Here is a 69113-nt window from a genome sequence, read left to right on the forward strand (position 1 = left end):
ATCCAGCACCTTCCGCAGCGCTGAGAGGGCATTGTTAAAGCTTCTCCCATGGACCAGGAGATCGTCCAGATAGACAAGGAACTCTGTCGATAGCACCCAGACAGCACCTTTTCCATCAGGCGCTCAAACGTGGCAGGGGCATTGCAGAGGCCAAACAACATAGCACTTAACTGCCAAAGCCCCCGCCAGGTGGAGAAAGCAGTCTTGGCCCATGCTTCTGGGGTCAGGGCCACCTGCCAATAGCTGCTCCGCAAGTCGAGGGAGGAGAACCAGGTGGAGCCGGCAATCAGGTCCAGCGACTCATCAATCCGGGGACAGTCCTTGACTGTCACCTCATTCAGCTGTTGGTAGTCGATGCAGAACCTCCAGGTTCTGTCCTTCTTCAGGAAGCCTCGACGGGACCCCAAGACACCACCACACAGACTGGTAAATTTTGACTTACTGTTTATTTTAAAATTGCCAAGACAGGGCACAAAGACTGTGCTTTAGCAGGGAACACAATACAAGGGGACTTGGGAAAATTTATATAAAACCCATGCTAAAACTGCCTTATATAAAAGGGGCAATAAAACAGTAAAAACCCTACCCAAAACAAAGAAATGAAAGCCAACGAAGAATCTATAAAACCCAATATCCCCATTTCTAATAGCAGGCAGCAACAACAACAATCTCTTATTTTACAGAGAGATGCAGCAGCGCCGACCACTGCAGGTAAGTGTGAATACGTGAGAAGGACCCCCCACTCTGAGGATCTTCTTCCTTTCAGGCAACCTGGACCAGCGCCCCCATCGGTCGAACGGGACCCCAACAAGACTGCAGGTAAGAATGATATAGCCGTTATATTATAAAGTCACCGATAAATAGGATTTTGATCAGCAAATTCGTCTCTCTTGTTTTCCACTGCAAGTTGCCAGAGGGGAAAGCAGTACACATGGCTTCAATCCTCAAAAACACAAGGAGGCTATCAATCCTTTAGATCTTCAGGTAGACACAGGGTATTAAAGTACCAATGCTAAATCTCCTCAAACGTTTCAATAAAGCATCTTTTGTGTCCACAGTGTGCATTTTCCTATGTTTAAATAATCCAGTAAGAAACCAATTTCAATACTTAACACCCCATAGTCTTTGCCTTGACTCTAGCAGTTAAGTCTTTCTTTGCTCCTTATTCGCTGTTCCAAGTTCCAGGTTTCTCTTCTTTAGCTAATTGTAATCCTTTTGTGGGACCTTTTGCCTTTCTTCCCTGTATCACCGTCCCCAAAGCTCTTCCGTCTTCTGCTCAGTTACAGGAGTGCACTGCGCTCCGTCCGTGCTCTGCTGTGTCAGTGTCTCCTGAATGAACGTCTCTGTTTGCGGGGCCACCCAGTGCGGTGCCCTGAGACTCCCCCCTCCTCAGTAGGCTGGCCATGTACATCTGGGCCTGGGGTCCGCGGCTCCATGTCTTCAGCCGCGAGTCGAAGCGCTGGTGGGCGAGCAGCTCTCCCGGCTCCAGGTGGCTCCGGAGCCGCACCCCGGCCGCCCGCTGCTGCCACTGAAACTGGCACAGTTGGCGCACGCTGCCCTTCTGCCCCAGCATGGTGGCGAGGCAGAGGGGTGTTAACCCATCGGTGTCTGTCTGCTGTGCCGGCGCCCCCCCCTGCAGCAGCTCTTCCACACACTGGGTTCGTCCTTGCGCCGCTGCTACATGGAGAGGTCCCCTCCCCAGCCTCGTCTGCATCTTCACATTTGCCCCTGAGCGCAGTGGGAACAGATGGACAGAGGGAGAGAGAGAAACGGTGAGGGCAGGCTTGGGTGTAACAGGTTACTGCAAAAGGGCTTCCACTCATCTACAGGAGAGAAGGAAGGAGGGGAGGAGTGTCAGACTCCTTGGGACAGGAGTCTCATGTCCACTTGACAAGTCCCTACAGGGAACAAGAGAGGTGAGAGCATGGGGAGCATGGGAAAGTGGAGAGAGAGAGACAGAGAGGGAGAAGAGAGCATGGGGAGGAAGGAGAAGAGACTGAAAGAAAGGGAAAGGGAGGTACGGAGGGAGGAGTGCGGGCAGGGTGTGCAAGAACATACCACCGTGCAGCAGGAGGCGGAGGGCCATCAGGTGTCCGCGGTGGGCAGTGATGAACAGGGCAGAGAAGGCTCTTTGTCCCCCCGCCTTTCCAGTGTCAGATTCCCACACCAGAGACTGTAGCTGCGAGAGAGAGAAGAAAGCGGAGGAGGGAAGGAGGGAAAGTGAGGGAATGTTGAATTTTGCAGCATTTATTTATTTTCTTCTAGGAAAATTAGATGGACAATGACGGTGATTCTTCCATGAGTCCAAGTCTCCGTGCAGGAAGTGACACCCCACTGCACAGCAGAGTGAGATGGGGCAGGATTCCCCAGCGGCCTGACAAAGAAACCACTGTACAGTTAGGGTGACCTTCAGTAGTTCCTTTGATATTCGACCTCCGACATGATCTCCCAAACCACAATAGCTAGCGTTATGTTTTAATTTCCTGTTTTACCTGTGTATCCTAAGAATAATATGTGAAAAACAAAAACATACAACATACGCACACACAGACTTCCCAGTGTGTCCTACTCGCTAGGCTCACAGTGGCCTAGTCGTACATCTTCTCTGTAGTTAGGGATAAAGCCATTTCACGCGTGTCAGAATAACTGCGATTTTGTGTGATGATAAGTGATCACATGACTTTTAAAATTAAATTAATATAAACAATACCTATGTAAATAAACAATTACATCATATATTTAAATAGTAAAAACAATACAAATACGTATTAAGTTTTATGATTAATCACTTTAAACAACACTGGGAACCCAAACCGATGTGACAGTAGACTAAATAATGTGAACAAAGAGATGCTATTCTTGATGGAAATAGGCTTTTTCACTTATTCCATGCAAATGAATAATTACATTAAAACTTTAATGATAGTGAGTGGCAATGACTTTAGGAACCCAGGGAAACTAATGGGACATGGAAACATCAACACTTCCACATGTTAGTATTATCACCGGAGGCCAGTGTTGTTGCTTAATGCTACTGTTTCTATATCTATGGCTGCTGGCTTCACACTCCTGACACATCCATCTGAGCACCAGCCTGCAGGCTCGCAGACCCGGGGCAGGGTGCCAGTGGGGGCGGGCTGTGCTGTCTCACCCTCCGCTCGTCCCCACCGGCGGCCGCCTTCACCAGCTCCGCCCATCCACCGTAGTGCCACACCGTCAGGGTGAGGGTGCCCCCGGGGACCACGTCATTGTACCTCAGAGTAGACTCCTCCGGCATGTCACCTGCGGCGGGGCAAGTCAATTCAGGCGATTAGCACGTCTCTGTAATCTCACAGCACAGACACTGCTACTCTGATGCACTACAGGAAATGCACTGACACTCGCGTTTAACACACCCCGTGTTGCTAGTAAAGAAACGGATGATAATCCAATATAAATTCTCTGGTTTTAGATCCGGGGGTGTAAGCGAAGCCTCTCCGCAGTGAGCTGCTCCGTCTGTCTGTCCGGTACCTTGGTCCAGGTAGGACAGCCTCTGCAGCTCCGCCGGGACCCCTGCCTGCAGCTCCAGCGCCGCCTTCAGATCGCGGACCCGGGTGCCGCCGCGGCAGTGGGGCACCGAGAACAGCTCCCCCGTGTCGCGCAGGCGCACCCACACGCTGAACAGCCCCGGGTTCGAGTCCCTGTCCTGCGGCCCCCCAGCGCGCACCGCCCGACGGGAATCGCCTCTCCTGGATGCCCTGCCGGAATCTGCCATTATAATGGGACAGACGCCACTGCAAAGTCGACCGGTCTGGTTGCGTGTATTGTATGTGCGTGTGTATTCAGCTGCAGAGTCCTGTCGCTGTAGTTGCAATGTTGAGTTGGGGGTCTCTATGGACACGAGGGGTGTGTCAGCAGCTGTGTCCATCTCCAGAGGGGGGCGCTGTGCTCTCCTCTCTGCGGTGACATGGGCAGGCAATGCAGGCGATGGCAAGTGAATCCAGAATTAGGTCCTATACAGCACGCATGCACTCATAATAATACATATAATAAATCTCCTTGTCTGTTACAAAGAAGAAATGAAGACTCCCCTTTCAACAAAAAGATTTTATTTAAAATGTGTCCTATTGGGTGTTTGTAAATAGCTGCATTTCAAACAATAGTAATAATCTGTGCAACAGTAAATCACCAGGTCCTGTACAGTTTGAAGGGACAGAATCGTAAAGTGTTCTTTTTTCATTATTGTTGTTTCTTTCACAGAGAGAATCAAACCTATTTTTGGCTTGTTTGTTTCAATTCATATATATTTATTTTGTTTTCATTTAAGAATCCTAAAAAAAGCAACCCCAGATGAATAGAAGAACTGCAAAGGCTTGGAAAAGGTGACAGTTTACAAAAAATCTTCAAAACCCCCTTTTTTTTTTATACGAGGTCCATTCATTATCGAGAGAGGGAAAATGGAAATTAAACTCTTCATAAAATATTTATAAACATTTCTATTACAGAAAAAAAAATACATAAAAATAATAATACAGGACACAAGGAGAGAGACGCAGGGCGAGGAGACGTGGCCGTGGTGGGAGGCGATGAGCCAAGCCTGAGAGAGCCCCGGGACATGGGTCCCACTGAGCTCTCACACGTCCAGTCGCCATTGACTGAGCTGGGGTGACATCGGTGCTTCCCCAGTTTCAAAAGGTGCTGGTAGTGCATTCCCAGAGGACTGGACTGGATCCAGACCGGACCAGAACGGACTGCAGCTCTCGGGAAGGGGAGCTGTGCACTGCCACTCCACACAGTGTCTCTCTGGTGTCCCTCCCCCACCCCCAAGCTGTGCCTCTAGGTCTCCGATTCAGCTGGGCCTCTCATTCACTCGAACCATCACCCAGTATCTTAACAGATGACAATAACAATAATCCTTATAACGGGTCCAGTAGTTGTAGTTGAGCTCAGTGTTAGATTAAAAGTAATTGATTCAGAGCAGAGAGGGACCGAGAGAGTGGGAGACAAAGGAAGGACCCCAGGTACAGGCCCCAGAGCCACTACTCGTCTCTCTCTCCTCTCTCACTCATTGGCTCCCAAGATGGAAAATAATGTTTGCTGATGGAATGACCCACTGCATTTACAAAAGAACAAACAAACAAAAAAACACTTTTGGTGACTTGGCAACAGCTCCAATTGTCCAACAAAAAAAAAACAAAAAAAATGTTGCTCCAGTTTTTCCGCCGTGTTAACGGCTGCAGCTGCAAGTTCTCACAAACACCAATACCATCAAATCAGTGATCTGTCCACTTCCGATTCTGGTCCCACAGTCAGTCACTCACTCAGACAGACGAGCTGCAGAGAGAAGCCTGTCCTCTCTCTGTGCTAAACCCTGACGGCAGCATGATGTCCGCATATCCAGCTCACCCACAATAGAACAGCACACTGTCAATATGTCAGTCAGTCAATAAGTGTCTATCGATCATTCGTTTTGCCGTTCTAATTTATTATCATCATTATTTATACTCAATCCTTAATGTTTGGGCCTGAGGGAAAAAGGAATAATAAAAAAAAAAAAAGCCAGGGTTGCATCTCCCAGGAATCCCCTGGAGGCGTCGTTGTGCCCGCAGACAGGTCAGCCCCCCGCACCGTGTCCTCTCCCACGATGACTTACTCCACTCGAACCGCTTCATGTCTGTCTCTAAGAAGGAGCCTCTGTCTGCGTCTCCCATCATCTGTCTCCTGCTGCTTATGCCATCGTGCCGCAGACCGGGTCATGTGCCGCTCTGTGGAGGAAGGCCCACAGTCGGAGTCCTGCAGCTTGGCTGGACAAAACCGTTAAAATCTGCAGTGCTCTTTTGGACGGGGAGAAATAAAAAAATAAGAAATAAATAAGAAGAATTGCCTTTATAAAGACTTATAAGGACGATAGTGCTGGGGGGGGCGGCTGTGGTTTAAGAATGGTTTTGAGTCCCAAGTGCAGGAGCAGCCGCAGGAGCGGTAGTGGTTATGGAGCTGTGTAGAGAGAGGGAGAGCAAGCAGGTGACTCCCAGTGCAGGCGGGGGGGGAGGTTTGGGTGAGTCTCAGTGGAAGCTGGAGTGTCTTCAGAGTGACCCGTGGACTGGAGCTGGACTGTGCTGTGACGGGCTGGGCGGTGCCTGCAGCAACACAGCCTTCACCAACTGCAACCGGAGAGACTGACACAGGCAAGCAGTCCCTCGCTCACTCCTGGTCCAGGGCAGACGGGGACCTGCCGCCAGGCTACGATCAACAGCCCTGAGTGTTATTGTATACCTCTGGATTCTGTATGCTTTTTTTTTGTTGTAGTTTGTTTTTAATAAAAAACAAACAAACAAAAAAAAAAAGGTTATTAATCATAATAATAATAGATAGAAAAATAACATGGTTAGTTCAGAGTGCCTGCTTTGCAGCTCCGACAGGGTCATGAGTGTCTGTTATAAAATGCTACAGTTGAAGGGAAGAGAGGGAAACACTGTAGGTATGTGTGTGAGAATGTGTGTGTGTGTTTGGGGGAGGTTAGGGGCATTTCTTTCATGCTTCTCAGACACTGCAAAAAGTCTCTCTCTCTCTCTCTCGTGGGTGTGTGTGAGTGGATCACTCGAATCTCTGCTTCCAGTCCGGCACAGGATGTCCCCAGTGTCCCCCCACCCTCCTCTCCCTGTAGCCCAGGCAGAGAGCCGTGCTCCCCCGGGCTTGAGAGCAGGGAGACAGATGGGGACAGGGAGGGAGCTGCGGTCAGTCATCCTGCTGGCGTGTGTGTCCATGTGTGTGTCTGCCTCTGCCTCTCTCTCTCTGTCTCTCTCTGTCTCTCTCTCTCTCTCTCTCTCACTCGAAGGGTGCTGGTGACGGGCGGGGGCGGGGGCGAGGAGGAGGACGAGGGGGGTCAGATAAGGGCAGCCGTGTCCATGCTGGCCCTGCTGGGGTCCAGGCTGGCAAAGAATCGTACGTCCCGGTCCCGATCCGCCTGCAGCGACATCACCGTCTCCTCCAGTGCCTCTGCATACACACTGCCCGGGTCCTTGAAGTACGCTGCCATAGGGGGTTTGGTTGGGGAGGGGGGGAGGGAGAGAGATAGAGAGGTGTTAGACAAAGCAGGGTAGAATAAAAGAGGAAGAGAGATGGCAAGCAAGAGAGGCATGAGGAGAGAGAGAGGAAGAAAGAATAACAAAGTAGAGGGATGTTGAGATGGAGAGATGTTGGAGAAAGCAGAGAGAAAAGGGGAGAGGAGAAACAGAGCCAGAGAGAAGGGACAGAGGAGGATTGAACACCCCAGAGACACCAGTGAGGGAGCTGTGTGGAGGGCTGCGGGTACAGAGAGAGTGTGACCTCTGACCTTTCTCCAGCACGGTCTGTCTCAAGGCCTTGGCCACCAGGACGCGCACATTGGCCACAGGGTCAGAGGACAGTCCCAACAGGCTTGGCAGCAGGTGCTGGGCGAACTGCTCCATAGGCACGCAGTCCTCTTCCACCACCGCCTGCAGCACCAAGGGAGGGAGAGGGAGACGGGGGGGATTGGATAAGAAAAGGAGAGAGAGAGAATTAATTTGTATTCAAGTGCATGAGTGAGCGAGTGTGTGCACAGGAACATGTGAAAACATTTTTCGTTCTTTATGGTTTTCCACCAGACACGCAGCAGCACTGGGGTAGATCCACTGCCCTGAGGTGTGGTTCTGGTGTGGCCTGGCGAGGTGGGTGGATGGACGGGGGCAGGGCTGACCACAGTGTAGGCCCCTCACCTGGCAGATGAATGCGAAGGCCTGGCGCCCCACCCACTTGGGGCAGTGGCAGAACCTCGCCACCAGCTCGTTGGTGAAGTTCAGGCCCAGGTCGTCTGCGCCGCTGGAGTACAGCTTCCTCAGGATCTCCACCACCTGCAGCACACACAGCACGACACCCTACCATTAACATATTGGTACACATATATATTTATATAAATTCACCCCCCCCACCTTAACTGCCACACTTAGCACCTCTCCTTCTCTCCTCCTCTCCGCAGCCCCTTACCAGCTTGTACGAGATCCACCGCACTTCGGACACCTTGTCAGAGCAGAGTGTCAGTGCGATCTGGCGCAGGTAGTCGTAGACGTCAGCGTGGCTGTACAGCTCCACGATCAGGATCAGCTGCCTGTGAGGAGACGGGGGGGGGGGGGGATACAGTAGCAGTCCAGCATTCAAAACCTCCCAGGTGGACTTCTGGGCCAGTGTTCATTTCAGTGATTTAACTTAAGAAATGGCGCCGTGGAAAAGGGTTTGAATTATTTGCTTAATTTCTAAACGTTTTTAAAAATCGTTTACCACACACGGGCAAAGCATCCCTGAGTCCCGGGGCTTTCTGGCACCTGTGGATGATGTCACTCAACAGGCGTGTTCAGGTTGCGCTTTGTTTGAGGACCCCCTTTTCAAATATGCCAGATACATTTGTATTATTAATAGAAAGCTGGAAGAGGGATAGCTGCCATGCGATTGGACCGTCGGCGTGGTCACGCCTGCTAGCTGGTATCTGATTGGACCGTGGGCGGGGGTCACTTATGCCAGCCCATATCCAATTGGCCTGGTTGGCGGTGGACTCACTCTGCCAGCTCGTATCTGAACCTCCAGTTGCGGCTGTTGTCCGTCACCATGAACTCCTGCAGTTGGTACAGGTACTCCCTCCGCTTCTCCGCTCGCAGCAGCTGCCAACACACAGCGGCACAGCGGTCAGCACAAGGGGCGGGCAAGACACCGCGGGCAACACAGAACTGTCAATACAGGGGAGTCTGGGCACAGCAGTCGGGTCAAAACACCTCTCACCTTGAGGAAGTCGTACAGGTGCTTGAGCACGCCAATGCGCACCTCGTCCAGATCCTTCAGGAAGCCGTTGAAGATGGGCACTAGGTCGGCCGCCGTCAGCTGGTCCCCCAGGATGACCGCCAGCTCATGGATGGAGAACGCCAGGGTCCGGCGCACCTTCCACTGCGAGATTGAGAGGGGAGAGAACAAGAGGGAGGGACAATGAGGAGACAATAAAATTACAGTCAGGATCCATGCAGATCCATACACAACTGACAGACAGACCAATTTTATCCCACCAAATTTAACACCTTCAGCAGTGCAATCAAAGCAAGTACATTTCTAGTAAAATATGTCAGATATCTCAGATATATGTGTGTGTGTGTGTGTGTGTGTGTGTGTGTGTGTGCAGCCTGCAGAAACCGTGGGGACCTAGACTGCACAGGACTGGACTCTCTGCTCTCTGTGTGCCCCGGGTGCGAGGGCTCTGGGAGGCCCACCTGCACATCTGTGGCCAGGGTCTCATAGGTGTCCTTGAGGCAGTGCCAGTTCTGCCGGCCCAGGGTGAGCGCCACGCCGGGCAGGCTGAAGGCACAGTGCTTGGCGATCTCGGTGTCCACGGTCTGTGCGCGTGCCGGGTCTGTCATCGACAGGTACTGGTCCAGCAGCTGCTGAGGGATCACGTTCTGGGGGGAAGAGCAGTCAGTCACACACGCACAAATATCAAAACACGCAGACGCATGCAGACGCCTGTCTGTGAGCACTGACCTGGACCTTCGACCTCTCCTCCTCAGACGAAGTGGTGGGCTCTGCCTCTCTCTGCAGCTCCTCCATACTCTCGATCAGCTGGGGTGCCGACTCCTGAGAGATGAAAGCAGACTGGTGAGCTACACAACACACTTACTCCACAACACATCACTCCATCACAGAACACAGGGTACATAAAATCACACGTTTAGCGATCTCAGGTTACAATGTGACGGACAAGTGGCAGTGCAGTAGTCCAGCAGCTCAGTGGAAGCTCACCTTGTCTTTCTCAGGGCTCTCTGGGGGGGCCTGTTGTGTAGGGAGGGGCTGCTCTGGGATGTCTGGCTCACTCTGTTCCAGGGCCAGGGGGGCCAGGGGGGCCAGGGGGGCCAGGGGGGCCGTGGGGGGCGGGGGGTCCGTGGGGTCTGGATCAATGGTGGGGTCAGGGGGCGGGGGCGAGGGCTCGGGGTCCGGAGCACCCTCCACCCGGTCTTCCTCCTCTGCCTGGCTCTCCAGCTGGGCCGCCTTCAGAGCCGCAGACAACACCTGCACCTGGGCTGTAGAGACAGACGGGTACACACACACACACACACAGGTGAGTTGGCAGACAGACAGAAACGCATATGTACTCACAGACAGACAGACAGACTACATACAAAAAGGTATCACAGCCCTGCCAGTCAGTGAGAGCCCAGCCCAGCTCAGCTCGGCACTTCTCACGCACCTTGCACATCTGGGTCGTCCAGGCGAGACTGCAGGCTGTCCAGGACCTGCTGGATCTGTGTGCTGGTGGCGGGGCCCTGCGAGTCCCAGCCGGCCTCTCCCTGGGATGGCCCCTGTATTTGCAGCTGCTGCAGGTCCTGGCTGATGTCAGGCAGGGGGTGCCTCCAGTAGTGGAATGAGTTGTAGCTGTCCTCGCTGGACTCGGGCTCCCTTGCTCCCCTTGTCTCCCCGCCCCTGCGCTGAGTCTCCAAGTGAGGGTTAGGGCCAGGGCTACAGGCAGCATGATCTTGGCCTCCCAGAGCATAGGCGAAGTCTGAGTGTGAGGCCGGGAATATGGCTGACCCCGGAGCTGAGGATGAGTCCGCAAGTGTCTGTGCAGCTATGTCTCCCGGGCGGTCCCCACCCCCTGCACAGCCTCCCTGGGTCTCTGTACACACTGCTGCCTCCAGGGGGCGCTCACACCTGCGCAGACGGTAGAGGCGTGAGATCCACAGCACAGCCTGACACAACCTTAAGGTGATTTAAGTCATTTCGTACTAGTTAATTATTACTAATATTATTATTATTAACAGTATTTATGCTAGTCATTACCTCCAGTACAGATTGATCTTTAGTACCAAAACAAACACACAAAAGCAAAACAGATTCAGTTTTAGGCCCCACAAACAAACTCACACAAACAGAGCACACACACAGACAGACATCCACTCAAACAGAAATGGTCTTGCAACTCTGCGTTCACTCTCTCTTGGTTCTGCCTCCTGCAACCAGCGGGGACGCCCCCCAACTCCCCTTTTCGCCCTGTCCGGCAGTGGCGTACCTGTCCACCAGGGTGCTGCAAGGTGGGGCAGCAGTGGGTGGGGGGCACTTGCTGACCTCGCGGAGAGTCCCGTCCTCCCGGAAGAGCAGCCCAGCGCTGGAGGGGTTGGCAAAGGTGGAGATGAAGCGACCAAGGGACTGGAACGCAGCCTGGCGCACCTGGGGACAGAAGGGGACACCTTAGCCCCTGCCTCTCTGATCACATCCCTCCACCCTTACCCAGCAGGATGACCCCTTACCCAGCGGGACTGGTCACTGATGAGGCTAATGAAGAGGGGGGACAACTTGGTCCGGCGCACCTCAGGGGACGTGCAGTTGGAGACGGTCATGAAACACTCGGCGCAAGCCTTGCGGATCCCCCACAGGCTGTCGGAGCACAGCTCAAAGAACCGCACCATCTGCCAGGACAGGCGAGAGGGAGGCACAGGTGAGAGGCACAGGTACACTCCCTGGGTCCTGTAACAACTCCCGCAGGGCACGCCACACTCACCAGCAGTTTCTCTGTGGCCTCTTGTCCCACGATGGAGCAGAACTCCCCAAAATTCGCTGCACACACCTACAAAATCAGAGAGAGGCAGCTGTTAGAACAGCCATCTTCTCTGCTGGTCTTGGAGAGCCTTGTTCTCTCCACACAAACCCTGCCCTGTGACCTCTGACCTGAGCCAGCAAGGGCTTACCTTGCGGACCTGGAAGAGGCGGGAGTCGCTGCACAGCTCGCAGAAGCGCGGCAGCAGCAGGTGCTCCACGGTGTCCTTACTCAGCATGGTGACCAGCTTGCACATGATCTGCAGAGAGAGAGGGGCGCATTTACAAACCAACTCTATAAAGATGCATCTTTCTTACCTTCAGTCCCAAGTCCCCCTAGCCAGTCCAGTCTTTAGGAGAACATTTGCAACTCCAAAGTGTCATCCTGGCACTGGGGAGGGGGTTATGTGCCCCAGGGTTTGGTCTGAGTATAGACAAGTAATAGTACAGCTGGTAACGCTCATTGGCTTTATTATTTTTTATTTTCATAACCAACCAGGTAATTAATTGTTACCTGGCTAATTGATAACTGCGACCTGGATAACCGTTATTGGCTTATTTGTTTATACCTATTAACTCAACAATCGTCATCATTTCCCTGCTGTGAGTCAGTCGTGCTCGTCTGTGAGGTGCCCTGCATGTCCAGGGGGCATTTCTGCACTCACCGCCACCGCCTCGATCTTGTAATCATCGTCGCTGCTGGGTGTGGTCAGGTCCAGCAGTACGGGACACACCTTGCTCTCCATGTCCCCCTTACCCATCAGCCCTTGCTCCAGCAGCACCAGCAGCGCCGCCTGGCTCGTCTTCCGCACCTGCCGATCACAGGGCAAGCAGGGGTCAGGGGGTCAGTCCCACACCCAAAAAAACACCCATTCACCGACGCACATCACAGGTGAGGCTCAGGAAAGGGGTCTCAGGTGTGTGGGGTGTGTTTACATTGCAAGGCAGACATCTCGGGAAGCTTCCCAGCTGTGTTTTCAGGGAGTCCGAGGTGTGCCAGTCAGGTGTGTTTCAGCTTGGTAGGAGGTTAGTATTGGGTGTAAATACTGTTTTTAATGAGCGAGTATTTTACATTTCAAAATTAAAAACGTACAAACTTTTAATACTTATGATTAAATTTTTAAAAAACTTTTTAAAATCTTAAATTCAACCAAAAATTACAAGAGCTCAAAATACTCTGTCATAAAATAAATTGGGCGAGTATTGTGCGTAGGTCAGACTAGTCTCAGGGGTCTTTATGTGTGTGTGCGAGGAGCATCACAGTGGAGTCCCAGATGTCCAGGTCTCAGGTGTAGGCCAGTCACTTCTGGAGTGTGCTGGGGACGGTGTGTCAATTATGCAAGGGAACAAAGCGTTTTTGTCTTCAGGTGTCGTTGGCTAATCTCAGGTGAGGAGCAGCAGTTACCTGGTTGTTGGGGTCGGTGAGGAAGCGCACCACAATGGGGACCAGGTACCGGGAGAAGGCTGCTGGGAAGGTGGGCCGGCTCTCATGCAGGAACATGGCGATGTTGGGGACCTGCTCCATCAGCTCAGCGCGTACTGTGGGCTCTGTAAGGTTAGCGCGCATACACACACACTGTTACAAACACTGTCACTAACACACAAGCACACATATTGTTACTAACACACACACACCAATAAATAAAACACACACAAACTGTTACTAACTGAAGAACTAAATTTAATATTTCTAGATACATTTCACATTCCTAGAATGTCTTAAAGCTGACACTTTCTCTGTTACCTTTGGACATGGCAGAGGCTGCCACAGCCTCTCTCAACAGTATAGATTCTTTCTATCATTTCAAATATAGATATCTTATCTCTAAGGCTCTGCATTCTGTTGTTTAACAGAACTTGCTGTGTTAGCATCCTTGACCAAGTGGTTATTCATTCATAAAGTCTATGTAGTAAGTAATTTAAATGTCTCGTTAATTAGTTACAATTTGCTTAGTAAGCTTGTTTCCACCAATCAAGAAGGAAATAACTGTCTTCTCTGTCTTGTACACAACCCACAAAATACCAAATGTAACTTGTTGTTACATTGTTGAGACTGTCTGAGGAAACGTCTCAGGTCAGGCTCCCCTGCAGCTGCCAGAATAAAGAATCAACCTTCTACCACACACCACGAGGCTCATGCTATTTTCTGCAACTCTTCACTGACACACACACTGTGCAACAACACGGTCTATCAGCATGTGCAAAGTAATAAACTAAAATGCCTTTGTCTCAATAATAGCTTTTATCTATTTTGTTTTAATTTCAAGTCAGTTCAGGGTGATTAATCTGGCAGCCACAGCATAGCAGTTATCAGATTGCTGCTGCCCCTGCCTTCACAACGAGCCACATTGCTGTGCTCTGTCCAAAAATCATAAAACCCATTCTGTGGTATTTTAATTTATTTTGTAAGAATAAGAAACTTGGTTTAGTGTAGAGGTTTCCGTGTTTTCATTCATAGCAGTACCTGCGTCTTCAGACATCCTGGCCACGGTCTCCATGACGATGACAAAGTCGTTCTCGTTGTCGCTGAACTCCCGCAGCACGTCCAGCAGGCCGCGAGCCACGATCTGCCTGCAGGGGGCAGAGCAGAGCCACCATCAGAGCCCCGCCCAGCCCAGCCATATCCTCCCCACGCCCTGCCACACCTGCACATCCCTCTGCCTTCCTCTCCTTTCCTTCTACTCTTCTTCTGTTCTCCCCTTCCATCTCTCCCTCTTTCCACTCTCTCCTCCCCCTTGCTTCCTTCCTTCCCTCCCTCCCTCCCTCCCTACTCTACTCCATTTCTAGTCACCCACGCTCTCCTCACCTGTTGAACACATTCTCGCTGAAGGCGTATTTCTCCAGGCGGCCCAGAGGTGTGAGGTTGTCCTGCCCCGCGTCCAGGAAGGCCGTGATCCGGATCCCGTCGCACTCGGAACCGTAGTCGTCAAACCCGACTGGAAATCCAAAACACGAGACGTCAACCGCCTGGGCCTGCACGCTCCCCGCCCCCTCCCCCCTGACTGGACAGTGTTTCAGGAGCGATGTGACACACAAAGCTACAGAACACAACAGGGCAACTCTGCTGGTGGTGGCCGAGCTGCCCAGGCAGTGCTGCTAATAATAGGCACCCCAATGCCCTGGAGTGGGCAGCTGCAACACACGGCACAGTTAGAGCAGAAGCAGGACAGGGGGAGGGGGAGGCTGCATTGCATGTGGTGAGAGGAGCCACTTTGTCACACTGGACTGCTGTAGGGACGGTACATTTTAGGACAGAGGAAGGAGAATTACTTCTTAAAAGCTGTGAATGCATGAGGAGGAAAAGAGTTCCAGTTCTCCAGAAGGGTTATCTGGCCCCACCTGTGTGTGCCATAGCCGATCCCTGTGCTACTGTGATTGTAAACTGCGTGCAAAGTGCTGCCCAGGGTATATATACGTCTGTGTTTAATGAGTCATTTGATAGTCATTTGACGGCCAGGCAGCTATAAAGGACAAGGAATCTCCAGTCTCACTGCTCTCAGGGTGACTGTGCCCTCTCTACGTTACTATCCCCCCCCACATCTCTGGGTGGAAGAGCGCGTCAGACTGACACCTGTACCTCCCTGCTAGAGGTCTATATTTAACCACAGGAAAACTCAGGACATTCACAGCAGTAAAACCCGATAGCTGCCAATAAACAGATCTTAAGCCCTGTGTGCAAGAACCCCTTCCCTACCAGCTCCCTGATTTCAACATCCACATAAATCCCAGTCCAGCAGCAGATTTACTGCTGTGAGCCTGGGTGCCTGCCGCTTGGATGGACACGCTCAGACTAATAAACCAAGCACAGTGCAGCTGCTGACACAGCTCACCCAGTGCCCTTCTCGCAGGGCTTGTTTCCATATATTGTTGGACCATGTGCCTTAGCATGCATGTAGCTCTGCATTCCTACGAGTCCAGTCCGCATGTCCTGTGCACATTCCCCCTGTCATGCGGGACTCGTTCAGTAAACACTGCAAACACAGGAGCACTGCGGAGATTTATTTTTAATACCGTAAAATCCCTTGAAGACCCATTAAAGTTTATAGCCAGCTGAACCAGAGTAGCAGGTCTCGGAGCGCACAGGGCCACAGCGCCGGACAAGTGACAGTGAACTAGCACTTGGGCAGAGCGAGCAAAAGAGAGAGCAAGACAAATCAAGATACTTACAGTCATCCAAATCATCGTGACCGTCTTCAAAGTATAAAGACAGACCTGTAGAACAACAATACATTAATGTAATATTGCATGAATATAATAATCTAATTTACTTCACTCCTGTTGAATCAAGGCAATGCACACTGACTGCAATCAGATTCACCAGAAGACACGTTAGTTCAGGAACACTGGCAGGTGAGCCTGCATGGGCTGTATATCAAGCATTTCGCAGAAACTGAGAAAATTAACTATGTTGAAGGGTAGGCTCAAGCCCGGAGCCCAGGGGAGCCCAGGGCTTCAAATGAGATATAAAACTCCAACCCATATAGACACCTGACTCCAGCAGTAACAGCAATTGATCCCACACTTCATGCGCCTAGTTGATGTTAGTAATATGTGCAAGAAACACCAAATAATGAATGACAATGATAATACAACAACATTAACTGTAGAATCAGCTATTCTTCCTCTTATTATTATTAATATTATTAATTTAAATAGCCGTACATTCAGATAAATACAAAAGTGCCAGGCTGCGTTTATGCTTGCAGACCTGCTCAATGAACCGTTAAGAAACAAACAAGAAACAATACACACTTGCCCTGCTTGTAGACAGGGACAAGATGGGTCACGACAAAACCAGTGAGTGACGCGTCGTTTAGGACACATGTGTACTGATAGACAAGCTCTGCGCCCCTTCCTAAGTGAATGTACAAATAAGATTCATTCGTTATTTAGGTTCAAACATGTACATCCAAGGTGGAAACAAATGTAACACTGGCGCCGGAGAGCGGATACATTATTCCCGCACAGTGTCCATAGGAGTTCCGGGTTGTTTTGCGGCGTTGGCTCCCGCACAGCGCTGTCACCGGCCAGCCGGGGGTTTAAAACAGATTCACGAAAAAACTAACCATCATCGGCGATAACAGGTTTATTATCATTTCCAAAAACCCAAACAGCACCGAGCGGTCACTGAACACATATCTGCAGGGTCGCTACACGGGACCTGTGCTGCATGCATGCGATTTGAGGTCCGTGTCAGACTGACATGCGGGGCGATTTCTGTTTGGGTTGCTACCGTGCATTTAATTAAGCAATTAATCTTTAGGGTCCGGGTATAACGCACACATCTGAATCTGTAACTGCCTCTAATGCCAATTTAAATGAAATGTATTACACACAAGACATCACCGACTGATCACGATCAAAACAGCAGGATTAACCAATACTGCATATATTGCCTTCGAAGCAGGTCGCTGTATATTATATATAATAATGTATACAGCAGCAGGGGCAGAGATCCGATTGTCCAAAGTAAACAACCAGCATGAACCCGGATGAAAACAAAAACATGCCCGTATTCTTATTATATTAATATCGTACGGTTTCCGATGATTGTCCTTTCAATAGTGTCACTGGAGTCAATGCCTGGGAGGAATGGGAATTAGAAGGAGCTGTTAAAGGCGCAAGGTTTCAATAACGCAGAAAGACGCAGCTCCACCGATTGATCGCTTATTCACGTGTAATCCTCCGTGAGAGCCGTCAACACCGACACATGAACAAACGCATCTTTGCAAAAGAAAGTTTAGAGTAGATTTTAAAAAAATTACCTGCCATCTTGAATTGAAAACTGAACTGGCACCAGTGTCAGAGATACTTCCTGAAACCACTTCCTGAATCATCGACGGGGTTTTATTTTTTTAAAAGAGTTTTGGATTTGGGGCCTACCCCCGGATTGATATTGTTTTAGTGTTTTACAATTCAAAAATACATAACGAAACGACGGAGAATAAAAACATGTTTTGGGAGGAAGAAAAAAAAATCCTCCCGTGTCATGTGACCATTCAGGGGTAGTCCAAGATGGCGTCTGTGTTATTAAAATTTGGTCCAACTGAAAGAAATAGTCTGCGTTCAAAATAAAAGAAAGAGGCGTTTTCCAGCTGAAGAGGGGCCGAGAAAAAACAAGTCGGCGACACTTTTTTTGTTTTTGTTTTAATTTTTTATTATATTTATGTATCCTGCCCCAAACCTGTTTTCACCCGTGTCTTTATTGAGCCAAGTTGGGATTGTATATTTTTATATTGTTGGCATGTTCATGAAGTTTTTATTACTCCGGAGATCGATATGGCGCTGAGAGAGCTGAAAGTTTGTCTTCTTGGGGTAAGAAATTGAGCTCTGGCTTGTGATAATGAGGCAGAGAAATAAGCATTGAGGCGCGTATACTGGTCAGTGTCGTAGCCTGTGTTGACCGTCTGTTGCCCGGGGATCCTCGTCAGTGGCGTGCCTGTGCGCGCCTGATGCTTACATATTCGTATGCGTTGACTGATTGCAATGGCTATGAATCCGATGTCCCACTATTATTCTGTGTGTTTGTATGAACTTGATTGTAAATTCACTGACATTTGATCTCCAGTGAAATTCGCTATGCTAGAAAGCGTTACGAAATAAAGATGTCATGCAAAAGCCTGAGACATTGTAAGCAGTGCGTCAGTGTCGGACGACTGGAGGCAGGGACGGGTCTGTTGTGTGCCGAGGGTTAGTGCAATGCATGCTGTGTGCTGTGTGTAGTGCACACTAGACATCTACACCGAGTAGTTAGCAGCCCCTGAGGAGGGGGGTGTGCAGTTGTTTTTTCAGTGAAGCACACAGGCGGCGTCCCGTTAACAGTTGGCCGCAAACGGGCACCTCTTAGGATGTGTTGGTTGACACACACCTTTGAAAATCATAATATAAAACTTGGAGATAATGGTAACTAGCGGCATGCAGAACGTCTCCGATTGCGGTGAGCAGACTGGAGATGTAGGCCTGGGGGTGTTTGGTTCATTATGCATCAAAAGACGCATGTCTGTCTGTGCATATTGATGGTGGCGGACTGAGCATCATTAGACCGCAGGGCCAGGCCTGGTAGTCCTGCTCTAGGTCCTCAGGGGTGTCCTGAACTGGTCTGTCCTAAATCCAGCCCTGTTGGCATGTACTTTCTCCTGACTTGGCTCATAATCATACAATTGAGCACATTAATCAGGCTTAATTATTGAAGATCAATCAATCAAATTCTAGATATGTATTCTTTATTTACTTGCTCTTCATGAACAGATACCCACATAACACTTTACCAAAAAATTGCATATATTAAAATATCCTTCTCATAAGGATTGAATAAATGCTTTGAACTGGCGCAGATCAGGGCCTCTCTGGGACCAGGGCTGGAGAACAGTGGGCTGTGAACACACATGGACCTGCCTGGGACTGACTGACACTTAACTCCCTGCTCTATGAATTGACTGCCATTACCATTCATACCGCTCCACAGAAGATTAAGTTCACTGAAATGTTATTTGGGATAACCATGTTTACTGGTCATTAACTGGTCAGAGCTCAGGACAAATCCAGAAACTTGAGCATTTATGAAGCTCAGTTTCAGTTGACGAGGCCTTGTTTGCCATTTCTTTTGGTCATTTGGTTTCAACTGCAGCCCTGGAGACAGTTTATCTGGAATGTATTAATCGTTTTTAGACCTTTTAAATGAAAAAACTGCTATATCATTATTTTTATGTGTGTTTGCTGGTGTTTTTTTTTTTTTTATCAGATTTTGAATCATTGCAGTGAAATACTTTGAATTCGTTTCTTTTAACGAAGGGGCCCAATAGCTGTTGCCGGCCGCCCCGGGACTTTCCGGACCTCTTGGCCGAGGCAATATTTATTCTGAACAGCTGTGAGCTGTAGCCTTGAAGTCCCCCTCGGAACAGGAAGTGCCGGAGACAGTCCTGTGCAACCATGTCGGTGTGGTCTCCAGCCCCCACTCCATGTGACCAGGGCTGAGGGACCGGAGGCTGTGCAGAGGACAGGGGGACAGGGGACAGTAGAGCTGCCTGGTGAGCCCACGCTGGCCCTCAGGGCTGACTGCTGTCCCGACCCGGCCTCACAGAGCACCTCCTACACTCGGCAGGCTTCCCCCTCTGCTGCGCTGTTATCTGCAGTGCCATACTTCAAGACACAGTCATGTTGTGGGTGAGGAGTGGAGATCTTTGAACAAGTCAAGTAGCCTAGCTGTGTGTTGTCTAGTGCTGCCTTACCTTGTAGAAACTGGTGTGTTCCACTGTAGTGCATTATATATGTCAGGTTTTGTTTTGTGTGTGCATGATTTGACTTTTGTCAGGGCCCTGTGAGATTATAATTCAGTCATCTGCACAGAGCAGCCTGCGATATTGGGAGATTCAAAAGAGATGGTTTTCTCAGAACTGAGGTGTGTGTGGGAGGGTGGGGTGTGTGGTGTGTAAATGTGGTTGATAGTGTGTGTGTGTGTGTTCAACACAGAGTAGCACAGCTAGTCACACAGTGTGGTCGGAAACAAGGCCCCAACCAGGGCAGAGAGGAATCCAGTAAAACCAGTTTGGAGAATGCTGTAGAAGATGATCTCATGAGCTCTGAATTTTTTACCATAAGGGTAAAAAGAAACTAAAGGACCATTTGTATTTTCCTGCTGGATGTTTTTGACCTGTTGTAGCGCTCAGACTTCAGACATTTCTGGTGCAGTTGTGTGGTTCAGTCAGCCCCTTAATCTTTTCACTGATGGAAGGGATGGGACTGGGCTGTGATGCTACTCTGCCAGGGGGGGATCTGTCGAAGCTGCTTCCCTCATTTTCTCTGCTTCTTATTTGTGGGGAGCAGTAGTGAAGAAGGAAGTGGCCCAAATCTGGCCAGAGGTCATGTAGGAAAGGTGCACATGAATACAATTTTACTTTGCATTTATTAATGAATTCATTACATTATTCCTTCATTCACATGACATTCATTTCTGATTAATGAACGTGTGAATACCAAAGGAATAATCTCCCATCTCATATCCTTCCTGTTCGCTCTGACACCGATCACATGCATTAGCCCCTCACCCTAATCCCTGCCCCTGGCCCCCTAGCCCTGTTATACACGTGATTAACGCGTGAACACAGAGGAATTGTTTGGGATATTAAGGAGGTTTTTCTTAATTTGGGGATTTGTGTCCATTGTTGTAAAGGGCGACCATATTTATTTATTTTAGGTTTATGTAGTGTGTTAGCAGCTGTTAACAACCTGAGCCTGGTCTGCACAAGAGCAAGGGATGTGGACAATGGTGCTGCAGACGAGTGTGTGTGATTGACACTCTCTCTCCTTCTGTCCTTGCTGCAGGACACTGGGGTGGGGAAGTCCAGCATTGTATGGAGGTTCGTGGAGGACAGCTTTGACCCCAACATCAACCCCACCATTGGGTAAGATCACTCTGTCCTGACAGGTGGGAGTGTGGTGCTGTCTCTTGGCTTTAGTTTTTGATTTCTTTATTATTAATTTATATAGTGCTATTCATGCCAATGGCAATTTGAAGTGCTTTAATGGAGAATTCACGTTTCACAATAATATTAATAATACGAATTTAAAAAGTGGTTAAAGCAAGATTGGTTTAGACAAATGTATATCAAACAGTCATGCATATAAAAGGGTTTGGGGAGGGAGGGACAAAGGGCAGAGGAGACGACCGTAGTGTGACGGTGTCCTGTGTTGGTTTGCAGAGCATCCTTCATGACAAAGACGGTCCAATACCAGAGCGAGCTGCACAAGTTCCTGATCTGGGACACCGCAGGCCAGGAGAGGGTGAGCCTTACACACACACATTCATACTCCATGGGAAGGCCCTCCTGCCAGGCTTCCTGTTGTACACCTGTGAGATCGTATGAGATCCTGGGGGGTATTCCCTGCTACATTTCTCTCTACCTGCAGCAAAGAGAGGCAGTTCACACAGACGGATCATCTGGAGAGCAGGAGGGGCTGTCCTGTTCTCCAGACGATCCGTCTGTGTGTTGGTCCACTCCTCCATCATGAGCTGGGACAGCCAAAAACCTCAGATGGGCAACTGTTTAGTGTGTGAGTGTGTTGCAGTCAATGTCAATACAAACTATGGTGGTTACTATGGAATCTTAAGCAGATTCACCACACTTTACTGTGCTTATACCACAGCACACCACACTATACTATAATAATAATAAAATGAATATAAATACAGATCCTTCAAGAGAGCAGTACTCTGTGTCTCACAGGAAGACTAATAATGAACAGCAGGTGGTGGAGCAGAGCACAGCACAATTGGAGGGCTGGGTTGGTTTATCAGTCTGGCACCGCCATCTAGCTGCTGTCGGTGGCATTGCACCCGTCTGCTCAGTTGGAGTTCGGCTGAGCACTGAGCGCTGAGCACTTTCTGTGGCGCAGGGCTGCCCGTGTGCAGTTCAGCTCTGCTGCTGGTGCTGCTGTCAGTGTGTTGTGCGGTTCTGAGAGCCCCCTCAGGCCCTTGTCACTGTGTACACAGACCATCATTCACCAGTCTCCTCTTGCCCAGAACATCGCTTGGTGAATCGGTGAAACGTGCTGCTGACGTCAATCATGTGCAAGTGCCACCACAAAGCAGAAGTGTGAGCATTAATGATGAGACTGAAAGAAGGGCTAGGGCCACTGAGTAACCCCTCGGGAATGTTAGGGATGTTTATGTGGGGGGGGGTGGTAACAGGGGGAAGCAACTTCTAGGAAACCACAGTCTGCTTCTCTTTGGACAATCCAGTATGTCTGTCAGATGAGTGGTGTGAGACGGGAGAGCGTATTGGAGTCCTTGACAATATCATGTGCATGTGTCGGAGCAGCACGGAGAGCGGGGGCTCTGAACTTCACTGCAGAATGATGAACCAAGTGACACGGAGCTGCTGGTGATGGATATCAGAGTGCAAAATCGGGGGGGGAAAAAGAGGATGTTTCAAAAATAAAACCAGTGAAGGGATCTGAAAAGTGCTTGCTGCAGTTCCACTTCCTCTGCTGCGAGAATTGGCAGCTTTTGTGGAAGTCGACATGTCCCGGGAAATTAAATTTTTATATACATTTGTTACTGTAAGCAGAATTCATTATTTCACCTTAGCATGTGCTAAATACGTGTGTGGGCCTCCGTGAGTGCGTGTAGGGTTTGGTCTGTGTATGTTTGTCTCTATGTCTTTATTGCTAGTGGTACAGCTCCGGGCTGTCAGTAATCCTGTGGCCTGGGTTTTCAGTTTCCACTTCTCTGATTGGTTGGGGGGGGGGGTTACACGGAAGGCCACGGAAAATATGCATTTTGAGTGTTTTTTTTTTTTTTTAAATATATACACTTTTTAAAAAAAAAAACCATGTGATTTACAATGTTTATAATGTGCAATATTTCATGTTAAGCTCAGAACAAAACACTCATGTTACTCATTTCAGGGTTGGCTTGTCATCCTTCTTTTCCAAGGACAGAAAAAAAAAAAAAAAATGCTGAAAATCCATTTTGTTAATGAAACCCAGCCGGCATTCGCTGTGATGCTGGCCACGTGTGGTAGTAGTGGCAGGCTGCAGAATACAACAGTCGAACGCAGGTCTCAGACACTGCTCGTAATGGGGGGCCGTGAGCGGCGCAGGACACTTGACCCTGCGAGGGACCCTCTTGTAAAGACGTATTCCACTTCAGTGGTGGGATCTGGTGGGCTGCGTGCCGGGCCTGCCAGCCCTGTGGGGTCAGTCCAGGGGCCAGAGCCACGAGTGGCCATCAGCACAGTACCGTGGAGTCTTTCAGTACTGTGTGTAATATATAAATTATACACAAATAGAAATGAAAAGATTTGCAAATCCATATGGAAATGTATAAATGATTATACATTTTGTTTTATGTCTGGCAACGTCTCTACCCCCTAGATTTTTGAGCCCTGGTTCTACAGTTTCACTTTAAGCGTTCCCATCCGTCATCTGAGAGTGTGTCATGACTCATTCAGTTTAATCGGATTGTCCGTGACGCTGTACCTCTGTCCCGGCAGTGTCTTCTCGCAGTGTGTCGCCGCCCATTTCAGCCCAAAGAAAACGATTGAATCCAATATTCAGTTTTGCTGCATCCTGAGGTCTTGTAAAAACATTCACTGGGAAATAATGGGATTTGGGCGTAACGTGTGTTTCAGAAAACCACAACCCCCCTCAAACATGACAGGGAGGAAAGTAGGTTAAAGTGGATGGGTGATGGTCTGGGCCTGCCTTCTTCTCTCCTCCCTCTCCCTCTCTGGTGGTGTGCTGAAAGGCCCAGCACACAGTGTCTTTGTTTGTCTTCCCAGAGAAAACTCAGATTCCTTGAGCATTCCTGGAACACCCGGCATTCTTTCATGAGATGCCAATCTCATAATTCAGTAATTAACCCGCACACTTTTCAGAAGTGTTTTTTTTTTTTATAAATCTTCTCCTGCTTCCTCCCCTTCCCCCACTGTGTGTGGTGCAGGGCCGTTTGAGGTTTTTTGCTCAGGGAGCAGGGAATAGGTGGGGGGGCTTTGTGGAGGACCACACAGGTCTTGCAGGACCAGCAGTTAGTTGCAATCCCAGCCCAGCAGCAACCACAGTCTGGTGGTTTGTGAGAAGTGGAGTTATACTTTCTACACAATTCATCCCCCTTCCCCTAGCCAGGAGGGACTCAGTAGGGGCTTCCTCTCATAGACCTGAGCGAGCAGGAGCAGTGAGCGCAGGGGCCTACACTCCCTCAGAGCACCAAAATGGGCGTAAAAGAAACGCATTGAAAACCCAGTGGGGCTGTTCAGCAGTGTGAACACCAGGAGTCCCAGACGTTATGTTTCCAGCTGAGGGATGCCCAAGAGCTCTGCGCAGTGCACTGTGAGCCCCATCCCTGCAGTACCCTCCACCGGCTTGGGGGTGAGGCTGTGTCCCACAGGCCGGATGACCCCTGGGATGGCTGGGGCTGTGTTCTCTGTTACCTGAATGTGAGGCGCAGCATTTCTGTGAAACGTGCATTTGATTTGCAGTGTAATAAACCCAGCGTTCGCTAATTGCATTGTTGTTCACTAGCCAGCCCTGCTTAAGCTTTTGGAAAATATTATACCAGAGAGGGAGGGGGCAGAGGGGGCCTGGGGAGAGAGAGCGAAGATAGGGGAGAAAGAAAGGGCAGTCAGGGGGAGAGGGAGAGAGAAAGCTATTCAAAATTAATATTTAGAATTTGTCTAAAAATATTTACTGCAGTGTACTCTGATCTATTATATGATATAGAAATGAGATATGGGGTCCAGTCAGTCAACTACATTTTACAAAATTGGAAAAACATCTATCAGAAACACTATATGTTGAGTTTAAAAATATACTTCAGGTACAAAAACCCAAACAATTGGTGTAGGGCTGAATTAGGCCGTTACCCACTGCTCATTAAAATGCAAAACGCACAAAAATTCAGGTCCCATCTATAAACAGCAACCCAGATTCACTCTCATCACAAGGCCCTCCTAACCTATGAGCTTAGAGCGAAAAAGAATCCCTGGTATTGAAGCCTTCCTCACTGATGCCAATGCACACTGAGCTGCTCCAGACCAGCACTGCTCACACCGAGCCAATCAGAGCTGAGACACACTGACACGCAGCCAATCAGAGCTAACCACACTATGACACACAGAGCTAATCAGAGCTAACCACACTGTGAAAACACACACCCAATCAGAGCTCAGACACACTGTGACATACAGAGCCAATCCGAGCTGACCATACTGTGATACTTCGTGACACACAGAACCAATCGAAGGTAATCACACAGTGACACACACAGCCATTCAGAGCTGACCACACTGTGACACAATGAAACTAAAGCCCCAAACAAACTTGATTGCTATGGGGACCTAAATAGAAACTGCACCCTGGCACTATCTCTTCACTCTCAGAAATATCAAGCAGTAGCAGAACCTGACCAAGTACCAGCTCAGTGGCCATGGAGGCCATGGAGACCTGGCTGGCCAGAGAAGACAGAGTGTGTGGTCACTGTTTGACAGGAGAGGTAGAGACAGAGATGCACTTTCTTCTGCATTGCCACAGACTCACCCAAATTAGGACTATACTCACCTGAAATATCATCCCTTCCCTCCCCCATTTCTTACAGCTGAATGAAAGGAAGAAATTCACAGTTGTACTGGGAGAAGGACACACAACCCCACCACCAGCAAAATATGTAGCGGACTGTCACAGCCTGAGGGGCACATAGGGGTGGGGGGGAAGAGAGAGTCAGTAGTCAGTAGAGCGGCAGTTGAAAGTGTACATATGCCCCCCCCCCCCCCCTGCTGATGTCCACGTGGGGGGGGGGGGCTCAAGCCCCTGCTCTCATGGCCAAGTGCCCCTCCCATCCCTCGCAGGTGTATTCATTCTTGCTGACGGTACATCATTCCCCCCTGGTCAACACTTCAATTGGACCTACCCCTCCTCCCAAGGGGTCCTCTTAATGTCCTGTACACATTTGTGTCCCCCCCCCACACACACACACACACCTCTGTCTTTACTCAGTCCAGTCGTCCGGACACGTATGACTGAACTGGTTGTCAGCAAAGTCTGAAAGGATGTCTTTGACGCACATGATGTAACGCACTGTGTTTATCAGGCTACACATTGTTTCATGTGGGCAGTGGAAAGACTCCACATAAGAACGGTCGAGTCAAGGCCCAGGGCCTCACTTGGAGCTGTGAGGAGGGTGCAGTGAAGTGCATTGTTTACTGTCCCTCACCATCCTGCAGGGGTGTCTTGTCCTGCAGTTTATAATTTGCCATGCTAGAGTGAAAACCACATTCAAAGTTAGTAACTGTCTCCTCTTTTCTATGTGCATTGGTAATGATTGTCTGCCTCCCTCTGTCTCCTCAGTTCCGGGCCTTGGCACCAATGTACTACAGGGGCTCCGCAGCGGCCATCATTGTTTATGACATCACTAAAGAGGTATCGCTTCCTATGTGTATATGGCAGTGTCTAGTGTGGAGTAGTGTGGGGGGTGCAATGCAGTGTATGGAGTGGAGTGGGGGGTGCAGTGGAGCGGAGTGTGCTGACCGAGTCCCTCTGTGCCACAGGAGTCTTTCCAGACACTGAAGAACTGGGTGAAAGAGCTGCGGCAGCACGGCCCTCCCAACATCGTGGTGGCCATCGCTGGCAACAAGTGTGATCTCACCGACTCCAGGTACGAGACCGCATCCCCGTCCCTCTCACTCCCATTCTCATAGTGTAACTCTCACTACCAGTCTCCCACTCCTTCTCCCAGCCTCCCTCTCCCTCCCCCTCAGGGGCTCAGCAGCACCCCCCCTTCCCCCCACAGTCTGACCATTCCTTTCAGTCTGTCCCTGCTGGGAAAACAATCCTGTATCTGATGAGCTGGGGCTGAACTGCCAGGTGTGGATATCCGGACAGATATCCGGTTACAGTCGCATGCAGGTCACCGCCATTTATTCTCATTAGCTTAACAGAACCAACTAACCCAGTGGTTCACTGTGGGAAGGATGTGGAGAAAGCCTCTGAGTCAAAGGATGGACCGCAAGCTGTTTGGACTGCCATGCCAAAGCTTGGGACAGGCTGAGGGTGTGGGACCAGACAGTGTTACACAGCTTAACTCTCTCTCTCTCTCTCTCTCTCTCTCTCTCTCTCTCTCTCTCTCTCTATCTATCTCACACACACACACACACACACACAGAGAAGTCCTGGAAAAGGATGCCAAGGACTACGCAGACTCCATCCATGCCATCTTCGTGGAGACCAGTGCCAAAAACGCCATTAACATTAATGAGCTCTTTATAGAGATCAGTAAGTAATTATTCCACCAAAGCCTTGTCCCCCTTCTCCCTCCTCCCACCGCAATGAGGGCACTGCCCTCCCTCAGCTGGGGGATGTGGGGTAGAGGTCTTCACAGGTCCACCCGAAACCGAGGACCCGGGATCCGACCCGGGACCCATACGGGTTCGGGTCCATATTTTAAACAGTCAGCCGGGTCCTGGGTCTGTTTAACATTGTTTGTAATGCCCGAGTGACGCGATGACTTTACCAATTGACGATTGGCTCTTTTATTTAGAAGGAGGGACTTATTCCGCCATATCGGTGTTTGACAGATGACGTAAACTGAAGTGCATTATTGGCGTCGACGCTATCTTTGAGATATTGTGGTTGGCGTTCGTTCGCTTTGTAAATCAAAAATCTATGGCAGACACGTCTCAGAGCACAGAGGACAGCAGGTTAGTGATGCTAACGTCAGCGGCCTGGCGTTATTATAGTTCAAAAGGGCAAACAGTGGAAGTCATCGTATTATGCGAGATACAAAAAACTGCAAAGCTGCAAAGTCACGTTTGTCATCAGCCACCGTGACAGCAAGTGGACTTTTGAACTGAAATAATTAGTGGATTATACATGCGCTTTCAATCAGCAAGAGAGGAACAACATGGATGTCATTTTACCAACTTTCCTGGCCAGGAGGATGGACTGTGTGCATCACAGTCCGGTACAGGAGAGAAGCTACTAACGTTACATTAGGTAAGACACAACGTTTTATTTTCACAACTTGTACATTAACTTGTTAATAGCGATTAGCTATGGGATCTGTGCCGATCGGGTTCAATCGGGTCCGTGTGTCCCGACCGGGTCCGGGTCCAGATTTCAAATAATAGACGGGTTCGAGTCGGTTCCGGGTAGTACATTTACGGCACTTCTCGGTTCTGCACGGGTCCGGGTCCAAACTTTCAAATAATAGACGGGTCTGAGTTGGTTCCGGATAGCACATTTCTGGGTCTCTTCGGGTTCGTGCACACATTTTTGGACCCGTGAAGACCTCTACTGTGGGGTGTGAGCGGTCTCTCTCCCCATTTCCCAGTGAGTGCTGGCCTATCTGTGACCAGGTTACCAGGCTGAATCGTTTTCCTTTCAAGGGAGACTGCTGCATCGTTCAGCTCCTCAGGACCCGAAATGCATTTGGGCCTTCCTTGGTGTGCCTGCTGGGAAATGGAAAGCCATCAAGCAGTTACATTTTGGAGTATAGGATTGTCAGTTTGTTTTTGTGTGTCCTGGTGTAAAAGCCTTGAGAAACAATGAATGGAAAATAACTGTCTCCTCCCCACCCACCCCCTCTTCCTGCAGGCCAGAGGATCCCAGTGACCGACGCCAGCGGGGGGGCCGCAGGGAAGGGTTTCAAGCTGCGTAGACAGCCGTCCGAGTCCCGGCGCAGCTGCTGCTGATGCTGCGATTGCCCCCAGGCCCCTCTAGTCTCCACCCAACCCCCCCCCCCCACCATCCCCCATTCCCTGAAACCCCTGAAAACACAGGAGGAAGCCCCACGGTACCTCCACTGAGAACTCGCCCACTACATGCATACACACACCCCTACACAGTGTCGTCCATCCTAGCAAGGACTCCATCCAGCCAGGTATCCAATCCACATGAAGAGCAACATTGAGGGATGGTGTTCTCGTTTTGTTTCATTATTATTATTATTATTATTATTATTATTATTATTATTAGAGTTATACAGATATACAAAAAAACATGTCTGTCGTTCCTGCTCTTGTCTTGATTCTGAACCAGAGCCTCAGTCAGGAAACACTCTGCACTCTACCACCCTTCCCTCCACACCCCACACCACAACCCCACACCTCCCCCCAACAAGACCCGGTCCAGAATGTGCACAAAGCTGCTGCACAGCTTCTCAGAAACAACAAGGAGGATCAGAAGTGTAAAATAAATTATTATATTGCAGACGTGTGAAAAAGTGAAAGTAGTGGATTTCCCCTCTGCTGTTTCCAGGTCAAGCTCATGAACTCCACTGCTCTTCGTGGCCCCAGACACAGTTCACCCCTTGTTGAGTTTTTTCCTTGTGCTGTAGCAGCTACAGGAGATGGGGGTGTGTTGCTTCATCCCTTTTTCCTTTTTCTTTTGTTAACAAGAAGACAAGATGGCGATGCATTGTTGTTGAATTGTGCCAAATCTTTTGTCTGTTATATTTTAAGTTTTTTTGAATATATATGTCTATCTACACATTCAAGCTGTACATGGACCTGTGATGACTGTTACTGCAGAAGAGACAGCAATGGGTGGTGATAAAGCACTTTTGGACAGAACTGCAGATGGGAAGTCTAAACAATCCCCAGACAGAGTTTGATCTTTCCTCGTCACGGTACAGGAAACCCACGGAGTTGGACAGTACAGCGTCATGTGGGAGCCAGCAGGGGGGGCTCTGAGGGTTGAGGGTGTGTGTGTGCACTCCTGACTTGAGTGCACACCTGTCACCACCTCTCCCTGTCCCCTGCTGAGTGGCAGGGCCATCCCCCCAGACAGTGACTGAGCTGGATTAGGGAAAGCCCTGGGGCCCCCATACACCTGAGAAATGGCAATAGCTGCACAGCGGGGCTACAGAAAAGGAGATTCCACCCAGCTGCACTTTAAAAAAAAATGATGACACAGTCACAATAACAGTAAGACCGATACTGAGCGGGCAATGGGTGTTGGACACACGCAGGTCAGTTTTTTTCTTTCTCCTTTTTAGTTTCATTGTGTTTGTTCTGTTTGTTTTTCCGATTCTCTCGCATACTGGGTTTGCTTGCGTTTGCGCTGCCATCCAGAGGTCTTATCCACATGCCTCCGCCCCATCTTACTTATACGTAAGCCCCCCCAAGGACACGGTGTGCCGCCCACACACCTTCTCCCCATGAAACCTCTCCTTTGCCATCAGGAATCTTTTAAGCAGCTGCAGAGCTTGAGCTTTATTTTTTGCCAGAATTCTGAGCTGCAGTGCTACTTCCACCTGGAGCCAGTGTACAGAACTTAGGCCACAGCCGTCTATGCCCGTGGCTATATAATTTGTTGTTTTACACACAAAAAATATGAATACATTATTTAAAAATGAAAATATATATACATTCCTATTTCCAAAAATATATTTATATGTGTGTATATAGATGCATTGTTTAATTCTGTCGCATTTGAAAGGAATCTGAGACGAGCTGAGCTATACTGCGACTAGAGCCCCTTACACACTGCCCAGTCCAGATGACCACCAGGTGGCCAGGTCGACCCTCAGAGGCGTTATTTCGGTGGAAGCTGGCAGAGTTTCATTCACACTTTAACACTTCGTGCCATGCTGGCCTGGCACTAGCGAGTGGCCCATGCATTAAGGGGCGTCACAGCACCAGCTTGTAATGCTTCTGACCCGACTGGCAGCTGCCATGTGTGTGACACCAGCACTAGTGGGAATGTTTTTCTCATTTCAGCCCTGCTGCTCTGTGGACAAGCTAGGCTGTGTAGTTGTGTAAATGAGTTTCCCCAGTGCAGTACAGAGAGCTGCCAGTGTAATTTTACAGCATCCGTTGTGTTAGGAAGGCCAGTGTTTTTCAGAGTGCTGTTTTTCTGTCGTGTTTGTTGGCAGCGTTCCCCCCAGCTTGCTTGCCATTTCGTTTTTTAGTTTTTGTGTTTTTTTTACAACAGGAGAAACTGATTTTAGTGAGGTGGTGCCAGTTCCTTAATTGTCCTATAAACTTCTTTCTTTTGCTTTTACAGAATAAGTGCTGGCTTTCGCTACCAGCCCAGATCTGTTTTATAAGCTGGCCGGGAATGAAAAGCTAACTATCTGGAAAGTTAAAACGGGTCTTAGGCAGAAACAGACCTATTTTATGTCACATGTTTCAGAAAAAAAAAAAAATCATTGCTCTTTTCACTGTGAGCACACAGGTATGGTAAGCAGCTGCCACGCCTACATCCCCTCAGCCCTCAGGAGCTCCTTGTTACTCGATGGACTCCTCCAACACTGTTCTCACTACTGGTCTGGAAAATTCTAAATCGATTGGAGTTGTGAAATTCCAGTCAGTGGAATGGTCAGTGCTGAGCCTCTCCATGGCCTTGCCTGGGATCGAGGGCTACTGCACTGTTCCCCAGGGGAGGCCAGTGCCATGTCCGCTCACCCTGCCGCTGCGTCTGAACGTGATGAAGAAGGGGTGCGTTAGTAGCTTCGGTTAAAATAAATCAATAAATACCTTTCATGGTTCTGGAGTGTGGAGTGTTTACTTAGATGTGTCTGCAGTAAGGCGGGAGAGAGGTTGGTTGTTAGTTGTCATCATTCATGAATTGACCCATTGATTGTGTATGTGTGGGTGACAGCTGCTATATTGAGCAATGATGGCTGGAATGGATGCACTTTTTGTATCAGTCTGATGTTGGCATGTTGTGCCCAGATGATCAACTAACTCCTCTGGTTTCGTCTATTTTTATTTTATTTTCCTTTGTACCAGTTATGATTCTTAAGTGAAGCCATCAGTGGGTTTTAATAAGTCTTGAAACGAGCCACTTTACGCCTTATTTTATTTAAATGTATTTTTATTACAGGGGGAACTCTGAGGGTATCGGTTAGCGCACTTTTGCGGTTTGTGTATAAAGTTTTTATTTCCATTTCATTTTAAGTCATTTAAGTACACAGCATGTGTCTGGTGTGCCTGTGAGGGCATGCTGTGCTGCACTGTAGTGCTCTGTCTTGGTGCATCGCTGTATTACTCTGTGATGGCAGTGTTGCAGATTAGACAGTTAAGTGCCCTCTGAAGGTATGGGATCTGGGGACCCCCAATAACCACTCCCTAACTACTGGGTCAGTAGTTACACAGTAGGACTTCAGCCTGATTCAAGGCCAGTCTGACACTCCATTAAGTCAATTTTAAGGATAGGTGAAAGTGTGAATAGGGTTCCATAACTGGTCTGTGATGATTTTAATTCAATGAAGTACGGAACGCCTTGTTTCTGATTATATCATAGGGTTATCTTTCCAAGCTTTTTTATGTATTAATTTCTTTTGCTCCAGCGTTTCCTGCATGCGTCAGCATAATTGTAAAGGTGCAAAATCCAGCAAAAGTGCGTCTGTGTAAAGGGAGTAAAGTTCACAGGATGTGTGGTGTCGGGATGAAATAGTGGAGAGAGGAAAAGAGGTGAAAAGGCAGTATTTTCACATGTGCTTTTGTGTGTGTGTGTGTCTGTCTGTCTGTCTGTTTGTTTTCCACTGCTACTGTTCTTGTGAGCTTAAGCCAGTGCACAGTCACTGATTTCACCAGATGGGTGTGTGATGTGACGGAGACACTGAGTAGTTCCCACAAAGCAACGTCCACATCTGCCCCCTTCCCCCCGCCATCCTGTGTAAAGGCAAGGATGTACATGGCAGCCACTCACCTCTGAATCACTGGTACTGAGAGACTGTGGGTTTGGCGTTCCAGCCTTGATCTGTTCATTCTCCTGATTCTCCTGTGGGGGGGTAGAGAGAGTAGAGAGAGGCCTCTTCTGAGTTCTACCTGTGTGAGAGCTGTCACCGACCCTGCCTTCGCTCACAGCTGCAGTCACCGTCCAGCCCACCCTTCACACCACAGCCTGGGTGTCCTAGCAGGCTGCTGATATCAGACCCCTTAGCTAGTCAGCTCTGGCTTCTCTGCATGAAATATGTCCCCCTTGCTTGCTATATTTAATATTTTTGTTACTATTTTATTTTGTTTTGTTGGTGTGTTTGTAAAAGACAGATTGTCCATCTGATCTGCACAGCTTTACAAAGCTCTTTACAATGGTCCTAATCTTGGGCTGGTCCTGAGACTGTGTAGCAAGTCCTTTATAATTAATGAAGTATGTGTATGCAAACCTATAATTGTACATTCAAAACCCAAAATGAAGAATGAATATCTACTCTTGTTTAAGAAGGATAGCTACCATTATTTACCATTAGATGGCAAGGGCACTGTAATAATAATAATTACAAATCTCAATTCCACCTATCATTTTTGTTATATTGTGCTTCAATATTTTCCTATTTCCTAATGATTGTAAAAACAAAGAGACAAAACAAGATGAATGCTTGAAATCACTTATGTTTACTGTGTATTTCTGAATGTGCAAAAAGGGAAATGTCAAACCGTTTACTAATAAAATCATTATTAAAGAAAACTGAGGGGTCTGTGCAATACCTCATACTGCCCACTGGGGCACTCTGGGCTTGTTTCCTTTGCTTGCCTGTGATACATTACGCACACATGCTCTGCAAATCCTCAAATTGCTTTGTCTTGTGCTGTGCGCCTCTGGGCTCCACAATATACACAGCTTACCCTGTTAAAGTTCCCATCATCATCAGTTTTAAGAGTTCTGTAAGAGGATTTGTTCCTTCATATGATTCCCAGCCAATCTGTGTAACTGTAGGGAAGATATGGTGATGTCACAGGTATGCAATAATAATTGATTTGAGACAGAATTAATGTAAAACTAATATATTTTGATTATATTCCTAAAACGTAATTTTAAGTGTTTGAGTTACAGGAAAGAAACCGATAATACCCGATTTCTCTCACCGCTCCTCACAGATCGGTTTGGTCAGTCTCAGGCAGCAGCAGGCAGCCTGGTGTGTCGTGTCTCTTCTTCCTGCTGTCCTCCTTCTCCTCCTTTGTTCAGTTGTAACTTTATAGGTTTCATCACAACCAATCATAGGAACACCTCTCTACCCAGAACTCCATACCATGTTACCATGGGCCCTTTTCCTGTGTCCATGCCTAAGCTCAGAAGGTGAACACAAGTATGCGCTGTATCCTATCAGTTTGGAGTTCAGACCATATATAGATGTAAAATGGTGAAACCACTGGCTGTTAAGAGACACAGTCTCCCATGGAGAAAGAATCCTCCATTGTAGAGAATATTACAGTTCCTTCATCAATAATGAATGTGATATTCCCAGAAGGAATGGACACCACACAGACGGCTACGTTGCTCTGTGGAGACAGGAGTGATCACACTATGGACATTATTCAGGCAGTGACGTACAGCTTGGCTGAACCCAGTCCTGCTGATGCACGCTGACCATGCTTTAAAAGCAAGCTGCCTGTGTCTTTATGTGTTTTGTTTTTTATGCACTGGGGTTTCCATAGCTATTTGGGTGGCTCCCACATAAGAGCAGCAAGCTTACACGTGTGTGACACCCAAGCCCCAGTACAGCCACGGCTTCATTAATTAATAATTCCAGGCCCAGCAGCCACCTCTGAGGGGGAACCTGAGACCTGGAGATGGTCTCCACCTGTACACCTGGGTGCCTGGGCTCTGTTCTGGTGCACAGTGGGACTGCAGGGGGCAGGAGAGAGTGGAGCTCCACAACAAACAGGCAGTGGACTGAAATTGAGGGTGTGGGGTTGAGTTAGCTGGGCTGGGGAGGGGCCTGGCAGGGAGGCTGAGCTGGTCTGGGCTGGGCTGGGCTGGGCTGGGGGGCTGGCATGGTTCTGCCTGTCAGCACAGGGCCTGTGGACTCCCTCAGGTGCAGTGGCGTCAGTGCCATGCTCACTGCAATGCCAGCAACTTGGGTCTATATATACACATGTATGACACCAGAGCTATGTGTCTCCCTGGCCTGGGGGCACAGTGCTCATCACCACACTTTAAATAGCACCGATAGATCACTGCCCTCACAGCCTGGCCTTTCTGCTCCTCACACTTCATTGCACTACACTGCATTTCACTGCACTACAGTACATTACACAACCCTACACTGCATTACACTTCACTGCAGGCACTGTTTTCTGCATCAACGTTCACATTTTGAGTTTCACTTTATTATCACACACACTGAGTAACATCACACACATAGATACACACAGTTACACACAGATTTACACACCCATGCACACAGATAATCACATACACATAGATATTTGCATGTACGCACTAACACATACATTAGATACATACCCTTGCACAATGATACATGCACACAGTGATACACATACAATGATAAACACATTCACAATATATATGTGAGTGTATGTATACATACACAGTAACAGCTGCATCCTTCAGTGATTGGCTCCTGACGAAGCCCACTAAAGGAGTCTCCTCTGAGCTCTAGCCTGTGTCCAGCCTCCCAATTTCCTCGCTCCTCTTCTCCAGCAGATCCTTTTCCTGCATCATTCGCTCTCTCCCTGGGGAGCCCATCCAGTGTCTCCTTGGCTCTGCAGGTGATCGGATTGGGGCTGTATTGTTTTTTGGCCTATCGCCAAACTCCTTTCCTTTGTCATCTTGGGTTACTCTTCCTGCGATGTCATTCACTCCTCTTCTTGCTCCCAGGTGATCTATTTGACATGTGTGTTCATGTTATTATTATTGTTGTTGTTATTGTTGTTCTGTGAAGGCAGGAACCATCTTTGGCATCCAAACTATACATGCGGGCAGCAGATACTGGGCTTGACATGACTGGACTTCTTAAGGCACAAAAAGGGTGATTCCCCCCTTTGAATTCAGACATGTTCTCTTCAAAAAAATCTCCAGCCCATTGTACACTAATTGTGCACCCCTGTATTTCACTGTGTTGCTTACTTGCAATGTGTGCAAGATCTTGTATCTCATAAATGCCAAACTGTGTCAAACTGCTCTGGGACAGCGTGTGATCCCCCTCACACACACACACACACACACACACTCACACTGTAAAGCCCAGAGATGTCGTGTAGTAAAAGATTCACTGCATTAGGGAGCTATGGTAAGAGGTCTTTTTGAGCAGTCCTGTGGCAATAATGAAACCAAATTGGGATGTTCAAATGAAGGGGGTTTACCAGACAGAGTTTACTTACATACAGTACAAAACCCTCCTCAAAAAATTTACACGTTTCTAAGAATTATATAAATTATTTAAAATATAATAATATATATTTTAAAAGTTCAGACTTGGATTCATAACCAATGCAATTGCATGCATTTCCCAGCAGTGCAGATTTTAGCAAAGCAAGTATAAAGTTTGTATATTACAATTCTGTGACTTCTGTTTTCAGTCAGAGCTGTGCGTTTGACCCATGTGGGTGAGAGCGAGAGCGGAGACGGGTGTATGTATGCAGGGGGTGGGGGGCACACCTTGCACGCTGGACATTCTCAGCCCCCCATCTTCCCGTCGCCCTCCTTCCCCTCTCCCGGCTCCCTCACCTCGCCTTCGCTGAGTGGCTAATGCAGTGGCCGTGACGTAACCGGCAGCCTCTCTCTCACCTCCTTCCTGCTGCATCATCACAGCCGCTAGCAGCCCGAGCCGCGCCAGCAACTCCCCGTGCCCGGAGAAACGGAATAATCACCATCATCACAACAACAATAGTACCAAAAACAGAAGCCAATCCTCAGAAATATCCCTATTTATCTGTATATGTAGCAGGAGCCGTGTCACCGCAGCACCGGTACCCGCTCAGCATTGCACCCTCACAGCAGCAGCACTGAGCCCGTTTACAGTGAAGCACCTACGACACGTTGGGAGATGGCGAGGAGACAAGATCAGGTCCTCCAGCTAGAGCCAGAACACGAACTGAAATTCAGAGGTAAGATCGAGTCGTTTACTGCCGCCATGAGATGTGCACGGCTTGTTTTTATTTTCCTTCCTTCCTTCCTTCCATTTTTTTTTTTTTGTAAAGGTGGCAGCCATCTTTTTCTTTCCAGCACGGAGAGGTGAAGGGGAAGGGAAGGGGAGGGGGGGAGAGGAGAGGAGAGGAGAGGAGAGGAGGGGGAAGGGGGGCGTATAAGCAGTAAAATGAGGAGGAGGAGGAGGTGGAGAAGCACTGTCGGTAATGTCCTTCACTCGGCTGACAGCGCCAGTCACCGGAGCGACGTGTCCGGGGGCAGCCCTGGGCAGCAGCCGGGGCCCGGTCGTCCGGGCAGACTCGCCCTCCGTCCCCTCAGCCTTCACGACTGCTGTGCATGATATCCCGTGGCCTACGTGTTATGAAATAGGCTGGGGGAGACGGGTGCGCCTCGCTGGACGCCGTGTGTGTGTGTGTACATGCAGGAGGGGGTGGGGTGGGGTGGGGGGCTGCTCTACTGCACCGAATACCGGCCTTGCTCTCTGAGGCTAAGCGGTTTTCACCTTGCTGGCGGGACGCTTGCAAGTTGTCGCATCGGATCTCGGGTTTCCGTGGTGCTGCACGGTGGGTCATGTTAGACACTGGTGGGATGCACACAGCCGGACTCCCTGATGTCTTTCGTGGGTGGTGGTGGTTCTGGTTACCGGCACTGTTATTTCTGCACAGGGGTCCCGAGTCATGGAGGCATGGGAGTTCCTGCACATCCAGTCTGAGGGAAGCTAGGCCAGTGCCAGCGCAAGCGAGCAGCTGTCTGCATCGTTCACGTTGTGTGTAATCCGAAGATAATATAACGCAGTATATGTGTGTCTCTGTGTGTGTGTAGCAGTAGATCTAGGTTTTATATGTATTTTAAGGTACTGAGAGAGACGTACAGAAAGTAGACAGATGGGTTAAGAAACAAAGCCCCTGTGTATCCTGCAGCTATAAGCAGTGCTGGCTCTGGCAGTGGGAATGGGGGTTAGGTACCGGGGGTCTGTCCTGAGTACCTGACCACTCACTCCTTGTGGAGCTTCCCGTGGCACAGGACCACCTGTGGGAGAACCGGTGGGTGAGGGGGGCAGTCAACAGCTGTCCAGTAGAGATCAGAGCATCTGTGGGGAGAGTCTTGACTGTCCATCATTGTGCTGTGTTGTATAGCTCCATCATCCATACAGACACCATCCCAGATGACCAGGGGTATTAGACAGCATGGCCTCCCACCCCCACAATCCTCCTGGCCAGGCTTCCGTTCCTGTGCAGGCTGGCCGGGGTTGGATGTCGAGGAGTCATGGGGTCAGGCCTGGGTCTCTCGGTCTCCTCCTGTCAGTTGCTGACCCCTGTCCCCCCTTTCCAGTCCACTGAGACTTAAAACCGAACACCCGTTACACAGTCACTGATCCTCACTGACCAGCTGTGCGGTGGTTGTGACCACACGATCCACACATGGGCGCCAGCGGCTTCTGCTTCGGTTACAGGGGCGCCTTGGAGTGTCTGCCTCTGCTGCGCTTTTCATGCTGGCACCATCAGTATTGTCTCTGTGCTTTCAGTGCCCTCAGGCTGGGCCCTGCTCTGACCCCAGCCATTGGGCTCCTCTTGGGGGTGAAAACGCAGTGGCCAGTTTTCTCAAACCTCTTGAGAATTCTGTAGGTGTTAATAATCCTGGCAGCTGGTGCCTGCATTGCCGTGGTGGCCACGGCGTGTCAGTGCCCTGTGCAACTAACCTCTCTGACACCCAGAAACACTGAGGTCAAAACTAAGATGAAAGCATTTAGTGTGCTTTAGTGGTGTGGCCGGTGTCTTTAATGCCAATAGGCCCATGGAACCTGGGGCGTTTCTTGTGTCGTTGTCTCCCTTCTGTGCCCCATTATCACATTGAGCTGGCACCCTCTTTCAGCATGAGCCCCCTGTCTACAGGCTGAGGTATCCCCCCAGGTCATCGCTCATTCTTCCACCTTGCAACGCCCAGAGCTGGCAGTGCGGAATGGGCTTTTTAAGTGTTTGTTAGAATGGGGTGAGGTAGGATTCTCTTCAACAATGCCCCAGGTTTGTTCCTTTTTTTAGACCTACAATAAAAAAACAAAAAAGCCTGCGGAGTCAACCCAGAACAAGCTGGTCCCTGCAAACACTTTTCTTGTGAAGGCTATACAGCGCTGATCATCAACATTTTCCTGTCACGGCAAAGCAGATTTATTTCGGTGGGTTTTGTAGAAATGGCAGCAGCTCCTTGAAAACACAGGCCCAGATCACCTTGGTTTTTCAGCCCTGCTCCCTTGCTGGGTGCAGTTTGTGCAGAAGCTCTGTTGTCACCTGACTCACATGGGAGTGTTGATTCTTGAAATCCATTTTTTCAGCATGTCATTCACTGTGGCTCAGCTGCAATCCTGTGCTCTTACAGGTTCAGGTGAGTTTTCCACCCTCCCTCCTGAAAACAGGTTGTTCTTCATTTTCTCACTGCTTCTGCCCCCCCCACCCCCAGGGCAGACTGCTGGCTCTCCACTTCCTGGTATCCTTTATGGATTTTGCAGGAGTGGGAAAAAAATTATAATAAAAAATTCAGTCTCTTACAATGCATGCTGTGCAGACCCTGCAGACGCGCACGCAGACGCGCACGCACACACACACACACACACACACACACACACACACACACACACACACACACACACACACACACACACACACACACAGCTGCACTGACGCCACCGTTCCAGATCTTCCCAGATTGAGTGTTACTCATTAAAGTCATTGATTTATTATTTGAAACTCAATAAAACTAAAACGTAATGCTTTATTATTTATTTATCATGTGTACAATCAGAGCTTTTTATTCCTTTGTTTACATACATACATATATTCTTTGTGTTCTTTTTTGTGTTGTTGTTCCAAAAGTGTCGTCACCGTGCACGTCATGCTGACTGTGAAATCTTCAAATGAGGGCAGTGCTGTTCATGGTTAAGCAGACAGTCGCAGATTGTTACCCTTCAGCTCCGGCCCTGGCGTCCGTGAACTCGTGGTGTTGTAGAGCAGGGAGCTCCGGGGAGGAGAGCTCTCTTAGGGACAGGTTTCATCTGAAATGTTTGCAGACAATGAACATCAATTAAGCAGGAATCATGAGGCCATGGCGGAGCGCCCTTGTGATGCTTGCCATTCCAGGCAGTTCATGAGTAATATTAAGTTGTGAAAACATGTGTGGAGTCCTTGTGTAGAGGAGAGAGAGGGAGAAGGATGTTCGATGTGTGCTTTACGTGCACCTGCATCACTTTGTCCTGACTGATCACATGTTGTAGGATTAAAAAACAAACCCCAACAACAAGAGGAAGATAAAAGACTGAGGCTAAGATCTTCCTGAAAATAGTTTTACAAGGCTACCAGATTTGACGTGGAGGGGTGGCCCAGCCTCATGTAGCTGTCTGGAGAGGGTGACCAGGGTTGCCAGGATACTGAGCAGTGCCGCGATGATCTGGGCTCGTCAGTGGCCTTCTTTTCATTTTCTTCTTTCTCTTCCCCATGCCAGGCAGCAGTATTGATTAGCGTATTTCTCCGCGGCTGTTTGATGGACAGGGGTCGCTGGGGTTGAAGGCACAAGGGAGCTTGGTTTCTAATGATGGCTGCCCTAATTAACGCAGCAGTGTTGTTTAGTAAAGTAGACAATTGTTTCCCCTGACTACAATTTCCGCTTTTGAAGTAGGCAGGGGGATTTATTTGTGGTTAGATATTTTGTGTGTGTACGAATATAATATTTATATTTTTTCCTGTGCATTCTCTACCACAAAAGTCACATGCTCCAGCTGTCCACTAATAATTTGAACTGTAGGTGTGTGTGAATGTTGGTGTGAGCCGTGGTATTCGTGCAGGACTGTTTGCCCCCCACTGTGCTGGCAGGTCTCTGACCTCCTCAGCCTGAGGTGTGTTACAGCGGTTGCTGTTGCCACCTGCGGGTTGGCTCTTCCTGCCAGTTGCTGAGCCGTTCCTGTGCCCACCTTTCCTTCCTGTGCTGTGGATCGGGGTGGAGGGGGTAGTGCTGTCTCTCGGGATCAGGCAGCCGCTCGTTCCAATGTGCGCTGCACTGTGAGCATGAACCAGCACATTTGAAACACAGGGGCTACTGTGACACAATACACGGCTCACAAAGCAAATAAGAGTCATTTGACATGTCTGTTGCCACGACATCTTCTCAGTGCTCAGTCATGGGCAGCCCTGGGATTGACGTTTTTATGCAGTAGTTTCCTTGACTTTTTTTTGTTCTGCGTCTTCTGGTTTGGTTTGGGTCTTCTTCCCCTCTGGCTTCTGAAAAAGCGCAGCTTGCTGCAGGCAGATGTGCTCTCCAGTTGATGTCAACGCCAGATGGCTCAGCATCGCATTCTGCCATCCATACAGTGATATTTTTAAAACTACTACTTGAGTGGGCATAGTGATAAATTACCTCTAATATGCCTTAATAAGCTGCATGGTTAAAATGAGAAAATAATTAACCTGTTGATCTGCAGAAATCACCCAGAACAACACAGGTTTCATCTGTCTTTTTCATTGCAGATTTATATAAAAGATGTATATAAACTATTTTGTCCCTCCCCCTCAATTTATATTCAGAGTATTTAAAAAGCATTATTGGCCTGACCTACTGATGTCAGTGTTGCCAAAGCATTTTCAGACAGGTCAGTGCTCAGTGACAGGGCTATGGGGAACAATACATACAGTAGATAAGTATTTAAGATATTGACAGACATCTCTCTTTCTCTCCCCAGGTCCCTTCACAGATGTTGTCACTACAGCCCTGAAGCTCTCGAACCCAACAGACAGGAACGTATGCTTCAAAGTGAAGACAACTGCACCGCGGCGTTACTGTGTGCGGCCCAACAGCGGCGTGATCGATGCTGGCACGTCCATCAACGTGTCTGGTGAGTTTTGGCGACTCCTGAGCTGCTTGGCGTTGCACGCACACAAAGAGACACGGTAGGGAAGAATCCGTCCATTGCTGAGATTGGCCGATTTCTCAGCTTGTTTGTGTGCTAGGTTGACGCCCTGGACTGACCGCTGTCCCTGGGGTTTGGGCTGTGGATTCAGGCAGCTCCAGGGGACTCAAGAACAATGCATACAGAGACTCTCTCAAAGATGCCCGTGTGTTTGTGGGCTTTAGTCTTCTTTGGTTCTCTAGTGACATTGGGGTTGATAGTGTTGCTGTAGGATTTGTGCTTGTTGTGGTGGTGGTATTGTTTTGTATGGGTAGTCATACTGATGGGAACAGGCCGCTTGGGTCAGTGAATCCTGTCCTGTGTTTGTGGCAGAACTGGATTCCTCACTCCCACACATTTGGATGTGTCAATCTCTACTGATTCGTGCCACAGACTTATTTATATTTTAATTTATAATTTATGTTTTACCTCCCGAAGTTAGCATGTATCCCAGTCCTGTTCTGGACCCAGTCTCTCCTTCCTCTTGAGGTAAAGTCTAAGCCCAGCTTCCCGGCCAGCTTTTCAAGCTGGTCTGCTGCCTAGTGTTTTGCAGGGTTGGTCCGTCTCGCAGGCCCCTGGGTGGGATAGTGTTTCCCAGTGTGGCTATGAGAGCTATGCGCTACTCTGGGGTCCTCTTACAGCTGCTGTATCAGGTGCCAGGCTGCGGGGCTCTGGGGGAGAGCAGCAGCGGGTGACAGACAGCCCTGTCAGTTCTGGAGGTTGTCTCTGTCTGACCCTATGCAGTGCTGGGAGGTTTTTCTGGGAGAAGTCCTGAAGTTTTTGGTTTAACATGGTTTATTTATAATAATCTATTTGCATCTTATTCTGCTTCAGTTCCTCCCAGAAAAAAAATAGTTGTTGTGGATACCTTGAAAAAGATGCTGCTAAATTAATAGAAACACACGCGCACACACTCAAAATGCAGCAATGTTGGTGCAGTTGATATTATTGAAGAACTCTGCACTGTGTGAGAGCATCGGGTGTGAGTGCTGAGATCTCGCTGCTGATGAAAAACAAACAGGTGGGGTTGGAGGGGGCAGGCAGCGGGAGATGTCTGGACTGTAAATGAAATGCACAGTAATTCCACTTTTGCATTTGCAATCAAATATCTGACTTAATTACGGCAGTTGGAGCCGAATCTCGTCTGATTACGTGCTGAAGTGGCTCTACTGCTGCTCGGCATGGGGTCTGCACTTTCATATCTCCGGTTGTCTCAACACCAACCCGGGGCTTGAAGTGTCCAGCATTCAACATAACTGTTTCTCCTTAGTTTCTGATCAGTTTCAATCTCTCATGCCACACTTTCATTCTGCTAAACATCTTGTGGGTCAGGATCTATAATTAATGCCGTAGTTTACTGCAGTTTACTGCCGTCTTATGGGAGCTAATTAATTACAGTGGGGGGGAAACGTCTTTCATTCCTCTCCTTTTTAAATTGTATCATTTAATCAACAACTAGTAAGGGAACAGCAGTTAGCTTCTGCTGATTTGCTATCATGTTCACAATAATTAACCTTCTATTTATTTAAAATACATTCACAATTCCGTTTTCCCCCACATATTTCTGCCAAGCTGACATTCTCTCAAAGATTTTCCAGCTTTCTAATTTGTTTTATTATATTTATTTTCTTTGACTTTGACATCCGACAATACACAGACAAGACAGTGTGGCTAGAAACCTGTGCGGTGCAGGAACAGGCGGCATTGTTTCTGTGTTGGTGGAAAACAGGCCAACATCGCAGCTCTGTGTTCTGGCTCCCGTCTCTCAGGCAAGCTCGATCTAAGTAGCCAATTGGGGGTAGCCAATCAGATGTTCTCTGCACGAGTCACATGACCAGTGTATTTTCCTAGCAAGGAACCTGTCAAGGATGTGAGTTGAAACAATGTTTGGCAGTCTGCTGGTACACATTTATTTTAATTGCAGTGATTTCAGTGAACCCCCCAGTTTTGCTTGTGTGGCCTCATGGGATTTGTTGTTGCTTTCCAGCTCTTCAGATTTTTTTTCCGCAATTCCACCAGTTTCCCACCTCTGCTCGGAGACCAGTGTCCACTTTGCCCTCGAGAGAGTGGCAGCTTCTGAGGCACACTGGCGTCACGCAAGCTGTCGCTTCACATTGCACGCAACGTACCTTGGTGCCTTCCCATTTTTACTGTTTAGTTTGATTTGATTTTGTTTGAAAGTTCACATCCTGCTGTGTTTCTGCACTAGTCAGCTATTGATCCACCGACAACACTTTTTAAGATGTGGGGCTACGTCAGTGTCCTACAGCCTCCAGCCCCTCCATTCATCTGTCTGTCTGCTGTCTTGCTACGAAACTGTATTGTAGTCTGGGTTTCTCCTGTGACTGACAGACAGACAGACAGACAGACAGACAGACAGACAGTCAGACGCACAGACACTGTACAAACACATCTGACATGCAACTGACCTCTTGGCGCTGTTGGAGAACTCCACAGTGGAAAGGAAGATTGCTCTAGTTTGGGAGATCGATTTGGGGCACTCTTGGGGGCTGTATGTAGGGGGGACCCGGGCTTTTCCAGACAGCTGTTTCTGATCTGCATGGTTTGGACGGGCAGGGCTTTGTTAATGGGAGGCAGGAAACATTCTGTGGTTTTTCTTGGCTGAGCGTTGGCACATGTTCGATGGCAGTAGCCACATATGAAAGCCTCTGCTAATGTTTGAAAATAAGCGGCCATTTTTATTTTAATGACTGTTAGAAACATTTTTTTTCCCCTCCCCTCCCCCTAATCACGCACATATATATATTTTTTAACCGTGTGAGACAAGCCAGTGGCCATAAACTTGTACTTTTATATAACATAACATAAATAAATACAATTACCTTGAGTTACCTGTTTGGCTCCCACTACAGCAGCCACAGTGCCAGACGTAAGAAATGTATCAATTTAAATCATTTTAGCTGTTCCACTGTGCCTCTCAGTTACTGGAAGAGCATCAAATAAAAGCAGGAGTTGGCAGGCCCCCGAGAGGGTATGCAAGAGCCGCAATAACTAGCACCTGTTATTGTTTTGAGATTTATTTTGTGCTTAGTTATGGGTTATATTGAGGGGAAAAAAGCAAAACCCAAAACGAGAAAATTTAAAGCGTTTTGGAAAAAAGTCGAACGCCTGATTTTTTCCGCCCGAGCAATGGAGGAAAATCTCAGTGTTGGTGCTAGTGTCTCATTTCAGTGTTTTACTGAAGTGTGGAGGTATAGATGAGCTCGGCCAAACCCCCTAAAAACATTAGCAAAGAGATTCAGTGAGGCCAAATGAGGACCAGGCCTGGACGCCCGGGGTGGAGGTGGGGGGGGTGTTGGAGACATTTCAGCACCAGTCTTTATAAACCACAGTCGTAGCAGGTTTGCACCTACTCTAGCTTGGATCTGTATGTTGACATCTTCCCTCTCCCTCCCCCCATCTCTCCTTGCCTTTCAGTCATGCTACAGCCTTTCGACTATGACCCGAACGAAAAGAGCAAACACAAGTTCATGGTGCAGTCCATGCTGGCCCCTGCTGAAATGACTGACATGGAGGGAGTGGTGAGTTTCTCTCCAGCACTTTCTCTGCATTTTGTCACCTCTGTCTCCTGTCTGTCTGTCTTGCACCCTGATTGTCCTGACATCATAAATTAATGTCTATTCACATACTGGCGCACTCACTCATTGGAAATGTATTTTCTGGTTCTCTAATCTTACCTCTCTTGCACTCTCACACTCTCTCTCTCTGCTATGTGTCTGTCTCTCTTTCTTCCCCCCTATTCTCTAATGTTGGGTCTCTCCCTCACTCTCTCACAGTGGAAAGAAGCGAAGCCGGAGGAGCTGATGGACTCTAAGTTGCGATGTGTCTTTGAACTTCCGTCAGAGAACGAGAAAACGGTGAGACACCCCCCTCTGTCTTCTTTCTCTATCTCTCAGTGGAGAAATGGGGCGGGGGGACATAGTAGGAGTTGGTGGAAGGTATTAAAGACTATGTTGACCAGTTCATGGGTCACCTGGCTCTTCCTCTGTATATTCAGGCATTGGTGTAGTCAAACTAGCGAGAGGTGCGTCAGTGCAGCAGCAGAAACGAGGGATTAATCCAGCGAGAGAGGGAGCGAGAGGGAAATGGGGGAAAACTAGAGAGCAGCAGGGAAATAGAGGGAGTGAGATGAGTAATGTGCAGACTTGCCGACCCCCTCCCATCAGGTGAGTCGGGGTCCCCCTCTCTGCTCCCCTCCCCCCCACTCTGCGTCGCCGCAGTGCTGCTGCAGGGCCCCTCTCTCCATCGGCTGGAAATCGTCGGGAGAAAGAAAAGAACCAGAAACTGGCACTGAATCGTTTCTTTTTTTTGCCTTTTGACCTGAATTTTGCGAATATCGAGTTTCCACCGCCAGCCTGAACTTGTTTGTTCTACCTGGGCCCCCACGCCCCCCCCCCCCCCCCCCCGCCTTCCAACAGCACGACACCGAACCCAACAAGATCGTGTCCTCCAGCATCCTGAAGTCAGAGTCCTCGTCCCTGTCCAAGTCCATGAACGCCTCCCCGGACGAGGGGGAGGTAAAGATCATCGATGAGTGCAAGAAGCTGCAGCTGGAGGTGCAGCGGCTATGGGAAGAGAACAAACAGCTCAGGGTAAGGGTGAGTGAAGGGGGGAGGAGGCAGTGGGAGGGGTGGGAGCGGGAGGGAGTGTAGGTGGAATTAGGGAGAAAGCAGGGAGAGGGAGTGCGAGGGGAGGCTGGGAGAGAGAAAGAGGGGAGGGCTGAGACAGGAAGGTGGGATAGGGGTTAGAACAAGAGGAAGAGGGTGGGAGGGTGTAAGGCAGGCTGTGAAAAGGGCATCATTCTGAGGAAGTTTTTCAATTCTGGAACAGAGCACCGCGCGCCGGGGTCCCTTCAATGAAATAAATAGTTAAATGATTAAACTGATGACAATAAACCTGGTGACTGTAGTCAAAATAATAAATTCAGACATGCAACAAAAGCAAATTAATACATATAAAGTCATGCCCCCCAGATTACAATCTTCACATGAACACCGTGCTGGGCTGTTCGCTCCGTGTTACAGCTGAATCTTGTCACCATCGTAGAATATTGAAGTCCCGCTTGAGTTCAGATCAAAAGACAACTCTTCAGGGAGATTATTTTCCATCTCTTCTCCTTCGATCGAATTCCACAGCACAGTCCGAACGTTCCCGCGCCCGTCCCATCTGTTTTGAAGATCAGAAGTTTTTCTCAAGGACGCTTCAGAGACCAGGCTAACCCACACCCTTGGAGTTGGTGCCATATCTGAATTCCAGCATGATGACAAGATTAGAGATGGGCATTCAAAGTCTTTTCACTATTTGAATAATATACGGTACTGTGCAAAAGTTTTAGGCAGGTGTGAAAAGAATGTTTTCAAAAATAGACATGTTAATAGATTATATTAATGCAAAGTGAGTGAACACAAGAAAAAATCTACATCAAATCCATATTTGGTGTGATCACCCTTTGCACTTTACACTTGCACACAGTTTGTGAAGGAACCCAGCAGGTAGGTTGGCCCAAACAACTTGGAGAACTAACTGGATTTAGGCAGCCTCAGTTGCTTCTCTCTCTCTTCATGTAATCCCAGACAGACTCGATGATGTTGAGATCAGGGCTCTGTGGAGGCCATACCATCACTTCCAGGACTCCTTGTACTTCTTTACGCTGAAGAAAGTTTTAATGACTGTCGCTGTATGTTTGGGGTTGTTGTCATGCTGCAGAATAAAGTTTTCCCTGATGGTATTGCATAATGGATAAGTATCTGCTTGTACTTATCAGCATTGAGGAGACCATTAATTCTGACCAAATCCCCAACTCCATTTGCAGAAATGCAGCCCAAAACATGCAAGGAACCTCCGCCATGCTTCACTACTGCCTGCAGACACTCTTTCGTGTGCCGCTCTCCAGCCCTTCGGTGAACAAACTTCCTTCTGCTACAGCCAAATATTTCACATTTTGACTCATCAGTGCAGAGCACCTGCTACCATTTTTCTGCACCCCAGTTCCTGTGTTTTCGTGCATGAAGTCTTCCATGAAGGCCACTTCTGATCAGACTTCTCTGGACAGTAGATGGGTGTACCAGGGTCCCACTGTTTTCTGCCAATTCTGAGCTGATGGCACTGCTGGACATCTTCTGATTGCGAAGGGAAGTAAGCATGATGTGTCTTTCATCTGCTGCAGTGAGTTTCCTTGGCCGACCACTGCGTCTACCGTCCTCAGCGTTGCCCATTTCTTTGTGCTTCTCCAAAAGAGTTTGGACAGCACATCTGGAAACCCCTGTCTGCCTTGAAATGTCTGCCTGGGAGAGACCTTGCGGATGCAGTATAACTACCTTGTGTCTTGTTGCTGTGCTCAGTCTTGCCATGGTGTAGGACTTTGGACAGTAAACTCTTCAGCAACCTCACCTTGTTATCTGAGTTTGGCTGTTCCTCACCCAGTTTTATTCCTCCTACACAGCTGTTTCTGTTTCAGTTAATTATTGTGTTTCAACCTACATATTGAATAGATGATCATTAGCACCTGTTTGGTATACTTGTTTAATCAAACATCTGACTATATGTCTACAAAATCCCTGACTTTGTGCAAGTGCACCTAGAAGAAATGATGCTGTTCTGAAGGCAAAGGGTGGTCACACCAAATATGGATTTGATTTAGATTTTTCTTCTGTTCACTCGCTTTGCATTGAGTTAATTGATAAATATAATCTATTAACATGTCTATTTTTGAAAACATTCTTACTTTTACAGCATTTTCTTACACCTGCCTAAAACTTTTGCACAGTACTGTATATGTGTGTGTGTGTGTGTGTGTGTGTATATATATATATATTTTTTTTTTTTTAATTATTATTTATTTTATTTTTTTTCTCCTCCAGAATATTTGAAGAAATAATGCAGTTGCATGCATGAGCGGGGGAGGCAGTGATGTGCTGGTGGTACTATGAGAGGGCGGGGGTTGTTATACAATGCTACCATTCCCACTGTGTAAGAGCAGCGTGGGGAGTACCAGCTAGGGTGACAAGTTAAAACCGGGACATATTGAAAAAAATTCCAACAAATTCATAATCTTCCCCAGGCCGTTGAAGCACCTCGGTGCAGAGGCGCTATAATTAGAAATTGCACTATAAATATTGTACCGATGAACTTACTTTTCAAGAATTTGAAGAAATATTGCCATTTTCAGTGTTTACATCAAAGTTGATGCCCAAAGTCATTCTACAGACTACCGACACTTATTTTGTATGGGATTCCTTGAAAATACCTTGTCCTTTCACCATTATGAATGGATCAGGTAGTGTTTGTTTTAATCACTAATCTTCTGCCATCTATAAATGTAAGAAACATCTGCCTGTCATTTGTCTAATCCACGTTGGTTTCTCAGGCAACTGCATGTCTCTGTGAGCACACAACTCTGACACATGCGCACTTGGTGCCTTTGGTTTGTTGTCCAGAAACCGTCTATAGTAGCATTACCGTATTACATATAGTTACTGGTAATTAGGGTTTACCAATATAATTAAAATGTGTGCTTCTTCATGTGATTGATCACATAAAAGCATGCCTTGTCTATTTTTAAGGTTTTAAGAGTTTTAAGTGAGTCTAAACAAGGGAAAGCTAAAAACCAAGAAATGTAAACGATTTTGAGATAATTGTGTGGTCACTGGGACATTTAATTAAAAACCAAGATGCATGGTCACTCTAGTGCCAGCGGTACCATGTGAGAATAGGGGATGGTACTACAGGTAGTGTGATTTCAAATGTCACAACCCTTAGTATAATGTCACGCGGATATCTTATTATATACTAATGTCCCTTCGATTATTCAAACACTTGTTTCCATCTCTAGACAAGATTTTTTTATTATTTTTTTTCTTTCTCCCCATGTGGGTCCATCCCTGAATCCATATCTGAACCATAGAAGGAGAGCTGGGGATAGGCTTGGGGTGTGGCAAACAATCTCCGGTGTTACAGAATGAGTGGATTTCCAAAATTCTTATATTTTATTGCATAACCAGAAAATGCAGAAAAAGCATCCCAGCTCATTGTGACGCCTGCAGGGCATGAGTGAGTGTGCAGAGGCTCTTCTGTGAAGGACCGGGTTCAAATATGCTCAGAGCCTGAACTTCTAGTTAATTTCCTTCATTTTAATGCTTTACACTTTGCACAAAATATACAGACCGGGACCAATCTTCTGGTTCTCTGTGTCTGCCGTCTCGTGGTTGAGAGCAGGTGAGAGCAAGTCGTCTAACCCCCGAGCATCCTGGCGAAGGTAGTTTTTTTTTTCACGTTTGGCGACGTTTTTTGAAATCCAGTAGGTTGATGTTTCTAGAGTCGAGACGGAGCTCGCAGAAGCATCCAGTCTGGTGTATGAAAACTCGGAATTGGTGTCCAGTCTTGGGATCCAGGAGTTTGAGTCTCCAGGCAGAGGAGAGTCTGGAGAAGGATTTCAAGGGCAGAGCAGGCCGCATCTGAAGCCATTTCAAGAGCCGCTGTGGGTTCATGTTTTTTTGCTCGTGGTATTTTTCTGAGAGCAGGTAAAGAAAGGGCAGTCCGAGTAACTGGGTTGTTTGCTGTCTGAGTGCACCTTCAGCACGTTTCTAGAAATAAATGTTGCAGGAAAAAATGTTATGAGAATACTAGCTAGGGGCAGAGCATTAGGTTCAGGCAGCCATCTTGTTCAGTGGGTCACATGATTGCCAGATTTTTTTTATTTTTTTTTTCTGACTTCTATTCTCTCCCTCCTGTTCTCTTCCTCTCCCCTTCCTCTCTGCTCCTCCTCCTGCACAGGATGATGACGGGCTGCGAATGAGGAAGAGCACGGCCATGTCAGCAGCGCACTCCTCCTCTGCTTCCGGCTCCATGGTGAAAGAGGAAGGCCCCAGTACCAGAATGCTCGCCCTCTGTGTATTATTCTTCATCATCGGTGTAATTATAGGAAAGCTGGTCTTGTAGAGGGGAGCGTGATTTTGAGGATTTAACAAACACACAAAAAAAAGAGCGAGCGAAAGAAGGAAAAAAAAAAAAAAAAACTTGATTTGGAAATTTTGATCAGAATGCCATATCACTGGGGTAGAAAATCACATCATATGTAAAATAAATAACAAAAGATAAAAATAATAAAATAATTGGGGGGAGAAAAAAATATACAGGAAAAAAATAAAAGATAAATCCATTATATTACAAATTGTTTCACAGGTCTTGCCTTTTAAGTATCTTGGCTCCTGTACCCCCTTCCCCTTTGCACAGATACTGTTCATGGTTATGGAGAAACTAATTAATGACTAACTAGTAAAATAAACAAATAGTCATCATGATGATCATAATCAGAAAAATTGAAGAGATCAAGGCTTTTCTAACACCAGAGGAATAAAGGTCATTGATTATAGTGTTTAATGGCATAAGTCAGGTAGTTTTAATCATTTTTGTTTTTGTTTTTTAGACGGGGAGGGGCAGTGGGGGGGTAGGTAGGTTTGGGGGGAGGGTGTTGGAGTTTCCATACCGACAAACTGCTTCTTCCGACCAGGGGTGTGTGTAGTGTGGGTCCTCTGATGAGAAGCTCGGGGTGCTGCTGCCGGGGGGGTGTTGCGCGTCGGTGCCCTGCTGCCTGGGCTCCTGCATGGGGCGGGGCCCCGGGGTCCGTCTCTCACCCAGGAGATGCAACACCTGCCGCTCGTTTCGTTTTTAGTTTTCGTTTTGAGACGGTTGATTTCATAGAGGTAGTTCCTTTCAGCGCTCTTCTCCTAGGGTTGCAGTTTATTCATATTATTTTTATATTTTTTTTGTTTTGCGCTCGCGTTAGAACATCGCTTTAAAATAAAATCAGAACGTCATTGCTAACTGAGCTTCACGGTCGATGGGTCTAAATTGATTCACTTTTTTTTCTTTTCGTTTTCTCTCTCCAAAAATTAGCCTCTTGCTTCATGACCAACATTTGCACGTTACTCTGTATAAAAAGATATGTGTAGGGGGGTGGGGGGAATAAATTAATATTTAAAAAAAGCATCTAGTAACACTAATAGAAAAGGTTTTGTTTTAGTTTAGTTTTTTTTTTCAAAGGGGGTTGACACAGCAACGTGTCAGTAAGAACGTGGACGTCGCACCAGGAGAAGTGTGTCGATCTGCTGGGTGTGTTTCCGTGCCCTGGAACGGGCCACGCTGATTCACTCAGCCATTTTCTCCGCCAGACGGCACGACGCTTTGTGTGGCCGGTGCCCCCACTTCCTCAGGGGCGCAAATGGCCATGCTTTTGCTTTCCATACCAGGGCGTTTGTAATTAAAGACTAGCCGTGCAGTTGGGAATGGAGGAATTCACGTTGCGACGTCCACTTTTGCTACAAACAAACAAACAAAAACACGCTGTCGGTTCACTTCCACGTCAGCTGTTTTTGCCGAGCGACTGATCCGTTCTGCCGGCTGATGCTCTCGCACTGTTTGTTCTTTGTTGATTTACTGTTGTCACAGCCATCATTGTATTATAATTAAGAAACATCTTCATGCACTATGTATAAATCAGGTTATCCCTACTATATTTTAAAAAATATAAATATATATATATATAAATAAACAATATCCAGCCATGGTTAAAGTATTGAACTCTTATGGGTAGTCTAGTTTTTTTTTTTTTTGTGTATAAAAATAAAAGGAAAAATTAGCAAAATCTCACAACACAAGCAAACAAAAAAAGGGACCATTTTGTGTCTAGGTTTATTCTGTTTTTATTATTTTTGACTAAAACGTCATGGATGTCTGAAATACACACAAACACAAACCTTTAATGTCTTTCATCTCACGATGGCATACTAAAAAGAAAACATGAAAAAAGATAACTTGCAAAACTGGGAGGGGGAGAAGGGAAAATTTCAAACAAGAACTTTTTAAAGATGTGTAAAACGAGAGGCGGTTGGCGCTGCTCTTGCTGCTGCAAGGTGGGCTGAGTGGCTGAGTAGGCCTGTCCTGAGCGCAGGGGTGATAGACACTACATAGAGCAGGAGGGAAGCAACAGGACATCTACATGTTACCACAGCAGTTGGGCAACTGTTTTGTATGTATATAAATAACAGTCTATCTAAGGAAATTAATATTCGTAGTAAACTAGTCTATGGCGTAAAAACCTACCCTGTTCGACTATGTAGCATCTTAATAAATTAAAGGAATAAAACCCCGAACTTACTTTTTCCCTTGTCAAAAGTTATTTATGAGTTTTTGCTTTAAATGGTGGTTTATATTTTAGATCTGTTTGGTCATTTCTAATACAAATGTTATAGAGCACTTACTCGAATAGTGCTGCTCTGTTTCTACTATTTCAGCCTTTCCTCTCGTGTGTCCTGACCTGTGGACGACTGATGTCAAAGGGTTGAGAGGTCAAAGGTCAGAGGTAGTGAGACGAGACGGTCCACCCACGACAGGGCTGTGCCAGGGTTTCCCTTTTCCAGTCCATATCTGAGTGAATCTGCACTGCACCCCATCTTGGGGAAATAATGCATATAATATGAAGTGTCCCGTTTTTACAGCAGTGGCCCTTAGCTGTGAAATGGCAGTACATGTATCATTTGAAAGGAATGAGGCAGCCAGCGTGGGAGGGCAAGGATGGCTTTGTGTTTTCACAGAAGCACATGTGGGCAGAGGGGCCTCATCAGTCAGTGCTGCTCTAGTTTGGATTTTTTTTTTTTTTTAAAGCAATTTTCTTTCTTGGAATTTTCCTTTTTTTTAATTTTGTCTCAGTTTGGGAGCTCTGGTTGTGTGTGCAGTAAAGTTTATAGTGGTCTGGTTGTGTTTTTGGAGTTGGAGCACACACAAATAAGTAGGCCTGATTATAAACAATTACAGATAACTAGCACACTGTTGATGCAATATGCATAATATACTTATTTATTTATTTTAGCATAACCTTGAGCAGGAAAGCCAGTGAGCAAGTTTTTATGTTTTTTGGTCTGCCCGTCCTCGTCCCCCTTTACTTCACATGTGTAATTGCAATGTTTGGTCTTGGCAAGGCAATACAGTTAAGTTTGTTATGTTCGTCCAAAGCCACAGAGAGAAAACAGTCTTTTTCCTACCGATCTGACTGTGGAGGGGGTGTAAATCGCAGCTTTATGACCTGCGATCTTGTGTTTTGTAGTTCTGTAGCACACTTGGCTGACTGGCACTGGTGACACACTGGTGGATTTTACCCTTAGGAATGGTGCTTTCTGTAAAGCAGCCCTCTGTTGCATCAGAAATTAATCTGATTGTGGGGGTTAATCAATTTTTTGGCACAGTGAGCTGCAAACTCATGACCCAATCAGGGACACACACTCTTATACACTGTTGCTTAAGGTTTGGAAGAGGCCAGTACTGTGATGGGTCCAGTTCCACCCCACACCACAGTCTGGGCAGACGAGGACAATCGCAGTCACATCCTCTTTTGTTTCCTGTCGACAGGAAGCCCCTGAATAACTTCAAAAAGCGGAGGGGTGGGGCATTAAAAGCACAGAAATGAAAGTGGACTCTCGCACTGTAGCAGGGATGCGGACCGGAACTGGAAGCTGTGTGGGCTCAAGTTTGCATTGTTTTGGTGTTTTGTTTATCTCGCTGGTTGACCACACAGAATCGAGTGAGGCACACAGTTGATAGAGAAGGTGTTGTGACTACAGGGTAAAAAGAAAAGAAAATCCAAGACAAAAAATAAGACCTTTTACTTGTGGCACAAGCCAGGCCATTCCTGCCACATTTTCCGAGTCTTGCATGACCTCCCGAGCAGTTCAGCCACGGGCCCTTAACGTGGAGGGGGCGGGGGGGTTGTCAATCAGCGGTTCTCTCCTTGTGTTTCTAGGTGAAATGGGATTTTTGATTTTTAGAAAGAAGATGGGAAAACTTGCTTTTACAAGTGGTAATAAAGGAAAATGCAACAGTGTAAGTAAAAAGCTTACAGCGGCGGACACCGTCGTTCCTATTTATTTCATAGTATTTTTTTTTTATGTTTGGAACTGATTTCATGAAGCTAATGGACTGTTTCTTGCATTTCTTGCATTTTCCGAGCCAGAAAAAGAGCGTTGTACCGCCGCTATTTTTACAAGGCAGCTGTGGCCTCGTATACAAAATAATAATAGTAGTAATAATGGGCTAAATTAGAGTGACAGTATTTTGAAAAAATGAATGCAACACTGATGTCACTTTTATTTTTTCTCTTAACTTTTGAGTTCGGTCTCTTGGCCAGAACGAAATTCATAAAGCAGATGTGGTTCCAAATGGGCTGTGGTTATGGATGTAATTCTGGTACCTGTTATTCCCTTTGACAGAGCGCCTGTGTGGCCAGAACTGACTCCGTCTCCAGCACGATTTGTGTGTGTTTGGGGGGTGGGATCTCTTGTGTTAAGAAGAGCCCACCACATGCCTTTACCCCGCTGAGTGTGGGCAGCGGTCACTCAGGCTGGCTGTAAGCAGCACTGCACGGGCACGATGCCCTGTACCTGACGTTAGCGGCACACCAGCGGAGGACCTCGAGGATTGGAAGCTCAGTGTAAATTTAACTTCCTTCTGTTTCTTATCCTCCTCCTCCTCTCTTCTCTGTCTGTCTTAGATTCAGATTTCAGATTTCCCTGCCAATCTGAGTTGTCTACTGTTAGGAAGCATGTGTGTGTGAGTGAGAGAGTGAGATGCACACAATTGTGACAGACAGAAACTGGTGAAGGGCTTGTGTTTCTCAGTGTGCTGCAGTTTTCCTTTTTGTTTCACTTCCTCCTTTCTCCCTGATTGGGCACTTCCCATCTCAGAAGTTAAAACCCAAATGCAATTAGTGCTCCGCTCTTCTTGTGAAAGGTTCCCCTCACTGAGAGAGGCCCGTCTGGAGCAGCCCTGACCCCCCTACCCGCCACAGCGTCTCTCCCCTTACAGGCAGCTAACCAAACACGTTCCAAATCTCTCCTGTTTTTCTTTTCTGTTTGGTTTTAATGACTGTGTAACAGGCTCCCAGCATGATTGCAAACAGGTTGTTCTGTGGGCCAGCTTTACTGCGTGCTTCCGAACCGCAGAGTGACTGAGAGGAACCCCCTCCTCATCCCCAGGTCTTGCTGGGCAGGGTGCAGATGAGGCTGCATTCTTCTGGATCCTTCATCACACCGAGGCTGAGGGCTCAGGTTTAAGAGCCTTCATCCTCCGTGTGATGAAGGATCGGGAATTTGTAGTGCCTCTGATTAAAACTGTTTTGTTACCTTTCTTTTGTTACGTTTTTCCTTGTTCTTGTCCCCTTTCTTTTCCTTTTTGTCTTCCCATCCTGAGCTGGGGCACATTTGACGTTTCCCAGTTTAATGTTTGTTCATGGTGTCTCCAGCCACATGGTAAAAACATGGTAATATATGGTAAAGTGCAGTATGGGGTAGTGTGGTAAAACAATGTTAAAAACATACTAAAACATGATGTGGTAAAGTGGTAAAATCATGGAAAAAGTGTTAAAAGGCCATATGAGCCAAAGAGGTCCCCCACCCCACCTGAACACTTCCTGTCCCCTATGACACACCATTGCAATGTACAACACTTTAATAAATGACTGACCGCAGACGTCTTGATGCCCAGCCAAGGAGAGTGGAACTCCTCAACGAACACTGGGAGCTCCAGCTGTTCTTGGCGCCACATACTAACCTGTGCATTTATGGAGTGGCAGGTAGGCAGTGCAGCCCTTAATTGGCAACACGGCTGGCAGTATAAAGAGGACAACGCCCTCATTGGTTGGTCTGTCAACCAATCAGACAGCACTAGATACAGCATGTGCTCATGTCCCCAATGAGCCCCGATTCAGTTGCTGTTCATGTCAGTTTAGGTCTACGTTTGATGTTTATTATAGCTAAATTTTCTCTGTTTTTAAATACATATATAATTTTAGGCGTATTCAAAGCCACTGTGTCTTTTTGAAGCAGATAAGACATCTTATCTTTAAGCTGTTTCTTGTAATGTGTTTGTGGTGTTTGTACAGCACCTGTGTTTGTGAATAGACCCCCCTCAGCCAGTAATATAATTCCAATAGAAAAGGACAAACAAAGGCACCCCGAGACAAAGCCAGGCCCGACGCTGATTTATAGTGTGAATCATATTTTTAATGAATTTCATATTAAAAAATATAATATTAAATGAAAGAACTAGAGGACCCACAAAGCAGCAGGAACATGGAGTATGAAATGACAAGTCCTCCACCTGTGTAATAAATGCATACAAACACTATGGGTTGAGGCTAATAATCAAAGCCAATACTGGACCCTTCTTTATATCAAGTGGTTTGTTTAGTTGGGAAAATAAATAGTGTTATGGTATCTTGGTACCTTGTCTGAGCGGAGCACAGCCCAGTGCTGTATTATAGTGTGAGTTCAAGTTGAGCTGAAAAATGTTTCATACTATTTTATATTGAGCATAATACTTTGTCCAGTTCAGTTCACAGCCACTCTCAGGGCTTCGGAGGACAAGGGTCAGAGCTAGTGGGTAGATGGCAATCTCCACTTCTCACCAGCAGGGCACTGTACTGGCAGTGGGAACTGGAGCTCAATCTGAATGTTGGTCTCCAGCAGCTGGGCCCCGGGGCGGTGATGTCACAATGCCCACTGTGAGCTCTGACAAGGCTGCCAGGTTACAGATGCAAATGGGATTCCACTCTGACCTCCTCAAACAATAATCATCATAATATTCCCCAGTGTGTCTCTGTTCAGCTAGTTTGTCTGGTAATATAATGCATAAAATAAACTATAAAAAAATACATTTAAAAAACATCTAGCATCACCTTCTCTGAGTAATATTTAGGAATTAATTAAAATATCTATAATGTAGTTATTAATTACAACGTATATAAATATAAATATATACATTTGATTTCCCCTTATGGATGCAGATGGAAAGTTATCCCGCCCCCACCCCACCCTGCCCCCTCCTCTTGTCAGTTTAGTGTAATATCTAAATTACTGTTTCCTCCGCAGGGGCTGGAGTCATGCATGCCGACGAGAGGATTGCATGATTGTAGCAGTGCTGAGCCAGCTGTGGGGGGGGAGGCTGAGTGTGCTGGACACAGCTGGACCTAGTTCAGGAGAAGCGAGGAGACGGGGGGCCAAAGCTGGTGCTCAGTCAGTCAGTCAGTCACTCGGGCAATCAGTCAATTGGGAAGTCAGTCAGTCAGTCAGGCAGTCAGGGTGGGTGCAGGGGGAGTGGTGAGCTCTGAAGTGCAGTGTAGCCTCTGCTTGTTCTCCCTATTCACGGAAGCCACCTGGGGTCATACGGGGGGCAGGCATTGTCTCTCAGTGGGCAGTGAAGAGGTGCCAGCTGACCCCACCCAGCACAGAGAGCCAAAGCAGGGGGGATTGGGCACTGGCACTGGAAGTGGCAGTGGAGGGGGGCAGGTGGTGGTGGTGGGGGGAGCTGTGCTGGCTATACCGAGGAGGGGGTGGGGGCTCATGGGGGGCAACACACTGGACCAAGGGGGGTTGGTAGGAGGTGGGTCTCTTGTCCAGCCGGTCGGGGCTGGAGCCGTCGGTGGGCCTCTCCCCTGTGAACAGCAGGGGGCGCTGTCGGTGGTCCAGCTCCATCTTGAAGAGCTCGTACTCCCGATGCGGCAGCCTGATGCCCAGTGCAGCGCAGCCCCCGGTGAACGTGACATCCTGCTCCTCGCCAAGCACCCATCCGCCCGCCCGGCCACAGCTGCCCGGCCGCGAGTCGTTGAGCGCCCGCAGTGTTGCCTGGTCCAGCGCAGTCACGCTCGCCCACGTCACCTTGAACACCAGCTCCGTGCCACCCTGCACCGTGGTGGAGGGGCCCCCCCATGCATAGTGGCCGACCGCCCGCAAGGCAAAGGTGGGCTGACGGCAGGCAGGGTCAGCATAGTGATGGTAGCGGCCCTCCCAGGAGCGGTGTTCCTCATGGAAGCTGAAGTCACGTGTTAGGAAGAGCACAGCCGGACGCGCCTCGCACTGCCCACTCACCCAGCGCCCGCCCAGCGCCAGGGCCAGCGCTCGTGGCCTTGGCAACACGGGGGGTTGGTGCTCTGAGGAGCGGTACACCAGCCCACACACCGCACATGGGTGGATGTGGTGCTGGGGGAGGAAGAAAGAGAGAGAGAGTTATTAACTTACTGTCTTCTAATAAATGTGTGCTGTTACATGTATATCAGCATTTTTCAGTGTAGCCTGAAATTCAAGCCTTTGTTTACATATTAAATGTTCACCCCTGTAATGCCACCCCTGTTTCCCTCTTCCTGCCCTGTACAGTGTCTCACCATGGCGCTCTGCAGGGGGCTCTGGTAGCCGGTGGGGCGGTGCTGTATGCGCTGGGCCCAGTCGGTGTGCACATCTCCCAGGAACAATTCCTGCACCAGCCGGCCGTGCGGGCGGTGCTGTGTCTCCACCCGTAGCAGCCCCAGCTCCTGCATGGAGAAGCCCAGCCCAGCCAGGCAGTCCCGGCCTGCTCTGGCATTGAACAGCTCATACACTCGCCCCGCGGCCCACTGCCGGGACAGCAGCCCAGTGCAGGAGAGTTGCAGCCGTGTGGACAGCTCCCTCAGCGCTCGCGGGCTGTGCAGAACCACGCCCACTTTGAGCAAGTGGTGCTCTGCCTCCGTGCCCCCTCGTGTGATCCAGGAGGCCTGCCGCAGGCGCAGCTTGCCCCGGACCACCAGGGTGTAGATTGGTTCGCTGCAGCTGCCGTCCCGGTAGTAGAACTGTAGGGCTTTGAACAGACGGCCCGGGTAGAAGGTGTAGAAGCGGGTGAGGAACTCCGGCCCCGGGCGCACCTCACAGCTGGAAGTGGGAGGAGGAGAGAGAGGGAGGAGGTGAGGGAGAGAGCCAGCCAAGGCTGTGGCAGTGTGGTGTGGTGTGGTGTGAATATGGTGTGGTACAGTGTGCTGTTGATAGATCATTAAGAACCTTACCTGGTGGAGATCCAGTTTCCCTCCAGCCGTGGGGGGATGAGGGCTGTGATTCGGGCCCCGTCCTGTAGGTGGCGCAGCTGAGACAGGCACTGCGGCTCCCACAGGAGCTTGGCCGTGGAGTTGGCGGGGGGGTAGGGGGCCATCGGGACTTCCCACAGCTTACTGCTGGAGACCAGCACCACTGCAAAACACAGAGAGACACGCTGCTGACACTAGAGACTGGGCACCAGACACCGACACACATCGATTCAGGCAGCAGCCCTGCACTACACACAGACAGACATTGACACTGACCCACATTCATATATGCATACTCACACACTGACAGACACACACTCACATTTAACCCTTGATGTGCACACACACATACATTGCTCCTTGATAGGTGGTCTGGTGAAATATGTCCACACTGAAGAGTATGCCTCAGTGCTAGGGGCTGCGCTGATGAATACTGTGGCCTTAACACTCACTTTATATATGAGTTTGCCAAAAAAAAAATCTCCCTGTGATTTTTTTTTTAAATGATAATAATCAATTTATATAATATCTCTTGAGTCCCTAGTAAATGGAAACCAGGCTTGTGGCTTCAGATTTCAGTCACTCTCTCTGTAATGGGATTTGATTGGGCTATTTCAGCAGGATATACATTAGATTTAATAGCTGGCCTTGTCTGCTGACAGGAACAAGCCTGGCTGGGCACTGCTAGTGATGGGCAATTGCTGTTTCACATTTTGTGGGGAGCTGGGAGAGATTAGCATTCCCACCAGGGATGCAGAGAGCAGCAGTTCTGGTTCTGGACTAGGGAGCAGAAGGTTCTGCAGCAGGGCTCGGTTGTGCTGCAGTGGGGGCTGAAGAGCTACTGACACTCTGTGACAGCCTGCACGCTGGCCACCGCTGCCTAGCTGAGTGCAGAGCTGTGGCAGAAAGACTAAGCACCACCCAGGATAGCCCTGTGGCCTTTCTCTAATGCAGGGCTACAAGTAGGGGAGGTGGGTGACTTTGCATACATTTTCTGCAGGCTAGCACAGTGCCTCTGGCTACAGACACAGTAACACTGCGTGGTGAGTGCTGTGTGTATTGTGTGTGTGTTGTGTGTGTGTGCTCTGAGTTCTATATTTGTGTTCTGTGGAGGAGGAGCTGGAGTAGATTAATATGAGAGAGGGAGAGGAAGAGAGGGAGAGAGGGAAAGGGAGAGAGGGAGAGGGCGATAGACTCAGACCCAGCGCTGGCTTGCTTTTGATTAAACCCAAATGCTGTGGATGAAGAGGCTCCCATCCAGAGGGCTGCAGAGGCTGTTGTGTAACGAGCCGAGTGTCTCGAGTTTCAGCTTTCTCCGCCAAATGTCAAACACTGAGGGGAATCTTGACAAGAGCCCCCCCTTCCTCCTCCCCTCCCTCTATCTTGGCTGAGTGTGGAGTGGGAGAGATCAGCCAGCCTCAGGAGTGACTGTGGGCCGTGTGGGAGCAGTGTAGCCCCAACAGTCACACTTGCTGGTACCCTGGCACCCCTTGATCCGAACCAATTGTCATTCCCCACAGTCGTTCAATGTTATAAACCTGCTAATTTGTCAGGGATGGTTTTTTTCGTGGCTTGTCGTGCACCAGTTCATCAGAGCAGGAGCTCAGACAGAGTGCAGGTGAGTGGAGCGGTCATAGACCAATGCGTTTGTCTGTGGCTAAATAGAGATCTGAGAAATAAAAACACGTCTCTGGTAAAGATTTTGTTTCAAATGAAGGGTACCAGTGAATTTGTCTGTGATTATGAATATGGATAGATCGATAGAAGACAGACAGATTCTGTTTCCAGTGCTCTTTCAGGTTCATGGTGACCTTTCACAGGGCAATTCTATGCCCACTCTGCCACAGGGCTGACCAGGGCACCTGGCCTTAGGGGATTCTGGGTCGCACTCCTCTGCAGGTCTTGATGACTTAATTGGAGTTGTTATCAGGATAAGAAGGAGCCCTGGCCTCCATCGAGGACGAGCTGCCCACGAAATGCTCTCCGGACCCTGTTAGTGATGCCAGTGTGGATGAGTGTCTACAAAAGAGAGAGAGTTTCCTACAGGCCAGAGTCCACAGGGATGCTTTGCACTAGGAGCTACAGCTGGGTAGAGCTTTGTGGCTTCGCTTCAGTCTTGCTAACAGACACATAGGCTGGGGTTTGGCTTGTCACATGTTATTTATTTAGTTAAAAGTCAATTTTTCTTTTCAATTTTTCTTTTTTTTAAATTTCCAAAACCATATGAAACATGTTTGCAATTTTCCTCTCTAAATATTTTGCTATCCGTCATTATATCTGTAGTACTGCTGGCGGGCCGCGTGGTTTTTATTTTATTTCGCTGATCCTTCTCTGCTTCACAGCGCCAATCAACTTTAATTAACTTCATCTTTCATTTTGATTTATTATTTATCCCCTCCCCAGCCTCCTCTGTTGCCCACTCTGGTAGTCTGCTGTACGTTAACATCTGCGGGAATTACAAGCGTCAATTTCCAAACAGCTACTGACACCGAAATGAGTCAACGGGGCTGGTAATGCGTAGTAATGGGAGGGAAAATAACCCACTGAAATAACACTGGGCGATTGAAAGTGAGGTGCGATTTCTCCTGGGCTTCTTTCTTCAGCTTTTTGCACAGGGGAGGTTTCCCCTCCTTTTCTTCGCCCCCTACCAACACGAATCACTGACTTTATGTGGAAAAGATTACACGTGCGATTACACATATGGTTGCATTTACGCGAATTAGAAAAAATGAAAATACAGAGTTTTTCGACAGGTTCCCCATGCAGAGAGCAAAGGGATGCATGAGTCCTTATGCGTGGAATCTGCAGAGTGGGCTCTCTGAGGCTATAGCAGGCTACTTGTAAAGCTGGAGTAAACCTCTGACCCCAGGGGTGACGGGAGACTGAGCCCTGGATCTGGAGCCCCCGCCCCATGACTTCAGTTGGTTGGCGACAGGGCTGCTGAGAGCATGCTGCAGGTGCAGACGATGCACTTGTGTTCTGAAGCAAGAATGCAGGTCATGTATGGTGAGAGAGAGAGAGAGAGAGCAGACCCGTGTCCCCCCAACTCAGTCTTGCAGGACGCTGATCCCGGGTTCTGAAGCAGCTGTGGATTTATAGAGTCCTGCAGCAAATGTTCTGCACTGGACTGGGTAGCACCAGAGGGCGCTGTGGGACACAGGTCCACAACTGGGTTTAGTCCATTTCTTCTTTCTTCCTTTTTCATAAAGGCTGGGCACTAGAGGGAGCCACAACAGAGCTAGAGCTGCCAGGCCTTTCCTTTCTTGACAGGAGCAGCGCCTGCGGTGAAGAGGCACATCTGTCTGTGAGAGACTGCAACTGGACAGCTGGATGTGTCTGTGGCAGGACTCCCTGTGTGATCCATTACCCTGTGGAGGAAGTGGATTCACTGGGATCGCTGGGAAGCAGTCTGGTGGTCTTGTATTGCTGAGAGGTTCGTGATCAAGGCTGTGGGCTCTCAGTGCTGTAACCCCAAGAGGAACACAGATCATGCGCTCCTTTTACCGATCTGCACTGCTTGAGCACGGTGAGGAAGAAAGAAGACGACAACAATGAAAATTAAGAGTCCTCATCGTCAACAAACGCCAGGGTGTCCGCCTCTGCTATGGACCTCCAGGCAGAGACACTCTGGGAGGGAGGGAGCTATGGGGGGGTAAGAGCATGCAGCTGGAGAGCACTGTCCTGCCTGACACAGCCAAGAGGGAGATCGCAGGCCAAGAGAGGGGAGAGGACAGACTGTCTATGCCAGGCATGTAAGATCAGCAGTGAGAGAATCCCAGCCCAGCCCAGGGAGCAGCTCGAAACAGCCCTGTGAGACTCATTGCACTGCGTCGGGGGCAACCCTCGATTATAGCACTCAGAGTGTGTGTGTGGGTGGGTGTGTAACAGGTGTGCCACTCTGCTGCTAGCACTGTGCAGATCAGACAGGTGTTCAGAGGTGTGCCGGGGTGGGGGGGTTCTCACTGCAGATACTACACGTGCCTGGACCCCCTCAGAGAATATAAAATCGGTTAGTGGTCCAACATTGCAAGAGGGGTTCTAGAGAGAGAGAGGGAGGGAGGGAGGGAAGAAGAGAGAGAGGGTGAGGGAGAGGAGTCATGTAGAGATTAGCCAGGAGTAAGGGTTGTTTTGGTTGTAGATTTTCGGGCCGTTGATACGTAATCCAGCACGTTGTTGTCTTTTCATAAGAGTTAATCCAGCCACGCTGTTTGTGCAGATGGGGCATCAGGCGTCCCCCCGCTCTGCCTGGCTCGGCCCTGGCCCTCTCCCACGCCACCCCAAAAACAATGAGAAACCCACCCATGCAGCCCTGACCAGCCCTGCACATTCCTCCCAGTCCAATTATGTGGCTGCCATGTTTGTTTTTCTGGGGTTGTTGGATATTTAAATTTTTTTCCAATTACACGTCATCTGATGGAATGGAATAGAATGTACCCAGAATGCAACATTTGTGGAACCTTCAAGAAACAGCGAGCACCCCGCTGGCGTGCGTCTGCACAGAGGGGCCGTGGCCACTGTTGGCTCCAGTGCAGGAATCCTGCTGTTCTGACACAGTAAAAAACTACTGTCAATCTGCATGAATTCACACGTCAGTGAGGCGTCTTCAGAAATGAAGGGGCGAGTCTAAGAGATGACTTTTAGGTTGTTTCTGGTTGATTTTGTGCTGGATGTGACAAGAACAAAGCCAGGGGGTAGGCACAGATGCTCAGACTGGAGTTCGGACCGGCCATTCTACAGCACAGCACACCCCTGCCCAGCCCAACAAAACCCAGCCCAGCCCAACACAGCCCATCACAGCCCATCATAGTCCAGCCCAGCAAAGAGAGGGGAATCATGAGCAGTGAGACCCACAGAGAGGGGCACTCAGCCATCTCCCACTCTCTCTCTGGGCTCCAGAAGATGTTGCAATCCTCTTCACACAAACACAAACAAACAAATATTACAATCATAGCAATGGCAGTCAGGGGAGTTCCCACAGTGAGGTTTGATTAACTGCTTGTTCTATATCACTGGGGCAAGAGGGGGGCGGGCCTCACAGTCCAGGCAGGGATCTAGTACATAAAAACCACAGCAAATGAGCTGGAAACACAGTCTACAGCACGCCAAGCATGATCAACTATTTGGAAGGAGGGGGTGGGGGGGGCAGGCAGTGGGGTTTGGGATGGGAGCGGGAAAAAAGTTTCATTACATCACAAGAAACCACCAAGGTCACGCTGTGTGATCACAGACACACACTCACACACACAAACACACACACACACACACACTCACTCACTCAAAGAGACTCACTCACATGCATACAGATACACAATGGCAGGGGCAAGATCTGCAGGGCTCCTTGTGAAAACGTACTGTGGTAGACGTTCATGTTAGTTTAGCCTTTTACCAATTTTTTCCAATATGATATACACCATGTATTCACTGTTTGTTTAGTTTTTTGTACCAGGATTTTGTGACACACTTTATCCCACCCCTCTGTGCATAACCACACTCTACTGTGAGCTTGCTGAGTTCTGCCACCCCTCTTGTACACCACGCCAAAACACTCTGCCTCAGCCCCGTCTCCACACTGTGCCGTGCCTCTCACTCTCCTTCCTGGCTTCTGCACTGCCTCTCGCCAGCCACGGGGAGCCTCGCGTCCCATTACATCGCAGGGTCTGAGCTACCCATGTCGCTGGCTTGGTCTTAATGCAGAACCTGCAATCGTAAAACCTCAGAACAGCAGTACGGCCAGGCTTTGGGCTGCATGGCTGGGATAAAGCCATGGAGGTGATCCATCACCATCACTGTGGCAGGTTCTAAGCCGTTTCCACAGCCAAGGACTTTAAAAAATGTAATACAACAATGACAGAATTAGACTTTTATTTTATTTTATTTATTTTTTACTTTGTCCAACCTGGCAGCACTTTGCAGGTTTATTTAGTGAGAGAATCTGCGCCAGCCTGCAACAAGACACAGCTGCTGTTTGTGGAATGATTTAAGTTGGCTTTGAAAAGGCAAACGGCTTAACTTTTTTTTTAACAAACTAAATTACCTTTTGCTTTAAGCATTAAGTTTATATGTATATATATATATATATATATATAATGTGAATAAATCAGAAGGATAATAATGCACAAACTAACGAATAAACTGATAAACCGCACAGGTTTCTCCATATATGTGACATAAATGTAGAGTGTGGAGTAGCAGGGCAGCAGTACAGACAGACTCCTGTTCTCTTATCCACAGACACACTCACACTAACACTCACACAGACACACAATCCCACTAACACTCACATACGCATGGCAGTCCGGGGCGCAGCGCTAAGAGTGGGAGCACAACACAGAAACACAGGCAACACACTGACACAATGCATGACCCATATCCCATAACGACGGCTCCGGCTGCAGCTCCGAAACAAACGAGGGAAAGCAAGTATCTGTGGAACTGGGTGAGTGGAGAGAGACGGAGAGAGTGAGGACATGGTGTAATATCTGAGATTGTTTATTTTGCCAAACTTTCAGGAACAATAAGCACAAGCAGCAAACCACAGCCCAATCCCTGTGCTAGTTCTGCAACCACAAAAAAAGGGGAAAAAATGTACCACAATTTCCAAAAGGGAAAAAAAAGTTGAGGAGAGGAGGGCAGAGGAATGGAAAACAGAGTGAGGGGAAAACAAGTGAACCGCCGGCTCGGTAACACTTTGATAAGGCTGAGCTGAGCTTTATCAGCTACATGTAGGCAGAAATAACTGCTACTGTTGCAGATGCAGGTGAGGGAGTTTCTCTCCACACTGGGTCAGTGCATAGCGCCTGGAGAGACCAGCCACCGTGGACACAGGGCAGGGATGGACAGACAGACAGACAGACAGACAGACAGAATGCCAGCCAGTGCACTCACCTTCCCACAGGTACACCATCCACAGCCCCCCTGCCAGGTGTGTTGCCCCAGCCCGTGCCATGCTTAAATGTAGATCCTCTCCCAATGGCACAGTCCCCAATCCCAGCTTATTCTGGACAGGGCAAGGGCTTCAGCTGGTGCCCCTCCTTAGGAGCAATCCCATTCCCCAGGAAATAAAAATAATTGGAAAATCCTTTTTCTTTTCCACCCCCAAACTTTCCCCAAACAAAAACTTTCTCAAAATGTAGATTCCTGTTGATTGTGTGTTTCAGTTCTTCGTCCCTCCTTGCCTGTGGTGTCAAAGTCTTATTGGTGTTATTGTTTTCAATCCGCTGTCAGTCTGTCAGTGCAGACCCCTCAGTGCAACGCAGACCGCAGGACTGTTCTGGGTCCAGGGGATACAGACGGGGAAGCAGACGGAGAACAGAGCTTGGGAGGCTGCCGTTTGTCTGCGGTAGAGAAAATGTGTGTCTCCCCCTCCTCCTCTCCCTCACCCCTCTCTCTCTCCCCCCTCTCTCTCTCTCTCTCTCTCTCTCTCTCTCTGCACTCCCTGAGCTGTGGTTAAGTGAGCCCTGTCTGTGTGCCTGTCTCTGTCGCTGTGCTGTCTGATTCAGCCTGGCCTCTGGCTTAAAGAGTGAGGGGGAAAAAGGAGAGGAGAGGAGGGAGGGAGAGAGGGAGGGAGAGAGAGAGGGAGGGAGGAAGGAGGGACTCCAAACCTCTGAGCCTTAACCCTCTGGAGAGTATTCAGAGCAAGGTGCAGGAGTGAGGGAGGGAGAGAAAGAGAGGGAGAGAGAGGAATACACTTTTAGGATCTTTACTTCAGATTCCCAAGATAAACTTTTTCTTGAAAGGAAAAAATAGCTGTGTGCTTTTTGCTTTTCAAAGCAGGCACTGAACACACCTCAGACTGATGACATGAAAAAACAGATTCAAAGTTAACAGTGTCTGCAACAATGCCCTTTAGGGAAAAACAGAGAACTCCATCAGGGGACATACAGGGTGAATGTGCAGAGAAGCAGGTACCCCTCTGTGTCCTGTCTCGGTGAGTGAATCAGCACTGGCTGAACCTCGGCTCGCAGCTGGTGGATGTTCAGTACTGCGTGAGAAGGAGGCTATCAGGATCAGTCGGATACAGAACAAGTCGAAGTCCAGGTTTTGTTTCTCATGTTTTGCAGAGGAAAAGTTCTGAGGTGGTTCTTTCATCACAGGGCTGAGGACACCCCACACCATCACCATCACAATCACCACCATGACCCCCCCAGGGGACATTAAGAGCTCTTACCCCAAGTGGAATTTCAATCTCCGGGGTGTCAAGCTCGCCTGGTGATCCCGAGTCTCGCTGAGCCGCTCCTCGGCCCCCCATCTGATCCTTACGCGTGGAAGCCTTGTCATGTACTTTATTTATGATCCTATTTATTCATTTATTTATTTATGTATTTCCTACAGTTTGAGTTATGTGAACGCTGGCTTCAAGGCAGCTGCTCATGGTGTGTGTATTTCTGAACAGGCTGGAGAGCAAAGATAGCAAAAGAGCGCAAAGAGAGGAAAAGCAAGCGCATTTGGAAAAGGGCAGAGAAGGGGGACCTGGTGCTTGTGGCTCCTTGTTTTAATAAGCAGTGGGAGAGTGTGGGTGGTGTGGGGGGGCATGCTGGGCCGCACTGAGGGTCTCTCTGCATGGCCTGTCTGCAGATGTGTGAGAGGTTATAACTGCCAGCCGCAGATCCCAGTGAGTGCAGTGTCTGCGTGGCTAGTGTGTGAGTCTGTTAGCTGCTCTCTGGCTGGGGTGCATGGGTGCCGGACAGGGGTCCCTCCTCTTTGTTGCTGTTCAACTGCGCTGTTCAAGGGTGTCAACAAATCACTAGACTGGCAGTCACTGTGTGGCCTCTGTGTTTTTGGGCACTGTCACACCCAGTCGGCCCCCTGGGTAGGATTTACTTTACAGCATGTGATCAATGAACCTGGACAGAAAGAGCAGTCAACCGCCCTCCCCCCCCTCCAAGAGTGGCATAAGCACAAGTGTCGGGCTGTTTATTGCTCAAACACAAACGCGTCTCGGCTCGAACAGCCGCCTCTGGGATGTGGCTGGTTTTTGCGCGCAGGATGTATCTTGGATGCTGTTTTGTTTTCCTGTTTTGTTTCTTTTCATTGAAGTGCAGCTTTCACAGAGAGAGCGGATAGAGGAAACTGACATGGATCACAAAGACAGCACGCTAACTCTCGCACAATGACACACAAACACACCTGCACACACCCACACACACACATGCACACACACTGGCACACACACACACACACACACACACACACACACACACATGCACACACAGTCTTGCACAAAAAGGGAGAGCAGAAGAGCACGGGCAGGTGATAGTTGAAGGACCAAACTAATGCTAGGGGCGCCCCCTACTGGGTGTCTGTGCTGTATTCCACAGCCCTGTGTCAGACCCCAGCCCTTCTCCTGCTCCCTCTGTGGCACCTGCCTCCAGTCCCATAGCAACGGCACCGCCCTGG

The 69113-nt window shown here is 48.4% G+C and overlaps 5 protein-coding genes across 7 annotated transcripts; 2 read left to right on the top strand and 3 right to left on the bottom strand.

Annotated features, from left to right (window-relative positions):
• Window positions 1-355: 355 nt before the first annotated feature.
• LOC136748408 (ankyrin repeat domain-containing protein 60) lies at window positions 356-3956 on the bottom strand. Its single transcript, XM_066702120.1, has 4 exons — window positions 3511-3956; window positions 3152-3282; window positions 2059-2179; window positions 356-1728 (listed from the first exon to the last, which is right to left on the bottom strand). Exons 1-4 carry the CDS (start codon window positions 3905-3907, stop codon window positions 1277-1279), a joined length of 1101 nt encoding a protein of 366 aa, XP_066558217.1. The 5' UTR covers window positions 3908-3956; the 3' UTR covers window positions 356-1276.
• Window positions 3957-4071: 115 nt separating this feature from the next.
• On the bottom strand, window positions 4072-17511 carry ppp4r1l (protein phosphatase 4, regulatory subunit 1-like). 2 transcript variants are annotated; one of them, XM_066702123.1, is made up of 20 exons: window positions 17328-17511; window positions 15730-15774; window positions 14369-14498; window positions 14027-14133; window positions 12968-13110; window positions 12228-12374; window positions 11715-11822; window positions 11528-11593; window positions 11277-11435; window positions 11039-11196; window positions 10220-10728; window positions 9775-10052; window positions 9517-9609; window positions 9249-9434; window positions 8770-8931; window positions 8551-8651; window positions 7984-8104; window positions 7716-7850; window positions 7313-7454; window positions 4072-7008 (listed from the first exon to the last, which is right to left on the bottom strand). In XM_066702123.1, exons 1-20 carry the CDS (start codon window positions 17332-17334, stop codon window positions 6863-6865), a joined length of 2943 nt encoding a protein of 980 aa, XP_066558220.1. In that variant the 5' UTR covers window positions 17335-17511; the 3' UTR covers window positions 4072-6862. The 2 variants fall into 2 exon arrangements, with proteins under 2 accessions (XP_066558220.1, XP_066558221.1); XM_066702124.1 differs by having other exon boundaries at window positions 10220-10680; window positions 17328-17509.
• A 32-nt stretch (window positions 17512-17543) lies between these two features.
• rab22a (RAB22A, member RAS oncogene family) lies at window positions 17544-33468 on the top strand. The gene is made up of 7 exons (XM_066702125.1): window positions 17544-17877; window positions 20884-20963; window positions 21261-21342; window positions 26404-26475; window positions 26604-26710; window positions 27218-27327; window positions 28648-33468. The coding sequence occupies exons 1-7, from the start codon at window positions 17842-17844 to the stop codon at window positions 28743-28745; spliced, it is 585 nt and encodes a 194-aa protein (XP_066558222.1). The 5' UTR covers window positions 17544-17841; the 3' UTR covers window positions 28746-33468.
• Window positions 33469-36522: 3054 nt separating this feature from the next.
• On the top strand, window positions 36523-52992 carry vapb (VAMP (vesicle-associated membrane protein)-associated protein B and C). 2 transcript variants are annotated; one of them, XM_066702126.1, is made up of 6 exons: window positions 36523-36851; window positions 41615-41767; window positions 45260-45363; window positions 45619-45699; window positions 46261-46440; window positions 50615-52992. In XM_066702126.1, exons 1-6 carry the CDS (start codon window positions 36791-36793, stop codon window positions 50777-50779), a joined length of 744 nt encoding a protein of 247 aa, XP_066558223.1. In that variant the 5' UTR covers window positions 36523-36790; the 3' UTR covers window positions 50780-52992. The 2 variants fall into 2 exon arrangements, with proteins under 2 accessions (XP_066558223.1, XP_066558224.1); XM_066702127.1 differs by having other exon boundaries at window positions 36525-36851; window positions 46261-46434.
• Window positions 52993-56870: 3878 nt separating this feature from the next.
• Window positions 56871-67219, bottom strand: apcdd1l (adenomatosis polyposis coli down-regulated 1-like). The gene is made up of 4 exons (XM_066702128.1): window positions 66603-67219; window positions 59700-59880; window positions 59049-59568; window positions 56871-58866 (listed from the first exon to the last, which is right to left on the bottom strand). Exons 1-4 carry the CDS (start codon window positions 66661-66663, stop codon window positions 58075-58077), a joined length of 1554 nt encoding a protein of 517 aa, XP_066558225.1. The 5' UTR covers window positions 66664-67219; the 3' UTR covers window positions 56871-58074.
• Between the last annotated feature and the right edge of the window lie 1894 nt (window positions 67220-69113).

The sequence above is a fragment of the Amia ocellicauda genome, chromosome 4 (genome assembly GCF_036373705.1).
Source record: "Amia ocellicauda isolate fAmiCal2 chromosome 4, fAmiCal2.hap1, whole genome shotgun sequence".
In the NCBI taxonomy this organism is placed as follows: Eukaryota; Metazoa; Chordata; class Actinopteri; order Amiiformes; family Amiidae; genus Amia; species Amia ocellicauda.

Bases quoted from the DNA above. Each gene is read 5' to 3' on its own strand.
- apcdd1l (XM_066702128.1), bottom strand. From the start codon at position 66,663: ATGGCACGGGCTGGGGCAACACACCTGGCAGGGGGGCTGTGGATGGTG. The intron at 59,881-66,602 runs GTGAGTGCACTG...TGTGTTTTGCAG, and splicing joins GATGGTGTACCTGTGGGAAG to TGGTGCTGGTCTCCAGCAGT. The intron at 58,867-59,048 runs GTGAGACACTGT...TTCCTCCCCCAG, and splicing joins GCCCCCTGCAGAGCGCCATG to CACCACATCCACCCATGTGC.
- rab22a (XM_066702125.1), top strand. From the start codon at position 17,842: ATGGCGCTGAGAGAGCTGAAAGTTTGTCTTCTTGGG. The intron at 20,964-21,260 runs GTAAGATCACTC...GTTGGTTTGCAG, and splicing joins AACATCAACCCCACCATTGG to AGCATCCTTCATGACAAAGA. The intron at 26,711-27,217 runs GTACGAGACCGC...ACACACACACAG, and splicing joins TGTGATCTCACCGACTCCAG to AGAAGTCCTGGAAAAGGATG.
- LOC136748408 (XM_066702120.1), bottom strand. From the start codon at position 3,907: ATGGACACAGCTGCTGACACACCCCTCGTGTCCATAGAGACCCCCAAC. The intron at 3,283-3,510 runs GTACCGGACAGA...GCCCCGCCGCAG, and splicing joins GCTGTCCTACCTGGACCAAG to GTGACATGCCGGAGGAGTCT. The intron at 1,729-2,058 runs GTATGTTCTTGC...CACTGCGCTCAG, and splicing joins CCGCCTCCTGCTGCACGGTG to GGGCAAATGTGAAGATGCAG.
- vapb (XM_066702126.1), top strand. From the start codon at position 36,791: ATGGCGAGGAGACAAGATCAGGTCCTCCAGCTAGAGCCAGAACACGAA. The intron at 41,768-45,259 runs GTGAGTTTTGGC...CTTGCCTTTCAG, and splicing joins CACGTCCATCAACGTGTCTG to TCATGCTACAGCCTTTCGAC. The intron at 46,441-50,614 runs GTGAGTGAAGGG...CCTCCTGCACAG, and splicing joins ACAAACAGCTCAGGGTAAGG to GATGATGACGGGCTGCGAAT.
- ppp4r1l (XM_066702123.1), bottom strand. The intron at 12,375-12,967 runs GTAACTGCTGCT...TGTGATCGGCAG, and splicing joins TCACCGACCCCAACAACCAG to GTGCGGAAGACGAGCCAGGC. The intron at 9,435-9,516 runs GTCAGTGCTCAC...TCTTCCCCCCAG, and splicing joins AGGAGAGGTCGAAGGTCCAG to AACGTGATCCCTCAGCAGCT.